Source organism: Podarcis tiliguerta (assembly GCF_965153285.1).
Source record: "Podarcis tiliguerta genome assembly, chromosome: 11".
Classification (NCBI taxonomy): domain Eukaryota; kingdom Metazoa; phylum Chordata; class Lepidosauria; order Squamata; family Lacertidae; genus Podarcis; species Podarcis tiliguerta.
Window position 1 is genome coordinate 62652893 of NC_139544.1, and position 68337 is coordinate 62721229.

The 68337-nt window shown below is 50.9% G+C and overlaps 4 protein-coding genes and 1 long non-coding RNA gene across 12 annotated transcripts in view; 1 reads left to right on the plus strand and 4 right to left on the minus strand.

Annotated features, from left to right (window-relative positions):
- Positions 1 to 356: 356 nt before the first annotated feature.
- Positions 357 to 24185, minus strand: VCP (valosin containing protein). Of its 2 annotated transcripts, none has more exons than XM_083402788.1 (17): positions 23750 to 24185; positions 18178 to 18289; positions 17609 to 17781; positions 16168 to 16310; positions 15237 to 15367; positions 14082 to 14213; positions 12653 to 12755; positions 9011 to 9144; positions 8175 to 8310; positions 6902 to 7014; positions 4737 to 4901; positions 4514 to 4636; positions 3277 to 3489; positions 2847 to 3155; positions 2087 to 2242; positions 1822 to 1976; positions 357 to 800 (listed from the first exon to the last, which is right to left on the minus strand). In XM_083402788.1, exons 1-17 carry the CDS (start codon positions 23764 to 23766, stop codon positions 695 to 697), a joined length of 2421 nt encoding a protein of 806 aa, XP_083258914.1. In that variant the 5' UTR covers positions 23767 to 24185; the 3' UTR covers positions 357 to 694. The 2 variants fall into 2 exon arrangements, with proteins under 2 accessions (XP_083258914.1, XP_083258913.1); XM_083402787.1 differs by lacking the exon at positions 23750 to 24185 and adding an exon at positions 20671 to 23279 and having other exon boundaries at positions 18178 to 20567.
- LOC310659596 lies at positions 5957 to 9169 on the plus strand. The gene is made up of 2 exons (XR_014502842.1): positions 5957 to 6080; positions 6507 to 9169. It is a non-coding gene; the product is annotated as an uncharacterized lncRNA (long non-coding RNA).
- A 2215-nt stretch (positions 24186 to 26400) lies between the features above and the next one.
- FANCG (FA complementation group G) lies at positions 26401 to 46915 on the minus strand. Of its 3 annotated transcripts, none has more exons than XR_014502788.1 (14): positions 46783 to 46915; positions 42891 to 42981; positions 41598 to 41729; positions 41131 to 41324; positions 40466 to 40622; positions 39608 to 39738; positions 32152 to 32298; positions 31251 to 31414; positions 30614 to 30680; positions 29333 to 29685; positions 28595 to 28750; positions 28134 to 28304; positions 27636 to 27759; positions 26401 to 27311 (listed from the first exon to the last, which is right to left on the minus strand). XR_014502788.1 is itself a non-coding variant. In XM_083402873.1 (14 exons), exons 1-14 carry the CDS (start codon positions 46882 to 46884, stop codon positions 27200 to 27202), a joined length of 1953 nt encoding a protein of 650 aa, XP_083258999.1. In that variant the 5' UTR covers positions 46885 to 46915; the 3' UTR covers positions 26401 to 27199. The 3 variants fall into 3 exon arrangements, 2 of the variants coding, with proteins under 2 accessions (XP_083258999.1, XP_083258998.1); XM_083402873.1 differs by having other exon boundaries at positions 28710 to 28750; positions 40499 to 40622; XM_083402872.1 differs by having other exon boundaries at positions 28710 to 28750.
- Positions 46916 to 48855: 1940 nt separating this feature from the next.
- Positions 48856 to 68337, minus strand: part of PIGO (phosphatidylinositol glycan anchor biosynthesis class O) — a 108503-nt gene continuing 89021 nt past the window's right edge. Inside the window, exons 1-11 of one of the 4 annotated variants that reach the window (XM_083402729.1) lie at positions 64454 to 64618; positions 63099 to 63589; positions 61603 to 61746; positions 60668 to 60791; positions 59746 to 59905; positions 58943 to 59116; positions 57325 to 58840; positions 56474 to 56677; positions 54570 to 54763; positions 54334 to 54404; positions 48856 to 53043 (exon numbers count right to left, since the gene is read on the minus strand). In XM_083402729.1, coding sequence (XP_083258855.1) covers positions 52914 to 53043; positions 54334 to 54404; positions 54570 to 54763; positions 56474 to 56677; positions 57325 to 58840; positions 58943 to 59116; positions 59746 to 59905; positions 60668 to 60791; positions 61603 to 61746; positions 63099 to 63588 — 3207 coding nt within the window. In that variant the 5' untranslated portion in view covers position 63589; positions 64454 to 64618 and the 3' untranslated portion in view covers positions 48856 to 52913. Of the gene's footprint in view, positions 53044 to 54333; positions 54405 to 54569; positions 54768 to 56473; positions 56678 to 57324; positions 58841 to 58942; positions 59117 to 59745; positions 59906 to 60667; positions 60792 to 61602; positions 61747 to 63098; positions 63590 to 64449; positions 64619 to 68337 lie in introns of those variants that run through there. The other 3 variants (XM_083402728.1, XM_083402730.1, XM_083402731.1) reach the window with 3 other exon arrangements.
- The window catches only part of STOML2 (stomatin like 2), an 8698-nt gene continuing 8423 nt past the window's right edge, over positions 68063 to 68337 (minus strand). For both annotated transcript variants that reach the window (XM_083404579.1, XM_083404580.1), the window contains exon 10: positions 68063 to 68316. In XM_083404579.1, coding sequence (XP_083260705.1) covers positions 68164 to 68316 — 153 coding nt within the window. In that variant the 3' untranslated portion in view covers positions 68063 to 68163. The remainder of the gene's footprint in view (positions 68317 to 68337) is intronic.

Here is a 68337-nt window from a genome sequence, read left to right on the forward strand (position 1 = left end):
ATGAAGTTCATGGAGCAAACCCCGGTTGTGGGTCACAGAGAACGCCTGACCTTCAGGGTGGCACTAACACCTCCCTCCCACAGGTGAGCAAAGCCTTCAAGTACATCCCCTTCCTCTTGTGACCCTAAAGTACCACCTCTGCTTACAGAAACACTATTATCAGGCATGAGCCTCCACTCCTGGCAAACTTTAAATATTTTCTACTGAAAGAATCCCTGGAAGTCCTGTACAAACTGACTGTTAAAAGCACTAGGAGTCCTGCTGTCCTACAACTGCACAGGCAGCTTTGCCAAGAGCCCGGATGGCCAAAGCAGCAGAAAAACGACCAACAGGAAGGAAGGAAGACCAATGCCAACTTGAACTTATGGGATTTTTTTTAATTTATTTTTGTGGGTTTTAAACTTTTAAACTTTTTGTTTTTACAGGCTATTGTACCCGTTGCTAAAGCTGCTGATTCTGCCATAAAACTAGAACAGAAATTTCCCAGAAGTGTAGTCAGTTCCTCAACTGCCCGCCCACCTGCCTCCCAACCAACATTGCATTTGCAGCAGCAGCAACAGACTCCTGCTGACAGAGTCTGGCACGCAGCTACACGGGTCTGACCAAGGAATGAAGAAGCCAGGAGTCCACTGACCATTGGAATTGCCCTGTACAACACGGCCTGCTCTGCAGTTTGGTCCGCTCTGGCAGCACTTTAACCATAGAGGTCGTCATCGTTGTCTTCACTGTATACGTTCCCACCACCGGCGCCTCCGGTGCCCTGGCTGGGTCCAGCACCACCCTGGTTACCTGATGGGAATCTGCAAAGAACAGCCAGAGAAGAGCAGCTGTTGAATACCTTCCACGGAGCAGGAGGCCATCAAGGCTGCTTGGGGAAAGCCACAGCCCTCTTCTTCCCCATGACCAGTTCTCCCTTCGCAGCTGTGGCTCAAAAGTCTCAAATTACCTGACCTGTCAAAGTGGCCCTCAACAGCTGGTCACTTCTGGGTCTGGCCCTCTGGCCAGATCCAGTTCCCCACCTTTGCTGTGACACAAAAATGCATGGCAAACGCCCTACCTCAAAGTGCCGTCTCAGAGCCCTCTGGGTTTCTGGCTCTCTGGCCAAGCGTCAAGACATGTCCTGTATGCTTCATCCCATTTTACACCTTGCTGTGGAAGGAGGAGCCACACAAATGGGTTCCCCCTCTGCTCAGTTCCATGCAGGCCCTTCACTCTGTCGTGAAGGCACAGAGCTCCAAGGGGCACCTCAGGATGACAGAGATCCTGGGTAGTAACAGGGAGGGGAGGGGATACGGCAGCAGTGCTGGGCTACAGAGGGAAGAGATCTACAAACAGATCCAGTCCCCTCTCACTAAACTCTAAGTACCAAGCAGCTTAAACCTGCACAACAGGCATGCCATTTTGGTAAAAAAAAATTAAAAAAAAAAAAATTCACGGATTCACATAAACATACTCTTCCAAAAGCTGCAAATACCATATTGATAAGGGGGAGGGGGACCAAACACCTCGTACTAGGGAAACACAAGTAGCGATGGCAATCACTGCATTCCTCGCCCCGTCTAATGGGAGCTGTAAGCTCTCATGGCAAGATAGGTTTTGGAATGTGATCAGCACTTTTCTGACAGCAGGTACTGTGCAAAGGCCCAGTAGGAAAAGCAGCTCTGTACACCACAGAACCACAAGTTGCACATTTTTGACACCAGCTGTGGTGGACCTCTTTTGGACCTCTCCAAAAACCCAGGGTCATAAATGAAGCCCCATGTAATATGAAGAGCTACTAAGAGGGGGGACACAAAGTCCATGCCAAGATGCTCTGCTCACCTGAAGCTACCAAAGCCGCGGCTCTGCTGAAGGGTCTGTGCAAACATCTCATATTTGCGGATGTCGTTGTCGCTGACTGAGCGGCGGGCGAAGCGCATGGCCTCCTCAAAGTGATCACGCCGGATCTCAGGGACTGGGTCATCCTCCTCCACTTCCTAAACCGGCAAAGTCACAGTTAGGAGCACAAGATGCCACCAACAGCCACAGTCAACCTCCCCTTCCCACCCCAAGAGTTAATATCCACCACAAGTCCAAAGACACTCACCATGGCAGAAGGGTTGGTCTGCCTCTCCCTCTCCCGCCTGATCTCATTCTCAATCGACTCCCGGATGGCCAGCTTACAGGCCCGCTGGCAAATTTCGGTTAAATCGGCTCCTGAAAAGCCATTGGTCATCTTAGCCAGAAAATCCAGGTCCACGTCCTGAGGAAACACGGGAGGTCCCACATTAATTTATAAAGCCAACTTATCCCCTGCCCTTCCAATGCATTTCCATCATGCAGGGCAGTGTATGACAGCAAGGAAAAACAAAAGCACCGCATAAAAAGAAATAAAACTGCGTAAAACAACACCAACAAAAAACAGGCGCAGCAGATAAAAACAAACATTTTAAAATGAGGTTTACTACATAAAACACAAACCAATTGCCTAGTAAGACAAATGTTTGTCAGAACAAAGTAACTTTAATCAGTTGTCAGGAAGGGTTGGACTAGATGACCCTTGGGTACCTCCCAACTCTTAAGATTCTATGAACTGTGAGAAGGTGGATTTTTTTAAAAAAATGATATCCCACCCTTCACTCTAATGCAAATAATTTTTCTTTTCCCACCGTGAAGAATTGGCAAGCAAATATTTCAATGCATCTTGATTAAAAACTGGAGGGGCGTCAGAAGGCTAAATAAAGTTGCGTCATGGTCCAAGTCATGACCTCTGATCTCTGCAGGACTCCTAAGTTCTCTGCAGACACAAAAAGTGGCATTTATCTGTACCCCACCCCCCACAGCATTCCTGTCAGCCCCAAACCTGCCTTGGCAACAGGCGATTTCCTCAGGTTGGCCTTGAGAATGGCCACACGAGACTTCTCATCGGGCAGTGGGATGTAGATCAGCTGGTCCAGGCGCCCAGGGCGCAGGATGGCGGGATCAATGATGTCCGGACGGTTAGTGGCGCCAATGATGAAAACGTTCTTTTTGGTTGACATGCCGTCCATTTCTGTTAGGATCTGGTTGATGACTCTGTCTGCGGCGCCGCCACCATCCCCTATGTTCCCCCCACGGGCCTTTGCAATGGAGTCCAGCTCATCAAAGAACAGCACACAGGGAGCTGCTTGGCGGGCCTGCGTGGAGGAAGGGTGCTCGGTCAGACCTCAAAACATGCAAGCGCTGGGAAACCAATTCACCAGGCCTGGCATGGAGATGCCAGTGTGAAAAGGGGCCACCCTGCAGGGAGAGCTGTACCTTGTCAAAGATCTCCCGCACGTTGGCCTCGGACTCTCCAAACCACATGGTGAGCAGTTCTGGACCCTTGATAGAGATGAAGTTGGCCTGGCATTCGTTGGCAATGGCTTTGGCCAGCAGGGTCTTTCCACAGCCAGGAGGCCCATAAAACAACACCCCTTTGGAGGGGGTCATGCCAAACTTAAGGAATTTGTCAGGATGCTCTACTGGATACTGTGGAAGGAAGAAGATCAGGATCAGCCCCACAAGGTTAAAGGGAAGGCAGGAGAGAACATCCTGAGCTCAGGGCCTCGCCACACTGTGTTGTTTGTGGCCGTGGAGCACTTGGAAAGGGCTCTGTAGTAGCAAGCAATGCTTCACTGAGCCACAGAGAGGCAGAGGTGCAACATCCGCTCAGAGTTGGACGTCTGCTCTTTCCTCGCACATGCTGCTGCTGCTACTTCTTATAGAATAGCCCGGGAGTATAAGCCGGCATCCCCTCACCTACTGGATGAGCACAAGCTGGTGACCCTGGTAAAGGCCTGGGGGTCGGCAGATTGAGGAATTTATGGCGTCATGGTCGTTAATCTCACCACAAACGCACGACCCAAAATTATATAACTGATGCTTACACTGGAGCAGCCATATGGTGCCAAACATAAATGACATACAAGTAATGCTGTGACTGAAAACAATCCAGCTTAAAAGCTCAGAGAAAGTGAGATCTTCTGTTCTGAAGACAGCCATGAGAGCACTACCCCCGGGATCCCAGAGGAACATCGCCAGCTGCGTTTATAAATGCAGAGAAAGTACATAAGCCACGTTCCTTGGCAAGTATGTGGCCCTAAACCTGCAGGTCTCATTACAGGGCTCTGAGTTTTGTAAAAAGACTTGGCAGGCATTAGAAACAGAACCATTCAAGCAAGATACACTTAAACAGCCAAGAGAACAGAGAAGGCTTATGTGACAGTGGGGCCTCCCTGTTCAGTAACTGGAAGGGTGTGCAAGAGCTATGTGCAGCCCTTGGTCAGGACTCCCTCCTACACTTTTAACCAAGAAACAGTAGAAGTTCAAAGAACATCTGGTTATCCGGCTCCCCCCCCCCCATATCCTGCCAATGTAGCATCCATTTATATTTAAAGAACGATTTATATTTTCCTATGCAAAAGAGTGACTGATAACCAATGCTGCTGCCCATGACTAGGCCCTCAGCTTGGTCTAATGATGGTAACTGGGAGTCTGACATCAACAGCCTCACCTGTACAAGCTCCTGCAGTTCTCGCTTGACGTCTTCCAAGCCTCCAATGTCTTGCCAAGTAACTTGTGGCACTTCTACCACCGTCTCGCGCAGGGCTGAGGGGTTGCTCTGGCTCAGGGCCCACTGCAAGGAGATGTGGAAAGAGGTGGTTCATTGACACATGCACAATTTGCCGGCATGATCCCCCACACCCAGAGAGAAGACATGGACGCATCCCCCTTACCCTGAAGTCATCCATGGTTACAGCCAACGAGTTCATCACTTCAGCATCAATGGTCTCATCCTCAAGGTCGATGAGATCCATCTTCTTCCGGATGGCCTGAAGAGCTGCCTCTGAGCACAAAGCAGCCAAGTCTGCACCCACATGGCCGTGGGTCTCATTAGCCACCTGAAGCAAGGGAAGAAGAAGCAGGAGTAAGCAGGTGCTCCAAGCGGCAGTTCCTTGAGGAAAAGGAACCCAGCTGCTCCAATCACTCAAGAAGACCCCAAAAATCGGTCCCTCAAAATGCTCTGAACCGCGGACTTCCTGTTTCCAGCGATGGAAAATGGTTGATCCCACACAATCGGACTTCAGCCGTTCCGATAATTCAGGGCTGATATGGGGGTAATTAGCCCTGGCAGCCTCCCCAGGGCAGGGGAGGACTGTCTCAACGACCCGCAGTCTGCCCCAGATTGCCGATGTGGCAGACGGCAGGGGCACTGGGTCACGGAGCTAGGGACGGCTGACACTCCTGCGATGCCACCCCATAGCCGGACGCATCTGTTTGGGAAAATATAAAGATTTGAAAAACAAACAGACACGCTCTGAACTGACGAAGCGGGGGGGGGGGGGAGGACCTGCAGTATGTACAGTCTCTGGTGCAAAAGATCGAACTTCAAAGAGATCCTCATCATGACGTTTGGAATGTGGAGGGGCTTGGTATGTAAAAAAAAACATTCTTTTATCCTTAACATCAACAATCCGTAATGCATGCCAAGTCTCATTAAGAACTTAAATTGCTCTTCAAAAAGTGAGTTCAGATGGACTTTCATATATAATTGGGATCTACTCACAGCCATTTCTCTTCTAAGACTGGAAATGTCTGTTAAAGACGAAAACAAAGGACAAAGGACAAAATGGTGTCTCCCACCACGTTGTTATTGAATATCTGAAATACATCCCTGATTAAGAGAAACAGGAGCTAATGGATGGTTGGTTATAAAGACTGGAAACAATATTACATATACAACTGTTTGCAAAAAGATGTTTTTTTGATTACGAGCGAGAGAGAGGGCTAAATGGATGTCTGGCAGCCCCCCTCTAGGGCCCGGAGGGCGGACTGGGAAGATTCCAAAGGCCAATTGCTAACTGTCTGATATATGGTTACATTGCAAACAGTCTGTTTAAGATAAATCAACAAGGAGGGTACAGAAGGAAATTTCTCTCTTGTTTCTTTGATAACACCTGGACGGGAAAGATTAACGATCTGGGAGCTGCCAAAATAACAACTCTCAAAGAGCTGGACAGAACTTTGAAATTGGATGCAATTAAATGAAGCGGTGCGATGAAAAACAGCTGAAGGAGTATGTCAGGACTGGTCGTTGTCCTCTTCAGATCACCACACAAATGCTTCTTGTTCTTTATAAAACTTTTTATTGCGTATTAACAAAACAATCTTATAAACGGTTCTTAACTTTAACTATTCTTCCTCAGAGTCACTTCTTTCAGATACCTTCTGAGCTCTGCTTCTCCATGACCAGCCACCCTCAAAATGGCGAAGGCGCCTCTCCCTTCATTTTCCTGCTCTTTTTTCTACCCTCCTGGCTAGAGCTGGCCTGTATCTCCTCTCCTCCGAATCTGAGCTAGAACTTAACCCTTGCCTTTCCTGTGAACAGCCAGTCCCTCCCTGTTGTTCCTCTTGCTCCCTTCTATTAGATTCACTGCTCTCCCTCCCCCCTTGGGGAATGCTTTCTCCCTCTGATAAACTGAAAACTTCTAACTCTTCCCTGACAGAGTACAATATACGGACAAATCTGCACTCCATAGGGAAAAAAAAGTATCGGTTTTCTGACATGAATGAGGATCGTAGAACCAGAGTCAAAATGTGGAAGGGAAAAATCGGACATGGAATTATGAATAACATTGAGGATGATGAGAGGCAGGGCTATGATGTTGAATGCACTTCGAAATTCAGACCGTGGGAAGTCAAAACAAAATTATTACAATTTGGAAGACAATTGGACATTTTTTTATTTTAGTTTTTTATTTTTATTGGATCTGATTTGATATGTTAATTGGATGTTTTTATTGGAAAATTAATAAACGCTTTTTTTAATTAAAAAAAGACCCCAAAAATCATGACGCTTGTGAGCCTTATCACATAGGGGCAAGAAAAGAAAGCAACAAACCTGTTCCAGATCAACATCATCAGCCAGCTTCATGTTCTTGGTGTGAATCTGCAAGATCTCCAGGCGGCCAGTAGCATCAGGAATGCCAATGTCCACCTCCCTATCAAAGCGACCTGCGGGGCACCAAAATCAACACTGACCTTTGCTTCTGTACTTACGTCACTCCCCCACGCACAAAGGCCACCAAGGCCAAGCCCACAGGCCGCAGAACAGCAAAATGGGTGTTTCACTGGGTGTTAAAAAGACCTCAGGGAAACACAACAGTTAATGGACATTCCCCACAAGGTAACAAGATGATACTTAACAAGTGAAGGAGCTTTATCTCAGCAGTCTGCTTTCAGGCTGTGTTTGTACGATTACTGACTTGAAAAGAAACTCTACTCAATTTCAGAGAATATGTGTTTTAAGACCAAGGTAAGAAAAGAGGTCTCTTTCAGTAAAAAAGAAAGAAAAAGGAAGTTATTTGATCCAGCTTGTTAAATTAGCTGCCATTGACACAGACACCCTTTCCCAAACATAATTATATACATTTTAAAGAGAAGGTTAGTGGGGTCAGTGTTACTTATCCTGCCTTCCACATTCTCTCATATTTATCAGAGGAAGGCTGGTTTTGTTTTTGTTTTTTAAAGGGTCACATTTAGCCTTCCTTAATATGCTGTTTTTCTACATAGCAGCATTCACACATGAAAATCTCCAGGTGCAGCTGAAAGTGGTACAATCCAGGAAATTTTAAAATTCATTTCTGCTGCATATACGAACTAGGCAATCAGCTCTCTGCTATCAAGCAATGTCTGTTTGAAAGGTGCCCACCAAGAAGCGTGCACTCTCTCTCTCTGTTGGTTAGAGCATGGTACTGAGAACACCAAGGTTGCAGGTTCAATCCCATACGGGACAGCTGCATATTCCTGCATTGCAGGGGATTGGACTAGATAACCCTCAGGGTCCCTTCCAACTTGACAATGCTACACTGCTACGATTCCTCTCCTGTCACCACGTCTGTACCCTCACTTTCATGTGAAAGTCTAAGAAAAGGCGCACTGTGATTTGTACATATGCAGTACACAGCTTTCCGTTTTTAAGTGGCACTGGGAGTTTACAACCTGAGCAAACCTGAAATTTCTCCCAGGGGCTAAAAATACTAATAAAGGAAACTGAACCGCATCCATGCTTTGTGCAGGTCTCTCTAGTACTTAAGCTATCCACAGACTATTGCAAGTATTGAGCCAACATCTACCACACTGTAACACCCTCACAACAGAACAAGCCTAGTTACCAAATCGCCGGAGTGCTGGATCAATGCTGTTGGGTCTGTTGGTAGCAGCCATTACAATCACATGCGCTCGCTGCTTCAGGCCATCCATAAGTGTAAGCAACTGAGACACAATGCGCCGTTCTACTTCGCCATGCGTCTGTGGAGAGAACAGCCGATAGTGTGAAGATCTGCTAGGAAAGCGCCCGATCCCAAGGCACAAGTTGGGGTACAGCTTCACCACAAGCCACCCTTTCCCCTGGCCCCCAAAAATCAAGCTTAAAAACCAAGTAGTAAGATAATCCAGCCCAAGTAGTAATTCTAGGGCAAACATGGGATCAAATGCAGACTTCAGTTCAGGACCTACGAGATGCATAATGCAAACTGGAGGAAAATGCTGGCAACCCAACACCAACTCCTTTCTGTTGCAAGCTGCCCAAAGTGGCTGGGAAAACCAGTCAGATGGGAAGGGAACAAGTAATAAATTACTACTACTACTACTACTACTACTACTGTGGCAAGAATTCCTATCATCACCATCATCATCATCATCCAGAATGGGTAGGTGTGCTGCCTAGCCCTCCTCTCAGAAGGTCTGTTTACAAAGCAGAAAACCTAACTAGGCCTAGCAATGAAGTGTAGCTCCTCTGCCATGCAACTCATCAGAACGCTAAGCTTCCTTACAATACCTGATTGCAGGAGACAGAACATTCGGAGAGCTTAAGTCCAGACTGAGGGCCTTCAACATGCCAAGCGCCACCTGCACCCCAGCCTATCACTCACCACTTGCTCAAGAATCCCTTCTCAAAGTGCTGCAGCCATAGAACTGAGCTCCATCAACGGATTGGCAGAAGACTCACCTTCTCTCTTTTGGGAGCAATGGCATCCAGCTCATCAATGAAGATGATTGCCGGAGCATTCTTCTCCGCTTCCTCAAAGGCCTTCCGCAGGTTGCTCTCCGACTCACCCGCCAACTTGCTCATAATCTCAGGCCCTGTGGGAAAATGGCAGTATGTTACCCAAGTCACAGTCCTGTTTAAAGCAGCACTGCCGGTAGGAACCTGAGAAGAGGAAAACCAAAGAGACCCCAGCTTCATCTCATCTATCAGGCAAGAGACCCCATCTTTCTACATACAGCGGACTTTAGCTTTGGCCTCAGAAATTAGCTAGAAGCAAGCAAGCTATATTAGTTTTGGCCTTCCCGGTAACATTTTAACCCAGCTTGAATGGGGAAGAGCCAAAACGTTTGATTTGTCTGTTACTTTTTCACCCTCCTGACTAATCTCCCGTAAGCACTAAATTGCGGTGGTCAGCAAAAGCTTTCAGAAGGCTGCTGGCACCGGACTCCCCTATCTCGTGACCATGTCCTTTTCTCTTCCCTAATAATAGTACTGACCAATGTTCGACACTCCCATTGTTCTAGGTGCATTTTGCAACAGGGAATTTCATTAGTGCGAGCAGTTTCTGAGCTGTGGGTGCAATACTGGGCCTACGATTTCAGATTTAAACTGCAGAATGGAAGGAAAGGACCTTTATCTGCCTCCCCACTGCCAGCTACTCTCTGAAGACTGGAGAAGACCCTATTAAGAATATTAGGGGAGTGAGCAGGGGAAGGGCTAGACCATGTGAAAAATGAACATAGTACCTTAGCTGCAGTTCATTCATTTTCAGCTTTGTATTCTTGTTTAAAAAAAAAGGGCGCCTAGGCATTCTGTTGTCGTGCCCTAACCTTGGTTTAAGGTGCCCTTTAGCTCCTAGCTTTCATATTTCAGTTTCTAACCGTGGTACTGACCAAGCTAATCCTCAGCAGAACAAGCTAGAGAAATCCCCAAACATGCCATCAACCCCTTAGCCAGGTGGCCAAGTTGGAACCAACGCATTTGAAATGTATAAATCTGTGTGATCCTTGCCGTGTAACCTTGGTACATGATTTGGAACTGGATTTCCGCTGTATCTTTTGACTGCAGTCTGAACAAACCTTTTCTTTTGCCACCTGTGGTGTGATATTATTTGGCTCGTCACCCCAGTTGGACTGTTTGTCCATAACACTGTCCACGTGGCACTCAAACTCCTTTCCAACCCAACACCTGAGCCGATCAACAGTGACAGCCCCAAACTTCCAGTCTGGGAACTACTCCATCTGCTCCGTATCCTGGCTTTCCGTTTCTCCTCTCTGCCTTTCAATGACTCCATTAACATGCAACTATGGCTTAGTGTGAATGTGCAAGAATGTAGGTTCCTGGAGGGAAGATCATGGCTGCTTAGCTCCTCTCCCAGTCATGCTGCTGGTGCCGCCCTGCTGTGAGCTAAGCCATGGATTGGAATGTCCTGTAAACCTAAGCTCACAGTTTGTCTCACTCCAGACATGCCACAAGCTGTAACCAAGGTCTATTCTTCTTTTACTGCTTGTGGTTTGTCAGAAACAAGACAACATGATAAGCCAAGCCATGGTTCAACTCACAAAAATGCAGCAGCAGACCAAAGGGACAAAGTGGCTGCCATCTCCTCTCCGGGAGCCTGCACACACATGCCAAGTCATGGATTGGCTGAATGTTGTGTGTGAACTGAGCCAATGAACCTCTGCAGACTGATGTAGCTATTTTCGATTCAAAAACAGAGAGTACAGTGGTACCTCGGGTTAAGTACTTAATTCGTTCTGGAGGTCCATACTTAACCTGAAGCTGTTCTTAAACTGAAGACCACTTTAGCTAATGGGGCCTCTTGCTGCCACTGGAGCACGATTTCTGTTCTCATCCTGAAGCAAAGTTCTTAACCTGAAGCACTATTTCTGGTTTAGCAGAGTCTGTAACCTGAAGCATCTGTAACCCGAGGTACCACTGTAGACTCACCACTTTCTATTCACCTGAAATTGACCTGCATAGATCAAAGTAATTCCTTTAGGCTCCTCAAGGGGCAAGTGAGGTTTCCAAGGAGACAGGTTCTCTATTGACAACTGAGTTTGGCAAAGCCTTTCATAAACACCCAGCACCCAAGGGAAGAATAAGGATCCTCCCCTGAAGCAAGGCTGAGTTGAGATCTTATAACTGAAAATGGGCAGCTGTTTCCAAGAGTTTAGTACTACATTCTCTGTTAAAGTGGTGCATTTTGATATATTGTTATATTTTATTTGCTGCCTACATTGTAATTTTGAGCTGTTGCCCTACATTGCATTGATAACATTTGCTATTTATTTAGGTTATTTTGAGGTCACCTAATAACTGAGGAGTCTGTGTCAGTTCCTAGACTGAGAAGCATGTGCTCAATGCAGTGCTCTTCTGGCCTTCATCCAGGATTTTACAGAACTCCCTTTGGTACTAATATCAAAAGGTGGAGAGAAGCAGCTCTATAGAAGGAGAGCACAGCAGGGGGGCTCTGCTCCCCTGCTCATGGGCAACCACCATGATGATCCAGGAGGAAAGGGAGCTGCACATCACTGCAAGCTGGCTAGGAAGCACAAGTATACCAAAAAGTGCCCAAAGTCACCTGGCAGCAATACACAATATGATGCAATCTCATCCAACAGAGAAAGAAGATACTGAAACTGAGATGTAATTTTAGCAAGTAATCCTCCATACCGAAAATTTAACTCTTGTGAAAGGTCTTGTCCACAAGGAAAGACATTTTAAACACAGGCTCTACTTGAAAGGCTCACTTGTTCTCCACCTCATTGCCTTTTGCTCAATATCAAGCTAGCCATACAGCTGAAGGAGTCAACATGAACATGACCACAACAACTCAGACATGGTGACTTCAATGCACTTTATGGGGGGCTTCCCTTGCACCTGATCCAGAAGCTGTAGTTAGTTTGGAAATCTGCAGCACAGCTGCTGATAGGAGTAAGACCCTGTTGGCATATAATATCTCTGCTCAGAGATCGGCACTGGTTACCAATTTGCTACAAGAACAAGTTCAAGGCATAGAGCCCGGAACAGTTTTGGGACCAGTTTACTTGCAGGATTACCTTACCCTAGAAGAGCCCACTCAACCGCTTCACTCTGTGGAACTGTCCCTGTCATCAATGCCACATCAGACTCATTCCACAGTTGCAAGTAAACGGAACATTTTAGCGTGGCTGCATCTAGCCTTTGCAACTCCCTGCTTATGGACCAGGGGGATTATTGCATTGTCTTTGTTTTCATTTTTATTGTTTTTTATATTGTGATTTTGTTGTGAACCACCCTCAGATCTGTGGGTATAAAGACAACAACAACAACAATAATAATAATAACGTGGGTGCCTTCACTACACTTTTCCAAAACTGCCTTCACTACACTTTTCCAAAACTACCTTCACTACACTTTTCCAAAACCTATCCAGGCATGCAGAAGCTACATGTGCTTTAATCCGTTTTAGCTTACTGTTTATTTTTATTAAATACCCATTTTAAATGTCTTTTATTGATAATTTTAATGGGGGTTTTTGGCACGCGTGAGGCTTTAACAAACACTATATAAACTTGGATAAATAAAACAAAAACCATGAAGCTGCTCCCAGGCACTCACCGTTGATGAGGAAGAAGAAAGCTCCAGTCTCGTTAGCCACTGCTCGGGCAATCAAGGTCTTCCCAGTACCCGGTGGACCATACAGCAGGATTCCACGGGGAGGCTAGAGAAAGGCAGGTACGTTGCTTAGCATTTGAGGGTTAAATCCAAATTCTGGTAAAGACCTGTAGTGCTATCCAGAAAGTATCTGTGCAGTCTGGGATCAACCAGTACCATACATCGCCAGCTTGGCCCTAGGACCGTGGGTGCCTTGGGCCGTGCACGCCACAGGCACGCGTGAGTCTGACATTGGCCCGCCCGCCGGAGTGTGCACATGACGTCACATGTGCACATCAGCAAGCGTGCTGATGTAAGACCACATGCCTCCCGGCACAAACATTTGTGGCCAGTCCTGTCATGGGGAATGTTGTGGGGCCTGGAACACCCACAGCCCTGCACACTCAGCACCTATGTACACCACAGAGGACTAAGCAAGGAAGGGCTAGTTTGCACCATCCTGGTCTGCTCTCCCAGTCAGCAAGAGTGTGTGGGTTTTCACTGCAGCACTCTGTTTGACCTGCATGGTTATCTGCCTGCAGGTAAGTGTGTCTGTGCTGACTGTAGCATGGGGCACTGCTTGATTGCTGGCTGGGTGAATACAGGCAGGGGTGTGGTAAAGGACCTGCCAAGGGTGGCAGGGGATGACGCCAAAGGGATTCACCACCACTTCAGGAGTCACAGAGACAGGTGAACGCCCCCATCCCTATGATACAGAATTGTAGGCCAGACATTGTGGAAGACAGTCCTGCATCCCTCTCCCAGGGGGAGAGCCTGGTTGAGGGGAAGTGTGGTTTGCCAGGGTTCCCCCTTGCCCCGAGTGAGCGGCAGGCGGAGAAGAGTTGGAGTGGATTTATAATCTTCCTTCTGACAGTGTGGGATGTGCATACACCCAGGCCTGAGTTTACTATCTGTGGCCCTGATCTCTCAGTCGTATACAGGGATGGAAGGTGGCACTCATATTTGCCTGGGTGGGCAGGTGGCAATGAAGACGCTGCCTCAATTTTCACCTTCACTGTGTTCTTCCGGTGCTTGCTAAAAACATTTCTGTTTGGACAAGCCTACCAACATATGTAGAATATTTACATGCATTTTAATCTGTCTTTAGATTATTGCTGATTTTAATGACAATTTGAAAGCTTTAAACAGCTGCTTTTACTAATATTTTTGTTATTTTATTCTATCCGTAAAGTGCTTTTGAGATTTTCGACAATCAAGCTATATACAGATTTTATTAAATATAGAAATACACCAGCGCATGTTATCAGAGCACTCTTGAAGCAGGGCTCTAGCATTCATTAATACATGCACACCTGAGCAGAAGCAGCACCTGCAGGACATGTTTGCTACCCACACGGAGTCCAACCCATCATGAGTGGGGTCAGATACTCACCTTCACACCAATAGCCTTAAAGAGAGCAGGGTGCCGGAGAGGCAGCTCAACCATTTCCTTGATCTGAGCCAACTGCTTTCGACAGCCTCCAATGTCATCATAGCCCACTTCATTCAGGGACTCCTCTTCATCCTGGCATGTTTTCAAGGGACAGAGAATAAATGCACTGAGGACCTCATGGTCAAAGTAGTATGACAACCAGAAATGCCAAGTCCCAAGCATACCATATTTTTATGAGCTAGCTCATAAAAGGACTTAAGGACCAAGATCCAGTCAAGTTGGATGAGTGCTTATTTGTGGCTCAGGACCACAATACCTCAAGAGCTGCTTCTCTACATATGAACTCAGGCCCTGCAATCATCACTGGAGGCCCTTCTTCATGTGCCTCCTCCACAAGAGGTCCGGAGGGTGGCAGCATGAGAACAGGCCTTTTCTGTGGTGGATCTTCATTTGTGGAATGCTCTCCCCAGCGAGATTTGCCTAGTGCCTTCATTACATATCTTTAGGCACCAGGCAAAAACCTCTCTCTTCAACAGGCGTTCGGCTGATTAACATTTTATGGCTTTTTAAAATATGTTTGTGCAAGGGGAGGGTGCATTTATATTTGTTTTATTATGTATTTCTTATTCTCATCTTGTACTTTCCTGTTGTTAACTGGAGTTCCTGTTGTAATCTGAAGAACATGGGATCTTCAGATGAATGGTGGTATACTACTACTACTACTACTACTACTACTACTACTACTACTAATATATTCCAACATGGCTCTTATCCTATGTTATCAAACATTTTCTTTTCCTCCTAACGGAAAATATGTTAAAAACCAGCTGGTCACTATTCCAGATACCCACTTGGGTGGTATAGCACCCAAGGAAATGATCTCAGTCTACAGCCTTGTCCAGTTCATCCATCATAGGAACATGTGCCAAAGCTACAATAACCACTTTAGCTGGGAATGGGAAATTCCTGTGACAGGAACATAGCACGTGGCTGCTTTGGTATGCAACAGCTCTGCCTTCCTTCCCATAGGGGGACTTTCCCCCAAGAACCAAATAGCAGAGTGTTTCTAATCCTCAACTTTGTTTCCCACCACACCGCTTACGGCCCACTCCAAGTCACAGAATGAGAGCTGTGGAAGAGGCCTGCTCAACTCACCTCTCGTTTGATAGGCTCTCCCTCACAGTGAATCACAGTGTCTGGAGCTACTATGCAGTATGGGCTGGGGTCTGTCTCCACCACTTTGAACTCGACTGCACGCATCCCTCCGCGCACAAGGAAGATGTCCCCTGAAATTATCAGCATGTTAATGAGGTCAAGACACCACCCACCTCCAGAACAAGTACTCTCAAGAGTTGTAACGGTTCCCCATCCCTCTACTTAAGAAAGCTCAGAACTGAGGGAGCAGCTGTAGGTTTCCAGAGGAGATGCTTCCTTTGCTATAGACTCAGTTTAGGACAAGGTCACAGTGGCACTAGTAGCTCTGGGAACTTCCCCAAAGGGAACAGAAATGGCAGATGTTGCTACTAGGAGAAATGGCAAGCCAGCCTGACCAGGGGGGAGGGGGGGCAGAACTGCACGCTCTCTCCTCACTTGACTGAATAGGGCCTACAGAATTGTAAAGTTGGCTACACACCAGAGAAGCTCAAAACAAGGCCCCTCTGCTTTTGGCTACTTCTCAATGCTTCACAATCAAAAGACCCTCTAGACTTACGGCTTAGATACTGACAGCTGCTTCAAACAGCAGATAATGGTCTAGAGGCAGTTTCTGCTACACCACTGTTCACTGCACATGGCAGGAAGCCAGACTTTCATTTGGGGCAAAATAGAACTGGGAAAATTTAGTCAAAGACACCAGCTCACAAGCAACCCAAATAAAAGTTTATAGTCTTGGACTACAACTGTTCAGATGTTTTGGACTCCAACTCTCATCATCCCTGACCATGCTTCACCACCTGAAAAATTCAGGGTGGCATAAAAATGCAGTTAATAAAATACTAAACATGGATGACAGCAGGTTGAAGAAAGCTTGTCTATAAAGTATTCACCGCAGCAGCTTCTCTACTGGTTTAGTGCCAGGTGCCCTTACCTTTTCTGATGGGTCTGTATGCTTCCAGGAAGTATGGCTTGAGGTACACCTCAAACAGGTTCCCTGTGATCCCTTCCACTGTGTCATCAATGGGCAGCACATGGATGCGCTTGCCATACTTCACATCTGGACAAGGCTGGATGCTGAAAAGAAAGAATGTGCCTTTGTGACCCTCAAGTGGCCCCCAATTTGCAAACTGGAAACATGTACAAGAAACAACTTCCCAGTCTCAATGAAAAGGACAGGGCAGCCAGCTACCTTTTCACTTCCTTCAGACTTCCTATTCATTGCCAACTTTTCGATGGGGGACTTAGGAACATAGGAATCTCTCTCATCCAGTCAGGACAAGGGGACATCTAGCTTGGTATTGTCTACACTGACTAGCAACAGCTCTCCGGAGTTTCAGGCAGGGAATCTTTCTCAGCCCGACCTGGAGATGCTGGTGACTGAACCTGGGACCTTCTGCATGCAAAGCAGATGCCCAATCACTCAGCTACAGACCGTCCCTGTCATTTCCCCTTCCATCCAGGAAGGGCCCTAGCTCAGAGGTACACTGTCTGCTCTGCATGTAGAAGGTCAAGACTGAGTATTTCCAGGTAGGGCTGGGAGAGGCCCCCACCCGAAACCTGGTAGAACTGCTCATCAGCTCACCTAATAAGGAGTTACATGGTCCAGCGATCTGTCTCGGAATAAGGCAGCTTCCTAGTCACCCCACCCTGGCCTCCAGGTCTTCTGACTTTTTCTTCCAATTTCCTTCTCTCCCCCACCCTCTGCAAAAGGACTGGAACAAAATGCTTCAAACTCTACAGCTCTCTCAAATTCAGCATAATTTATAGAAATAAGTCAATATTGACATAATTTTTTCCAAGTGAAGAACATTATGATAATAAGAACCCCAGAACTCATGATAAAAAGAATTCCAGAGACTCCACTTTTACATAGGTACACCGGTTTAATGAGGTAAGAATATGGGGTAGCTTCAGCAGGCAATTTGTTTTGGAGTGAGGCAATTTGTTTTGCAATGTCGATTTAAAGGGGACATTATTTACCCCCAAATGGAGTGTCTCCATAGGCCACAGACTATTCAAAACATGCCATTTCATGTGATTCCCTAGCCCGACCACATGCTCCCTTCCTCTTAGCAGGGAACACAGAAGTTAGCTTCTCGGCAGTTTTCCTGTTCAACTCTGTTTATTCTAGGTAACAACTGTGTCAGATTAAGCTATTAATCAAGCTCTCCTTGATTAAGTTTTTAATTTAACCCAACAATACCTTCATAAACAAGTCCACACCAATGCCACTAATGTTGACAATTCCCTTTACCAACAGGCAACAATAACCAACACAAGGCAGCATGCTTGGAAGAACTCTTTCCACATATTAGCCACAGGCTTACTGACCAAATTAACTCTGTGTGTTTAACAGGACATGCAGACCTCACCTGATCACGTCTCCAAGGCGCACCCTCAGATTGTTGCGAACAACCCTGTTCATGCGGATTTTCTCATCAGAGCAGGTGTCATCAGACAGGACGATGCACACTGCCTCTCTCCTCTTCTTCCCTTTCAGCAGGACTGTATCTCCCCTAAACAGCTGCAATTCATCCATTTTGGCCTGAAAACAGAAAGTGTGAGAAAGCAGATCCCCAACTGAATTTTAAGAACAAATCAGTATATTAATTCTGCTGATCTGAAATTGACTACAACTGGTAATGTACTAGTTTGATAAAAGCATCCAGTTAAGAACAAAATATTAATCAGCAGAAGGGATACAAGGCAGAATAAAGGCAAATTTAGGAGAGCGTCCTGTTGGGAAAACCCACAGGTACCTGGTTGTAACAGTGTGGGGGTGTTAGATATGATGAAAAGCCTCTTCCTGAAAACCCACTGAGCCACTAAGTCAGAATAGGCAATACAAATAGCCTGTTCAGAGACAGCTTCCTCCATTCTGTGTCAGTCAACAAATTGCACATATCAGTGATATAGCTCTCTATTGATATGTTGAACACACCTGTGACAGTGACACAACACTGTTGTCCTCGTTGATTGCTTCATCAACAATTAGCCGATTGGGCCTGTTCTTCTGCTTGAGAATTGCAGTTGACAAGTCATCAGCTTTGGAACTGTAATAAGAGAAGACAAGAGTTGTTGGAAGCATAGGAGACGGAGCCACACCCTTGTTCAACCATTTGCATTCTATGCTTCTTTGTTACATTTTCTCTTAGGCAAACCTTAGTTGAAAGGCAAGTGCAACATTCTATGCAACAAAATTCAAAACAAGCAACAATGTGGGTGCAAGGTGTGCTCCCAGTGCCCTCTACTCTGTTTTCTACTGAGCAGTTATAGATCAGAAGCATTCAGAAACCACTTACCATTGTGAAAAAGAAAGCAAGCAATGTGGCAAACAACCCACATACAAAGAGCCCCCCCCATTAAGTGATAGTCCCTAGGCAAATCTTGACACTTATTCTGTTTGTGTAGACTTCCCAGAAGATGCCCAAGCTTAGTCTGCATCAGAAGAGAGGAGAGGAATTAAAGGGTGTACAATAGGCAGAGTCCTTCTGCAAGCCCTCAACATTTCATTTCCCACATGGAGGTCAAAATTCAACACAGATTAATTGCTCAAACCATTTAAGGTTCTGTGAGCTAAAACCAGCACCTGACTTGTGCCCTGGAAGTGCAGCTGCCGCAGCATTAACACTGCTGCATCAAGCTCCCTAACAACCCAAAAGTACATGCACAGAAAGGGTCCCACGAACATTTCAAGGTTGACAGTTGGGGAAGTTGGACCCCATCGATTGAGCCTTGGTGGGTCATAAACTGCCACGAGTCCCCCTTTACCATCACCTGCAGGCAACCTCCCTGGCCAGACACAGAGCAAGATCAAAGACTTGATAACCTAGAGCCCTGAAGGATCACACAGCAAAGGTTCTAAGAAGATGAAGAGCAGCCCTATCCCATCACTTGTTCCTCTACAAACACTTCCACTAGGAAGAGGCAGAATCACTGAAGAGTCTCTTACAATATCCGGTTTGCAGTCCAAATTGTCCAAGGGTTTTGTTTTTTTAAAACTAAGCAAGAACTTCAACACAAGTCTGAGAATGTGTTGAACTGAATGAGGCCTAGGTAACAGTTTCATTGGCTCATCAGTTCCACCCTTAAGTTGGAAACTGACACATCATGGCTTTACATTCCCAAAAACAAAAGTGAAACTGATCGTTTCTTTTGCACAGTTCAAGCAGAAAATACATGAATGCTATGAAAATGGGAGTTCTTCAAGTATTTTGTTCCCTGGCAGATATGCTTATAGACAAAGCCTAAAAGAAGAAAACCCCTAAGAAACTCATGACAGGATAGTGTGAAATGAGTGAGCCTACTGGAAGTGACTGGTAGATGCTTTGCAGGATGCCAAATAGGACACCAAGCCAACCCTCCTAAATCTGCCTTCAATGATATGCAGCAATTGAGGAAATACAGATGTGTTTACACCAGTTAAGGCTGACAACTAAGATGAAGAACAACTGTTATGGTACCAGCAAACCCAAATTTGGAGGAGGGTGAGATGCAGCACCTGGGGCCAACTCTCTAGTACTAGAGAAGAGCCAGATATTGTTCAGGCATCTTAATGTGCTCAAGTGTGATGCAGTCAAGTAATGCAATGTGGGGGTTTTCTCCACCATCACATTTTGGCGGGGAACGCGCCATTATTAGACACAAGTTGTTTCATAAAACTGTCAGTCATGTGATGAATAGAAATAATGCAATTCAAACTAAGCAACTGGAATGGATTAAGTATCAGTCAGCCCTAAAAAGGTTGTAATCGATTCCCCATCCCCCGTTGTAGATGTCTGGAAAGCACAGCTTCTCAGGTATGTTAAACAGTTTTCAGCGCCTTCAGGTTTTCTTACATCTAAATAATGAAAGGGAATAGCTTAAATGAGTGGGCATATCATAAAATGTAAGCAGTCTGCAGATCTTTACAAATTTAATTCCAGTTAAATAATTTCGATGTAAAGTATTGAATATGCTTCGGGGAAATATTTAAGTACTCTAAGTGTGCTCTTCTAATAATATTTTTCAGTTCATTTACTTTGGGTTATTGGAAAAAAATTAATATTTATACAGAACATAAACTTTAGTTGGGTGGCCTTAATGTAAGGCAAGCAGACATGCTAAATCAAATCACAAAATGTATCTGGAAATGGAACATTGAGAAAGTTCTCTGGAAATTTTTCCAGTGCAAGAAAACCCACATTCCTGGTGGCAGAGGAGCAACTCCAGGTCCCTCTTACCAATCAAGAGAAGTGAAGAGTGTAAGTACAATACTGGGAAATGTAAGGAGCTATCAGAGAGCTACAGGGAACTGATTTTAACCCTCTTCATGACTTTTGGAATGGGGCACTACCCAGGCAGCAGTCTTCAGAAGAGCAAAGGAAAAGACACTGAGGACAGCTTGAGGACAAAAGCCTCAAGATCCACAGTTGGCTGTACCAATCTAGGTCACTTCCAGTGGAAGACGGTCTTCCAACAGAACATCCAAAAATTGAAAACCGAAGAAAACACAAATGTGAATAAGCAAGCATTGCGGCAATGAAGTTTCAAATAACAGCATGGTGGCTACTACTTTCTTAGAACCAGGCCATCAAGATTCCCAACAGATCTTCAGGAAGATACTTGGCTAGAGGAAATACTGGAAAGCCAAGGGACCAGTTAGCTCTACCACAGAAGACACTTCATTTGGAGTTGTAACTGGAAGCAGATTATGGAGGAAGAGATCTGTTGTTTCACAGCTAACCGGAAAGTTGGTTCTTCCAAGCTGCTGTAACTGCATTAAAAATAGAAGGAAGGATCTCAGCAATGACACCTGCAAATTTCAAGCAGCTGGTCTTGCCTCAGCCATGTCACCTGAGAACAACCAGGTTAAAAGAAAAACAAATCCGCTTCAGCCAACAAAAGGAAGATGAAGCCTAGATTTGCAAATAATAATTTATGAAGGTTCAGGAATTTTTCTAGGCAACAAAGCTAGTAGGAAAGGGTTCAGCTGTCTGTTTACTATTAGTTAAGAAAAAAGCTAAAAACTGTTAGATTCATTTATTTTGAGGCCTGTATGTTTAAGTAGAGGAACCAATACTTGTACTTTTGACTGGAAACCAGGTAATTCCACAGGACATATCACATTCATAGTGAAGAGAAGAAAATACTCAAGAGTCTACCTACCTGCCAATTATCTGCCTGCTCTCATGCAAAGTCATCCAGACATACTTTACAAGGTTTTAAAAAGGAAGTTGCTGGCAAGCCTCATTTCACCTCGCAATGTTTGCCAAGTTGAGAAGCACCCAGTGATGCAAAATTAATTGCAATACTGATTAGTTAAGGAGTCCTTGTGATCTCAGTGACCCCAAACTTACCTATTTCGGCCATCAGATTTTTTTAATGTAGCAGAATTAGAAGAAGCAGGAACAAGACTTCTATTGTTATCACTTTTTAAAGAGAGTGCTGTTTTCATACAAGTGTGTTTTTAGGGTGTGAAAAGGGACCATAGTTCATAGGAGCACAAAATACCCAGATTCAATCCCCGACATCTCCAGGTAAGGCTGAGAAGACTTCATGCTTGAAAGCCCAAAGAACTGCTGCCAGTCAGCTCAATACTGAGCTAGATGGACCAATAGTAAGAAACAACTTTGGCTATTGTTGGACTGTCCCACCACCCCACTTCACAGCAGCTGCTTCAGTATTCCTGTTTAAAAGGGCATGAGTTTTTTTGCTGCCTAACATCAGAAAGCCAAATAAGAGTGAGGGCATGAAGCAGTTTGCTCAGAGCAGGATTGTACCAATCCCACAAAGTCAATTAGTTGTTGTGACATAATGCCAAATAAGAAAACAATGCTTCCAGACCTTACTATTGATTGGCAATTGCTATTCATATTGAAGGAAATCTCCCCCCACCCCAAAAAATGGACAGTACATTTTTGCAAGGTGGCAAATGTTTTGTGAAATGCTGTTTCTGATGTCACTTAACCATGACTGTTTCTCACCTCTCCCAGCATAGCTGTCAAGAGCCCTTTAAGACAAAAAAATTTAAAATAACCCTAAGCTTTAGTTACTCTACCAACAGCAGAAGACCAGCTTGAAAACCCAAACATGTTGCTCTCTAATAGCCAGTGAAGCTCAAGCCAAAATGGAAGAGCCTAATCAGCAAGTGATGTGCAAATTGGTTTTATCCCCATTCCTTGTTCACTTGAGAGTTAAGACCAGGAAGTGGTGAACCTAAGGAGTCCTTCTCTAGCTGGTATCACATGACCAATGCTTTGTGGCTTCCATATGACAAGATGGCTGCCACAGCTAAGAATTCCTACTGAAGCACAACAGCATGCTACCTTGCTTACTAGCAAGAAAATCCCACGAGGCAGTGTGTTTTGCTAAGTGGAGCAGGTGCAAGTTTAGCAACCACAATTCTCCCTCGGAACAATGGGAGGTGATGACCAACCTGAGCACATACTCTTACTGAGCCAGCCACATGAGAGGGGACTTGGCTTGAAAGTACCTAATGGCAGCAAGGCCAGTCACCCTGCTGCTGTGCACTGGGGAGAAAGAGAGCAGCTGCCCAAGAGCCTCGGAGTTCAGCGGGCGAAGCATTCTCGCCAGTGTGGCTTGAGGATCCATCGAGAACCATAGAAGCATCTGGCCTTGACAGCATGTTGGAGAAGGGACCCCCGTCCCCATATCTAACAAGTGTGAATCTAAAGGCCCTCGTTTCTTATTAAAGAGACTTGTTTCTTATGTGAAACGAAAGATCATTGGAGCCCCAAGGGCTCCTTGCTACTAATATTCTCCTTTCTGGGGAGGCCCCCTTCCTGCCCCTCCTCCGTGATTCAGCAACCCTTCGGGAGCCACGTTCCGAAGCTGCCCGGCGACGCCCCCTGAACCGGCAGATCCAGCCAGGGCGGCCCTCCTTCCGCCGCAGCCCTGGAGGCGCCTGGCGGGGGGAGGCGGCGCTGGGCCCGCCCGCTAGGGTGGCAGGCAGGCCAGGGAAGGGAGCCCCACAGCCCCCCGGCCGGCCAAGCGGCCTGCCTCTCTCTCTCTCTCTCCTCCCAGCGCCGGCCCAGGAGGCGGCGGGTGACTCGGCAGAACTGGCGGAGCAGGAAGTGGCCTCGCCGAGAAGGAAGCGCCGCCTCCCCCCTCCGGCTCCGTCCCCCCCCCCGGCGCCCGGGGGCATCACGCCCCCCCGGACCCCCCCACAGAAAGACCCCTCAATGAGAGGCTTGGGGGGGGGAGAGGCCAGGAAGGAGCCGGCGCCCCCTCCCCTCGAGGAAATGATGGCGCCCCCCTCCCCTCAAAGAAGGCCTTGGGGGGAGAGGCCACGGCGGGGGGGGGAGAGAAATGGCGGCGCCTGAGGGAGGGGGAAACGGGGGGGGGGCTTTTCTGTCTCCTCAATCCGCCGCCCCCCCCCCGTTCCAGGCCCCGTATGGCCGGGTGAGGGAGCGAAGGAGGCGGCGAGGCCTTCCTCAGGCGGCGGCCCGGTGGGACGGGGGGGGGTCGTCCTGTCAGGCGGGTCTCCTCCCCCCCCCCCGTGTGAGACTCACTCGGCTCCCGAGGCCATGGCGGCAAGGCTCGGCTGCAGCGGTCTCGAAGGGTGGCTCGGCCTGGGCGCCGCGCTCGCTCTCTCTGCTCTCTCCGCGCTCGCTCGCTCGCTTTCCCCTCACGGATCAACGCCGACTCATCGGGAGTGACGCTCCGCCCGGCGTGCTAGGCCGCGCTCTGCCTAGCAACAGGTGCCGCGGCGGCCAATCGGAAAAAAGGAAACCGGCCCCGCTCGGCCAATCCGGAGGAGGGGCGGGAAAAAAAGCCGCAAAGCTGCCGGACCCGGAGGTTGGAGGGAGAGGGGGGTCATCCGGGTAGCGCATTCCGTCGGGGACGGGCGGACCAATCGGAAAAATCCCTCGACGCGAAAGGGAGGGGGGAATAAAGGGGGGAAGCGCCGCCCGGATTTCTTTTCTGCCTGGCAACGCAGCGCGGATTGGGTGTAGCCCCGAGAGCGACGGGCGCGCTGCAGCCAGTCGCAACGTGACAAGTAGATGATTGGCGTGGCGGGGCAGCCAGTGGGAGAGCGCGGTCGCCGCGGTCTCTCTGCGCAGGCTCGGTACGGAGCTGCGTGGCCCCGGAAGGGGATTTCCCGCCCTCGGCTCGCTGGGGCGCGTGACGTCATAAAGGGGAAGGCGGGGCTGGGGAGAGAGTGCTTCTGAGAATGTGCAGAGCGCGCCGCAGGGAGAGGCGCTGCTGCTTTGGCGCAGGGAGGCCGGGAGGGGAGGCTCGGAGCTGCGGCAGAGAAGCCGGGAGCTGCTCTCTCTCCGGCGCGCTCACCGGCTGCAGCCACAGCGACGCGGCGTCTCCCCCACGCCAAGGTTTCTGCTGCTGCTGCTGCGTGGGATCCTAGAAGCACAGGGTGGCAGAGGGTTAGCTGTCCCAGCCCCCTGCAATGCAGGAATCCCAGCTAAGGCGTCTCTGACAGATGGCTGTCCAACCTCTGCTTTAAAAATGCCCACCGCCTTCAGAGGCAGCCCGTTCCACCCTTGTTGTTGTTGTTTCCCCCATAAAATATTATTCAGGCTTTTTCTTAGTAGAATATACTAAAAAACTAACATAAATAAAAACAGAGAAAGGAAAATGCAGAGTCCTTTCTTAAATACAGTGGTACCTCAGGTTAAGAACTTAATTCGTCCTGGAGGTCCGTTCTTAACCTGAACCTGTTCTTAACCTGAAGCACCACTTTAGCTAATGGGGCCTCCTGCTGCCGCTGCGCCGCCAGAGCACGATTTCTGTTCTCATCCTGAAGCAAAGTTCTTAACCCGAGGTACTATTTCTGGGTTAGCAGAGTAACCTGAAGCGTCTGTAACCCGAGGTACCACTGTATAGTTCTTAACGCAGAAAGATCTCACCTGGGAACTTCCCTTTCTTCCCCCAGCCTCCCACTCTGGGACTTCTTCCCTTCCCTGCCTCTCAGGGTCCTTCACCAACCATCCATCACCTTCATTTGTGTATAATCCCAATAATGTCCCAGAGGAGAGGACACCATGCAAAACAAAAGGGGGAAAAAGATAAGAGGGAATATAAAAAGAAGGGGGGGGGGTAAAGGGAAATGGGATAAAAAGGAATTCTGATTTTCCGTCTTATCAGTTACATAAAATACATTCACCCTAAGATGACATCCAGCTGTTCAACCTTCTGCTAAGCAATTATTTCCCCAATCTTCAGACCCACATTCCTGCATTGCAGGGGGTTGGGCTGGATGACCCTTGAGGTCCCTTCAAACTCTACAGTTCTCTGATTCTATGAAATGTCTCAAATTTTCATTTCCACACAAAAAGTCTAAAAGGGGTTGTCTGATTATTATTAACAATAAATGACGACAATATTTTCTCTCTCTAATGAAAGGTAACAGCTCTGCTTCCAACCATTCCTCTGTATTAAGGCTGCTACATCACTTCTGAAATTTAGCAGAGATGTGGGAAGAGGGAGGCCCTTTTCTGCATTCCCAGGGCCAGGGCCAACTGCTCTTTGGTCCCTCCAGTTAGCAGTTAGCAGGTAAAAGGACCCCTGACCATTAGGTCCAGTCACGGACGACTCTGGGGTTGCGGCAATCATCTCACTTTACTGGCCAAGGAAGCCGGCGTACAGCAGGACTAAGCCGCTTCTGGCAAACCAGAGCAGTGCACGGAAATGCTGTTTACCTTCCTGCCGGAGTGGTACCTATTTATCTACTTGCCCTTTTGATGTGCTTTCGAACTGCTAGGTGGGCAGGAGCAGGGACTGAGCAATGGGAGCTCACCCCGTTGCAGGGATTTAAACCGCCGACCTTCTGATCGGCAAGCCCTAGGCTCTGTGGTTTAGACCACAGCATCCCCCATGTTAGCAGGTAGATAGTCACTATTCATGAGAGGGAGAGTTGGTACTTTCAGTTTGACCCAACAGCTATCTTTCCAGGACTCTTAGGGCCACACTGTTCCCTCATTAGATGAAAAACACAGGATAGTATTCAACTAAATTTTACTCAAAAACAGACTCATCGAGGTTAACGAAAAAGACTTAAATTGGGTCCATTTACTCAGAGTATTACTTTGCTGAATACCACTCACAGCAGGCATTGCTTCAAACTTCATGCCCTCCACGGCTCTCTTCAAATAATTTAGAACTAAAGATTTCACAAGAGACATTTTGATAATCAAGACATGAGTCATTAAAAAGAAATACAGGCTTTATAAATTCTTAAGTACCCTGTATGATGATCAGGCAAATGGAAGAAAATAGCTTATACAACACATCTTTCAAAAGGGGAGCTGGGGGCGGGGAGCAAACCTCTGTGTCAGCCAACATCTTTTGGGCCGCCCCAATACAGCTTGGAAAGAGAAGCTACCCAGAATCAGATGAACAGGAAAGCTGACAATTGTGCCCACAGACCAAAATGGAGACACCACAAACCCATCTGTGTGCTGTTACCACATGGTGCTATGTTTGCAATTCTCTCTCTCGTAAATGCCAAGCAACATGACTGATGGAGCCCTGGGCCTAAAGGGTAAGCACAAAGGAAGAGGCAGCAAGAGGACAGAGCTAGGCTTGCTTCTACCTCAGGAATGGTTTGTTTTGATGCCAGTTAAGAAAGCGCCCCCTCCCCACCCCTTCCTCCCAAATCTGCAGCAAAGAGCAACTGGAGATTTTCACAATACTGTGGGGCTTCGTTTTACAAATACCTGGACTAGAGTCACCCCTCTTTGCTTGCTTCCTCCTTCCACTAGGGACATAATCTCAAAAATAACGGAATCATACAGGAGCAAAGACATGTGGAGCGTCTGCAAAAACCCCACATCCTTTCCACTAGGACGAGGCTCCCTGTCATCACTTGTCTTTGGTGACTGCAACTGAAACACTCCCCTTCCCAAAGGCAAAGCGGAGCCCTGGAAAATCCGCTGAGGAAGCTGTCTGGAAGAACGGCTGGGCAAGGGCAGAGGAGAGGAGAGGCAGCAGCAGCAGCAGCTCCTCTAGGGTCCCTGGCTGCTCCCCGCAAGGAAGCTTCCCACATTCTTGGCGAGGGATTCTGTGTGAGGAAACTTCGTCTGCCTCATGCATGGCTGCAGGTATATCGGGAAGGATCTGAAACATAAGGAGGGAGGGGAGAAATCGGTGTCAGTGGCTGCTAAAGCAGAGATGGGCAGGTTACGATGACCGAGGGTAGGAGGGGAGCATGGTCTATGGTGACCAGTGGTGAGGGCAAGAGGGAAGAGACGCCCAAAGTGTTGCAAGCAGCCAAGAGACCAAGGCCCTCCCTGCAGCCTGAGCATCATTGGTCAGGTGTATGTATGGGTGGAAAGTCGCAGGAGCAGAGAGGGAACCTAGATGGCCTCCTCCCACATCCAATACTGCGCTTCCTCATCCTCTGTTCAGGGGGCAGGACAGGATTCAGCAGCATGCACACACCTTTCCGCCTCTTCCTCCAAGCCTGCAGCGTTCACGTGGAGCTTCTGCCAGTGGGCAGCTGCCTCCTGCCTTCGGTCCAGCTTCCAGAGGGTGTGTGTTAGGTACAAGTTAGCAGAGGGCCTGTCTGTAAAGCACAAAGGAAGCGGCATGACCAGAGCTGGCCTCAGGGCCACTGGGAACCCCAGGAGAAATCCCAACATGCCCCTGCCCTCCCCACACTGGATCTTGCTGAGTGGACCCTTGTCGCCCACCGCCTTGCTCCACGCCCTCCCCTCCACCAGGGGCAGAAAGGGCCTGCATTTAGTCTGCCCCAAAGAGCTCCAAATTCTGTCTCCTACTTTACAGAAGTTACCTAAGCATATATCTAAATACTTACTCTGCATAATTTATTTTGCATGCTATGAAAATTACTCAATCCTCCCCACACACTCCTTTAACCACTGGACTGACTGGAGGCCAGGCCCCTCCCATAGGTAAAGGATTCCTGGCTGTGGGTACCTGGACAGACAAGCAAGCTGTGCTGGAAATCCGCCAAAGCTTCTTTATTCCGCCCCAGATGCAGGAATTGGATCCCTCGTCCAGTCAGGGCCAGCTGCCTGATTTGGGGAAGCACCTTTGCTTCCGACAGCCCCATCTGCTCTGCCTCCTTTCCAGTGCTGCTATTGCTGCCTGATAGAGAAAGAAGACCGTTGCCCTTGGGTTTTGCTCTCCCAGCCATGAGCCAGAGAGGCCAACAGAAACAAAGCCAATTCTCTGGCTCTGTTCTCTCCCTGCCCGCTGCCGTTTCTGCAGAGTCTACTCTTGCTCCCACATGCAGTGGGGGGTCAAGAGAAAGAAAATGGAAGCAGAAACCTCTCGTACCAAGTGGCTGGCCTTCAACTTGTGATGTCACAAAAGGACCAATCTGGACTCATGGCATGATTAAACGAGAGGTGAGGACTCTCCTAAACCATTCCCACCTTGGGCAGCAGTGGGTTAGCTCTAGCCCTACAAAAGGGCTTTCCCCAGCTCCAGAAATCACTCCAGCCAAGAGGCAGGCAGACAGAAACTGGTGGTAAGCATCCCGATCCATACCTGTGGTCACAAAATGGACTCTCAGAAGATCATTAAGACACCTGTTGGGGAAGGAGCAAAGCACAATCATCTTAGGGCTCTCAGGTGAAAGCCAGAGTCAAGAGAATTTGAGGGGCTATTCAGGTACCTACTCAGTTTTCCTGACAGAAGGGGGAACAAGCACTTATGGGCATGCTGGCGGGTTTCGGCCTGCATGCAACCAGACCACACAAGCTCAGAAATTGGACCCTGGGGCCGGCTTCTCATTTCAAGGCTGCAAAGAGAAGCTCAGGGGTGGAGGCAGGATTTTCAACACTCTCTGCAGCTCCTTAGCAGGTTCCATGGCAAGCAGAACCAAACAAGGAGGCATGCAGTTGTTCCTTTGAGCTGCGGGATCTGGGGTTCTGGGGCAGAACACAGATGTTTTAAGTACCAAGGTATACACAGCCTTCCTTAATGGGACACATCCATGAATATCCAGGGCAAGTACCTGGACAACAGGATGAGGGCTGCATCCTGTCTCACAAGGCCAGTTCCCTTCGAACGGCTGCAAGAGAATGCTCTCCTAGCATCCAATTAAGGGACGGACAGGATAAGGCACTCAGAACCATCTTCCCTGCATCACAAATCAGGAGCCCAATTACCTGCTCAAGTGGCTTATGGCTTCCTTGGCTTCTCCTAGCCCAGCCCATGCCAAGCCCTGGATCAAATAGGCAGCTGCTCGCCAAAGGACGCAGAGCAGGCTCTCCCGCTTCCGCTTCATGAGGTTGCCAGCAGAATTTGTCAGTGAAGGCCCAGCAGGCCCCGGGAGGTCCTCTGCAGCCCACAAGTCCAGCTCAATTGGCAGCCTCTCGGGGATCAGTCCATTCATTCGGGTTGCCACCTCTTCACACACTGCAATGGCATCTCGGTGCCTGGCGAGCTCTTCCAGGGCAGAGGCGGCCTCTAAGAAGACCTCGGGGATCCTGGGCAAGGCCAGCTCACCACACAGAGACACCTGCAGAGGAGAAGGGCCCCACCCAAGGATCAGAAGGTGCTGGGTCCACAACAAGGAACACAGCACAGGCAGTAGAGGAAACAATGCTTGAGAGCCAAGAGTGCTAAAGAAATTGGGCAGGTGCAAATGTCTCAGTCCACCATCGGCTGCTGAAGCCAACATGGAAGCCAGGATAGCAACTGATACATGAGAAAGACTGGGGGGGGGGGAATCCCTCACTTCTTTATCATTGCTGAATAGGGTCCTCCTTGGATATGGCTGCCCCAGAAAGATGCTGGGGTCACTGGGTGTATTTGGGCAAGTCAGCACTGACTTACTCAGAGGGTTACTGTGGAAGGACACAAGATTAAGTCTTCAAAGTCATTTGCACACAAGGAGAAGGCTTCAAGGCTGAATGGCCACCATGACCTCCATGTGCCCTTGAAGACTGCAAAACATTGCACTCCCTGGGATGCCTCTGGCACTGGCTTCCTGTTATCTTCGAGAGACTGTTTAAGATGCTGCTGCTGACCTTCAGAAGGCGGAATCCCCTCACCCCCACCCTCTGCCCCAGCAACTGAAATCTTCCTCTCAACGACTGCACACATGCAACACATTGGAAGAGCAAGGAGCGTTACCAAGCCCTTGCAGATTAGGAAGCACAATTCAAAAAGCAAATGTAAAACAGTCTGTCAAGCTCCAGTTGGAGAACTATTTAAACTGGTAGCTGCATAAACCCCACACATTTATGCCAGAATTCGGGGGATGATTGCATTTATCGTGCTTCTTTATGGAACTGTTTAAGTGGACTTCCATGCTACTTGCAACATTTGTTATTTGATTTATTGTTAGCCCATTCTCTGCTACTGTTGAGAGTGGGAGGCTTGCACATTCCTTCAAACAAAAACCAGCAGATGGCATGAAGATTAAATAGCTGCAAGGTGCCAACCTGGTGAAGAGGCCCTTCCTGGAACAGAGCCAAGAGGTCCAGGTAGTGCTCCACTGCCTCACTCACCCTGCAGGAGAAAAGAAAACAGTTTGCTTCCACGCCTAATCCAGGGTGCTCATATTAGTATTTAAAGCCTTAAACAACATAGCTACCCCCCCCCCCCGATATTTGAAATACCCTCTCCCCCTCTTTAGCTTGGCATCTGGCAGTTAAGGTGTTTTTCTTTTTCTTTGGGGTTGTTGTTTTTTTGCTGTATTTATACTGCTCTGGAATGGTTTTACTTGTTTTTATCATTGTGATTGTTTCATCTGTTTTTATAATTGAATACTGTATGGTTGTAACCTTCCCTGGGCCCTAATGGTGGATAAGGAATCTGATAAATAAATGAAAACAAACAACAGGAGCTGCAAGGACCTACAAGGACATCCCACGGGCCTCCTAAAGACAGCTCCCTGCCCTCATTCAAAGTGAGCTCATGAGCTGATGAGCCATTTCCTTCCAGCAGGAGTCTCCTGTTAGTAATTTGAGATGCCTAAGGAAAGTTCTCCCTAGAGAAAACTGAAGCCACCAATTCCCTCCCCACCTCAAGTGAGCAACCAGGGAGACTTATGTAACAGGAAGGGGGGGGGGCACTCACCTCCCTGCCTGGAGGTTCCTTTGTGCCAGCAAATATTTCACATCTGACGGACAGTTCTTGACAAAGAAGCTGCTCAGTTGTGATGCGCAGGTGAGCAGCTCCATTTGGATCAGGAAACATGGACTGGCAAGCTCTGCCGTTACCCGTGCAGGACCATCCAGAGCCTGAGGCAGGGAGAGCGGAGGAAACGGGAACATTGGTGACTTCAGAGGCAGAGCTAGCTGCTCCGGCACCTGGAGCGGCACACATGCTGTGCACCCGGGGGCAGGGCCATGGGGACGGGCCAAGCGTCCCAGAGGGGCATCGCGGTGAGCATCTCGGGGCAAGACACCCATGGGGGGTGGAGCGAGCCGCCCATGACGACCTGCTTCCTGGGGGGGGGGGAGCCTGGGAGTGGGGGGCAACAGTGCAACGCCGCCCACGACTCCCAAGCCTCCCCTGAGCTGTCAAAACGAAGGGGGAAGGCCGCTGGCAAGGCGGTGCAGCTTTGCCCCTTTGCCCGATGGCTCGGGGTAGGCCTGGGAGTCACGGGCGGGTGGTGTGCCAAATGTCACCCCCTTCAATCATGACACCTGGGGCGGAGCACCCCCACCCCCCTTCCTCCGCCCCTGGGTGATTCAACACTGCTTGGCATCAGACAGAGTGGCATAGTGCATCCAAGGAGAGATCTGCATTGGCTAACTCCTCCTGCCCTTCTTTGTGAGGGGATATTGGACCTTGAGAAGGGCAGGCAGGTATCTACAGTGACTGGATAGACCTCCTGGCCAGTTGGTTCCCTCAGCTGTCAAGTAGGGAGGGGACCAAGCCAGAAGCGCAGCCAGTTCTTCTCAGGCAGAGCAGCTGCAGCGTCAATGCAGCCCCTTGGCATCATCAGGCAGGGATAGGAAAACCTTAGACACACCTGATACAGCAGCACCAGGACCTCCAGCTCAGCCTCCAGAAGCCCCAGTTGGTGGTACAACAGGGATGCTTGGTACAGGGCAGGGAGGAACGTGAAATCCACCTGCAGGGCTCGTTTCAAGTACTGAATTGCCACCTGTGGCTTGTCCTGGAACACAGAGGAGCAGATGCAATACAAAGTGCCGAGATCTAAAGGTTGAGGTTTAAGCCCACCCCCGCAAATGTATAATCGTAGAAATACTTTTATCGCTTTTAGCGTTTGTACCTACCTTATTTCATCACGTTTTATCTCACTGCACACCACTTCAAGAGCGGTATTTGTAACCCCGATTTACTAAATACAATGTTTAACATTTTTTATTAAAGGATATTTCACCAAAATATTTCTCAATATTTTAACATTGTTACTGCTTGGCAAGAAAACATTTGCAATGCATATGTATTATCTAAGAATACTGCAGTATGATAAATTCTACCCACCTGGTTCTTTTGAAGTATTGCCCTTTAGAATTTTTAATTATTATTTTTAATGTGAAGAATTTTAAATGTTCTACCATGTATGCTTTTTATCACTATGAGTTGCTCTGAGATGTTTTTGTAGTTAGTGACAAATGCATGTGTCAGGGGTTCAGGAGCAGAGGCACAGGAAAGGGAGGAAATAGAGAGCGAGGGGGAGGAGTCCGAAGGAAATGTTAGCAATGACAGCGGTCCGAGGTCTCTGAGTCTTTCCAGCGAATCGGAAGATTCACAGAAAGGGGCTCCCATGGTCAGGGCAAGGGGGGTGCCTAGGGGGACACCCCAGGAAGAAGGGGCCAGAGGGGACTCAGAGAGCAGCAGTTGGAAATCAGGACCAGCGTCCACACCAGAGTGCAGTAGGGGGGAGGAGTCCCAGGCATCGGGATCAGGCGGCGCACTGCCAGCGGGAGGACATGAGTCAGGATTGGCCACGCCTCCATCGGGGAGCGAGGAAACGGTCGAGAGGAAGGTTGAAGGCTGGGCGCGCGCGCCAAGTTCAAATGTACAGGAGGGCGACACAGTTGGCAGCCCGGATAGGGAGCCAGGTCCCAAAGCCCGCCGAAAAGAGCGGGAGGAGTCAGGGGGGTCAACGTCAGCGTCAGAAGAATCCAGGAAGGAAGGGACCCCGGGGGGTAGCAGGACCCAGAGGAGAAAGGAGAGACGGAAGAGGTGGAGTAAGGCTAGAATCTTAAACTGGTGTACAGGGGGCGGAGATTCAGATGGAGCTTCGCCGATCTAACCCTAGACGTAGAGCTGGGGCGCTGCGGATTGAAAATGGAAACTGTACTTCAATAAAGACTTTTGCACATTACTACCGGCTAGCGTTGGTCCTCTGTGAGCTGGGACCTGGAGCCAGCTCTGACAGTAAGCTCCATCTCAAAAAATTTTGCACCAAAAACCTCGTAACGTGAGTGGACGCAGCGAGGGAAGAGGATTGGTGCTTCGCGAGCTCACAAAAGTCAGGCAAGATGACTACAGAACAGCAACTAGCAGCCCTGCAAAATGCAGTGACACAACTCAACGCGGAGGTACTTGCATCCAGGAAAAGGGAAGAGGAAGCGGCTGCCGCCTGCAGGGATCTCCAAGCCAGGTTGGAAGTGCTTGCTAAGCAGGGGCAACCGGGACCCAAATCAGAGGGGATTGGGCTGGGGAAAAGAGGAGGCAGCCTTGTATCTCATTCGATGGGAATTTACAGCAGTACCCTAACTTCCGAGCAGACCTGCTGTTTGCGCTGGAACTGCTGGATAAAGACTTTAGAGATGAGCAAGAGAAGGGGGGGTTTATCTGGTCCCATTTGCATGGGGAAGCTAAAGCGTGGCTGCGCAATCTGTGGAGAGATAAGGATCCGGCGCTCCAAAATGCGGATGCTTTCATTAAAGCGATGGATTCGTGTTTTTTATCAAATATAGACATTGATATCGCCAGAAAAGACATACATGGGCTCAAACAAGGTAGAGCCAGTGTAAGGCAGTACCATTCTCGCTTTTTTGGATTAGTCCATGCACTGGGATGGGAGAAGGATTCTGCTCCAGTCAGAGACCTTTTCTGGGAAGGCTTGAATGCAAATGTGAAAGATGAGATTGCAAGGGGGGAGAGACCAAAGAGCACTCAGCAGGTGGTCCAGCGGGCGCTGGAAATTGGGGTGCGTCTGGAAGAACGTCCATGGAACAGAGAAGAAGGACGTTGGGGACGTACGCCAGCGAGAGCACCTCCCCTCTTTCCCAAGGATGCAGCGCGTGCGCAATCCACACCTCCGCAGGGAGGGGGAGAGGAACCGATGGAGATTGGAGGCGCCAGGGCTCAGTCAGCTACCAGAGCCCTAACACCGGGAGCAGTCAAAGCGAAGCCTCCTAGAGGGAACAGGAAGTGCTATATCTGCGACAGTGCTCAGCACATGGCGAAAGAGTGTCCCCAGAGGCTCCACAAGCACACTGCAGCCTCAGCAACAATAACAGACGCAACTCAGCAGAGAGAACCACAGCAGGGAAACGACAGAGTCTGGCTGGAGGAAGAGGCACTGGGGTCCAGCCAGACAAGTCAGTGAAGCAATCCCCAGAAATTTTGCAGCCCACAGACCCCCTCCCGCCCAAACCAGTGGTGCAGCTCACAGCATCGCTCCAACTACCCAATGGACTCACTATGGAAGTGCCGATTACCATTGACTCTGGTAGTAACGCAGACTTCATAGGACTGGATTTCATTCAACAGCACAACATAGCACTACTGCCAGCCACGCTGCCTCTGAAGGTTGTCACGGTGGATGGCAGGGAATTGCTGGGGGGGCAGGTGGTGCAGCAAACGCCTCTGATGGTGATGCAAATTGGGAATCACCGGGAAGTCATCAGCTTCAATGTCACCCAACTGTCGGACACGCCTGTAGTACTGGGCATGAGTTGGCTGCACAGGCACAGCCCAGCAGTGGCGTGGTACCAGCGCCAACTGACCTTCGGCTCCTCCTACTGTGCGGAACATTGCATTATGCCTAGCCCGGAAGGGGAAGAGGATGACCCGCAGCTACAATTAGGCACGCTGCAAGCAGTGCCACTCAAGTACGCAGAGTTTTTGGAGGTTTTCTGCGAGAAGGAAGCGGACAAGCTGCCTCCCCACAGGTCCTATGACTGCAAGATTGACCTCCTACCAGGGGCGACGCTGCCAACCGGGAAACTGTATTCCATGTCTGAAGACGAGCTGCAGGAACTCAGGGAGTTCATAGACCTCAACTTGAAGCGCGGTTTCATCCAGGAGTCGAAGGCAGTGGGGGGCAGTCCTGTATTCTTTGTGAAGAAGAAGGACACGCCCCAAAAAAGGCTTGTGGTGGACTATAGAATTTTGAACTCGAAAACCAAGCCCACAGCCTTTCCCATGCCCAAGATAGACGACCTGCTCGCAACGGTGAGGAAAGGACGCGTTTTCACAAAGTTGGATCTGCGAGGGGCGTACAACCTGATTCGCATACGGGAGGGCGACGAGTGGAAGACTGCCATGTTCACGCCCCTGGGCACCTATGAATACAGAGTTATGCCCTTTGGATTACAAAATGGCTCCCACTGTTTTCAAGCCTTCATGCATCACGTATTGGCGGGTCTCCTCTACAAGAAATGCGTCTGCTTCCTGGACGACATCCTGATATTTTCAGAATCAGAGGAGACCCACGAGGGAGACGTCAAAGAAGTTCTGCAGAGACTGCAGGAGCATAGGCTGTACGCCAAGCTGGAGAAGTGCCAGTTCGACATGAAGGAGGTAGATTTCCTGGGCTACAAGTTGTCGGACACGGGGCTCGCCATGGACAGCGCCAAGGTTCGCTCAGTGTTGGACTGGAAGAGCCCGCGCAATCGGAAGGAGGTCCAGCGGTTTGTCGGTTTCGCCAACTTTTACCGCAAGTTCATCAAGGGGTTCGCGATGCAGACGGCGGCCATTACCGACACGCTCAGCTCCAAGAAGAAGAAGTTCATCTGGACGGAGCAAGCGGAGCAGTCCTTTCAGAAACTCAAGCGTCTCTTCTCGTCCGAAGAGCAGCTACTGCATGTGAATCCCAGCAGACCGATGAGGGTTGAAACGGACGCCTCAGACAGAGCCGTGGGAGCAGTACTGTTGCAGCCAGACCCGCATGGGGACTGGAGACCGTGTGCCTTCTACTCCAGGAAGCTCAGCAAGTCAGAGCAGAACTACACCATCTGGGACAGGGAGTTGCTCGCCATTCATGCAGCATTCAAGGTGTGGCGGCACTTCCTCATCGGAGCCAAACACACGGTGCAGGTCCGCACGGACCATAAGAACCTGGAGTACTGGCGCACGGCAAGGTTCCTGAACCAGAGGCACATACGATGGGCGGAGTTCTTTGCGGATTTCGACTTCAGGATAGAGTACATCCCAGGTGACAACAACATCATGGCGGATGCACTGTCCAGAAAGCCGCAATACCTCGAAGAGGCGGCACCAGCAGCGGCCAAGCACATTTTCGCACCGAAAGCGTGGGCGTGCGCTTCAGCAACCGTGGACCTGGATGCTGTCCGTCGAGCGCTGCAGGAGGACCCCTTCGCACAAGCCAAGATGGAGGAGGTGCACAGAGGCACGGCGAAGGACGACGAGTTCCAGATGCGCGACGGATTGCTCATACGCAGAGGGGCCCTCTACGTACCGGGAGACGACCTCCGCGCGAAAGTACTGCAGCAGTTGCACGACGCACCCACCGCCGGGCACTTTGGCAAAGAGAAGACGGTAGAATTAGTGGCCAGAGATTTTTGGTGGCCCAAGATGCGGGGGGAAGTCGCGGATTACGTCTCGAGGTGCGACACCTGCCAAAGGGCCAAGTCAGTGCACAAACCGCCGGCGGGACTGCTCGAACCGCTGCAGACACCGCTCGAACCGTGGGAGAGGGTGGCCCTGGACTTTGTCACGGATTTACCCAGCTCGAGGGGCAAGACGGCAGTGCTAGTGGTGGTGGACATGTTCACCAAAATGGCCCACTTCATTCCGTGCGCGAAGGTGGCCACGGCGGAACAGACCGCCAAACTGTTCATAGACCACGTGTTCAGGGTTCACGGTCTGCCACGGTCTATCCTGTCCGACCGGGGGCGACAGTTCATCTCGAACTTCTGGCAGAAGCTGATGGGTTTCCTGAACGTCAAGATCAACCTAGCGTCGGCAAGACACCCGCAGACCAACGGACAAGCGGAGCGAGTCAACGCCATCATGCAGCAGTACCTGAGATGCTACGCAAATCAGCAGCCGGCAACATGGGTGGACTACCTGCCGCTCGCTGAGTTCGCCTACAACAACACGAAGCACGTGTCCACGGGGGTGACACCGTTCTTCGCCAACAACGGGAGGCATCCCAGAACCTTCCCGGGATTAGAGAGACTGGGGGAGGGGGAGCCACAGGCAGCGGAAGCCTTAGCGTCAGAGTTGCAGGAGGTTCACGAACAGCTTCGGAGGCAGTTAGAACTAGCAAAGCACGCATACAAACTGCAGGCTGACAAGCACAGAAGGGTTGGGGAAGACATACAGGTGGGAGACTGGGTTTGGTTAGCAGCCCAGGCAGTGCCGACCAGATCGTTAGCGAAGAAGAAGCTCGGACATAAGCAGCTAGGACCTTACCAAGTCGAGGCACAGATCAATCCAGTGGCCTTCCGGTTGACACTTCCGGAGGGATCCAGAATGCACCCAGTGTTCCATAGATCAGTGCTCACGCCCTACAAAGCACCTCACAGATTTCAGGAGCCGGGCCCACAAGGAGGGGGTCGCCAAGAGGGGAACCCATCAACCAGGTCACAGAGATTTTAGACTCGAGATGGGGGGAAGAGGGAGTAGAATATTTTCTCGCCAGAGAAGGTACCCCGGCCAGCGCCAACCGTTGGGTGCCGGACTATGCCTTGGACGAGCCTCTTCTCAAGGAAGAGTTTCATGCCATTTTCCCACACAGGCCCATGCCAGCCGCGTATTTCGACGACTGGCTTTTCACACCCACATTTTCAGCCAGCACGTTCCAGGGGTTCACCTCGGACGAAGAACCGGCACTAGAAACACGTTCCCCGGAGGGATCGCCCTCGGGGTCTGCCTCAGACCGTTCTTATTGGTGGGACGATCGACCAGAGGAGCAGTGGCGCAGGAAGTGGCTGGGGGGTCCTTGGCAGGCAACGTCCCCAGAGGAGACCGGGGGAGAGACGGACATGGACGTGTTGGGGGAGGACCTTGGGTTCGAGCACGGCGGCAAAGAGATGGAAGCAGAGGAAATCGAGGTCGGCGAGAGCACGGAGGACGAGCCGGACTTATCAGGCTGGATGCACGCCACGGGGGACGAACTGTATCCGGCATTCACCCCCACAACGACGGAGCACCCAGCACCCACACCTGAAGGAGGGAAGGGGGGGCTTCGAGGGGGGGATGGATGTCAGGGGTTCAGGAGCAGAGGCACAGGAAAGGGAGGAAATAGAGAGCGAGGGGGAGGAGTCCGAAGGAAATGTTAGCAATGACAGCGGTCCGAGGTCTCTGAGTCTTTCCAGCGAATCGGAAGATTCACAGAAAGGGGCTCCCATGGTCAGGGCAAGGGGGGTGCCTAGGGGGACACCCCAGGAAGAAGGGGCCAGAGGGGACTCAGAGAGCAGCAGTTGGAAATCAGGACCAGCGTCCACACCAGAGTGCAGTAGGGGGGAGGAGTCCCAGGCATCGGGATCAGGCGGCGCACTGCCAGCGGGAGGACATGAGTCAGGATTGGCCACGCCTCCATCGGGGAGCGAGGAAACGGTCGAGAAGAAGGTTGAAGGCTGGGCGCGCGCGCCAAGTTCAAATGTACAGGAGGGCGGCACAGTTGGCAGCCTGGATAGGGAGCCAGGTCCCAAAGCCCGCCGAAAAGAGCGGGAGGAGTCAGGGGGGTCAACGTCAGCATCAGAAGAATCCAGGAAGGAAGGGACCCCGGGGGGTAGCAGGACCCAGAGGAGAAAGGAGAGACGGAAGAGGTGGAGTAAGGCTAGAATCTTAAACTGGTGTACAGGGGGCGGAGATTCAGATGGAGCTTCGCCGATCTAACCCTAGACGTAGAGCTGGGGCGCTGCGGATTGAAAATGGAAACTGTACTTCAATAAAGACTTTTGCACATTACTACCGGCTAGCGTTGGTCCTCTGTGAGCTGGGACCTGGAGCCAGCTCTGACAGCATGTAATAAATGCATAATTTTAGGCCTTTCCTGCTTAATAAGCCAAATTCCTGGCTCTCTGGCATTAGCAGTGCTTAAAAGAAGCCTCAATAGGGGAGTGGCAAGGCAGAGCACCCCCTGGCAAGGGGGAAAGAGAACTTAGACCAACATGGCACTTTCTGCTGCAGCTCTCAGAACCGCTGGAGGCCCCACACTTCAGGGGCATATGACACAGTTTTGCCCTAATAGCAACACTTTCCCAAGCGGTGCCACCCTGCCGTTACCCTCCCCCCCCTCAATGCACCCATACCATTTTCATGTTGCAGCATCCCATTAAGGTGAAGATCTGGGCAAGGCGTCGCCTAGAACAGAGTCCCGTAGCAGCTGTTTGGAGAAGGGCAACAGCGGCAGGTAGATCACCGCCTTCCAGTTCCTGAACTCCTGGAACAGAGAGGAAAACCTGTTCCCACCTACTGAGTAGAATTTGACACAAAACTCCAGGAGCTGCATGACCAAAGCAGAACAGAGCGTGGTCCCCCGTCTTTTGTTTGGACTTGTATGTGATAACTAGGGTTACACAGAGAAGTATTTTGTGCTGTAGGGTTTTCAAAAATATTACTTAAAGTTGCTATTACAGTTACTGAACATCAGCAGAAGCTCAACAGGAAGAACATTTAAACAACAGAATCAATTATCTTGGAGGGTGCTGGGCTCTCCCTCACAGGAGGCTGAAAAGCCATCCGTTGGTGGGGAGGGCGTGCTCTAGAGCTCTGGTTTCCCCTCTCTGAAAAAGGGGTTGGTCTAGACTGCCTACAAGACCCACCCCCCATTATACAATTCTATTATCCAGACTTTGCTCCTGAGACAGAGTGGAAAGCAATTAAAACAAGTCTATCTAACATCCGAGCCAGAAGAGCAACTGGGAGTGCTATAGCTTTGTTATAATCCAAAACCACATCCTCCTCCTCCTCCTCTTTCTCAGAGGAAAGCATTTAATCTGCCTTGGCACACTCAATCCCTGACTTAAGTACCCTGCAGACGGACTGAGTTTGCCTCCCTAGCAAGTGGCTTCCTGGCAGAAGCAACAGTATCTGCAAAGGTGTGGGTCAAAAGAGAGAAGGTGCCCAGAAGCAGCCGGCATGCGGAGAGTGGGAAATCACAGCCCCACCTTGCAGAAAGGCAGCCGAAGTCCACAGGATGCCTTTCAACTCTTGGACACTCTGCACAAGGAGGGGGTCAGACTCTGCCATGTCAGGTGGCTGCCACATCTGGAGCAGGGAAAGGAACTTGTTCTGATGGCCATGGCAAGGAGGAGGCCTCAGGCTCTGAAAAAGGAATAACGGTTCACGGTCAAGAGTCCTGCGGCACTTTAAACAGTAGCAAATTTCTTGGAAGAACGGAAGAGCAACTCTGCTGGATCAGAGCCAAAGGGGGCACACCTAGTCCAGCATCCTGTGACTGTTATGGCCAACCGGATGACTCTTCTGGAAAGCCCCAAAGCAGGACTCTCCCCATCTGTGCTCCCCATCTGTAACTGGTCCTCAGAGGCAGCCTCCAGGACTGGACGTGATGCCATTCTCTACATGCCATCCAGGCCGGCAGCAGGGAGAGTCAGAGGAGAGGCTGGAGGCAGAGGGGAATGCCTGCTTCAAACTACAGGCAGGCAACTGGGCTTACCAGGCGGAACTGTGGGTTGGTGAGAGGCCCAACTGCCTGCTGCAGCACCGCAAGCTGCCATCCCATTTGCAAAGGGTGAGGAAAGCTTTCACTTGGGAGGGAAGGGAGAAATGCCTCAGTACAGATGCTATGCAGATCCAGGCTGCTGCTAGCTACCTTGGCGCCGTTCAGAAGCTGAAAGAGGCCTTCCGCGGTTGCGAGGCGGTTTGCTGCAAGCCACAGCACCCCCTGCAGGGCAGCCAGTCGATGCAGAGGGGCCTGCAGTTCTTCAAGGGTATCCTCCTGGAGCACCCTCTGCCAGCGGCCCTCTAAGCCAAGTCCTTGGCCAGACACTGCACAGACCTCTAGAACTAGCAGAGACAGAGAGAGGAAAACCTGCGTGGATATAACTTTCAATCAAAGGTGGGGTTGGGGAGAGAAGTGCTGCATGGTAGGAGTCTTTGCACATAGAGAAAGACCAGGCTCCCTCTAGAGTTACAGGTGGATTTGGAACCCCTCCAACTCCGGCATCCCACTTCCTCAAAAAAACAGGGCCAGCAGCAAAACCATCCAGGCATGTATTTATTCATGACTTTGATTCTACCACCCATCAATCGGAGAGCAAGTGGAGACATTTCTCTTACCCCTGCTCAGCCCATGATCTATCGCTCCCAATAGTTTCTCGCCAGAGTTGCTAGAGAGGCAGATATCAAACACCAGGGAATTGTAGAGGATAGCCAGCTCCAGTGGCAGAGCTGGGAGTGCAGCTGGAAGCCCTGCAAAACAAGAGGGAGAGAGAATTCAAAGGTGAACCCTTCCATCCCCCCGCAGAACTCACCAGGTGGCCCCATGTCAATGGTCGTCAGCACCCAAGGGGTTTGCAGGATCTGAGCACCCAAAGTCAGGCAGGGCAGGCAGGCGCTTTCAGGTTCCAGACTTTGCAGCAGTGAGGTTAAGGAAGGATGGCCAGCCAGAGTTCAGGGAGTGAGAGTCTAGCTGTCCACACAAGACAGGAAGCCCATTCCACTCTGGAGCAACTGACGCAGCTCTTTTTGCTGAAGCTAAGCAGGTCTGGGCCTGGCCAGTGTTTGGACGGGAGACCACTTGGGAACTGCCTTGATTCTCAAGGTGGAAGAAAAGCAAGAGATAAAGGACTAAATAAGCAAATCATACTTTTCCTGTTGCCGTCACCTGGACGGTCCTCTCTTGAGAACTGAGACTGTGGGGAACCAATCCAGGCGGACTGAAACAAAAGCAGTCTCTACTACCACAGGCATTTTTCAGCTTAACTTGTGGAGGGAGGGATTGTTCACCACCCTCTCCAAGGCAAAAAAACCAGCCAGAAACATGTAATGAGTCCAAAGCAGCAAGGAAATTCAGATTCCTTACAATCAGCTGGGGTGGCCCTGTTAGTGGTGCTGCCATTGGGGTTTCCTGTGACAGGGCCTTCTGGGTGGTGGTCCCCTATTTTTGGGATGCCCTCACTTGTGAGGGTCATCAGTCTCCTTCACAATTAACTTCTAGGAGAAAGGGAGAATTTCTTTTTTAAAAAATCACTGTTTACCCTGGCATTTGATGGCTTAAAGTTCTATCCCTGGCTACTCTGAAATTATTTGTTTGGGAGTAGGTGGTTGCTTTTTTAAATGGTTTTATAGAACACTGCTTTTCATTGGGTTGTATTTTTTAGAAATTTTAATTGTACTGTTTTAGAATTGCATGGTGGTCCTTTAGATTTGCAGGCTATAAATTGAACAAATAAAACATGCAGAAGGAAACCAGGCTTAACCCCATATGGCTTCGGTTTCATCAGGGAGAAGTCAGCCCAGAACTTCACCATGAGCTGCCCCACACTTGTGCCAGAGGTGGCCTGACTACTACCCATTTTCCAGCCTACCAATAAAGGTGTTTTTTTTTTTTTTTCCCCCCCGAACTGCTACCTTGGATCTTCTGCAGCAGCTTAGTGAAGGCGAGCTGGCACTCCTGAGCCGTTTGCGTCACTGAACTGTCAGGACCTGGAGAACTTGTCACCTGCCGAGAAAAGAGGAGGAGGGAGCTTGAAGGTCCAGAGGAGGTCAGAAACAGCAGCCATGAATAGATTCTAGGACAGGAGCAAAGACACTTTACAGGAAGATGGGGCTCTCACAACAATCAAAAGTACGGTAGTACAGTCGTACCTCGGAAGTCTAACAGAATCTGTGGAATCCGCAGAAATGACTGGCAGAATCAGAGACCAGGGAGAAGAGACGGTGGAGGAAGATTGGAAGAAATTTAAAGACTATTTACAGAAACACTACAAGATTAATGAATGTTAAAATAACATCAGATTGAATGTATAAGGTTATTGGAGTAAAATTTTAAGGATTAGAAGACCCAACATCTTAAGTTCTAAGTATTGAATAAGCTATATTAGAATCATAGAATCATAGAATCATAGAGTTGGAAGAGACCACAAGGGTCATCGAGTCCAACCCCCTGCCAAGCAGGAAACACCATCAGAGCACTCCTGACATATGGTTGTCAAGCCTCTGCTTAAAGACCTCCAAAGAAGGAGACTCCACCACACTCCTTGGCAGCAAATTCCACTGTCGAACAGCTCTTACTGTCAGGAAGTTCTTCCTAATGTTTAGGTGGAATCTTCTTTCTTGTAGTTTGGATCCATTGCTCCGTGTCCGCTTCTCTGGAGCAGCAGAAAACAACCTTTCTCCCTCCTCTAGGTGACATCCTTTTATATATTTGAACATGGCTATCATATCACCCCTTAACCTCCTCTTCTCCAGGCTAAACATGCCCAGCTCCCTTAGCCGATCCTCATAAGGCATTGTTTCCAGGCCTTTGACCATTTTGGTTGCCCTCCTCTGTACACGTTCTAGTTTGTCAGTGTCCTTCTTGAACTGTGGTGCCCAGAACTGGACACAGTACTCCAGGTGAGGTCTGACCAGAGCAGAATACAGTGGCACTATAACTTCCCTTGATCTAGATGCTATACTCCTATTGATGCAGCCCAGAATTGCATTGGCTTTTTTAGCTGCCGCGTCACACTGTTGGCTCATGTTAAGTTTGTGGTCAACCTAGACTCCTAGATCCTTTTCACATGTACTGCTCTCAAGCCAGGTGTCACCCATCTTGTATTTGTGCCTCTCATTTTTTTTGCCCAAGTGCAATACTTTACATTTCTCCCTGTTAAAATTCATCTTGTTTGTTTTGGCCCAGTTCTCTAATCTGTCAAGGAATATTAAGACATTCAAATCAGAAAGGAGGTTAATTATGACAGAGAGAAGGGATTTGTTGTTTAATTGTATGAATTGGAATACAGGGAAGGGAGACTCGGGGAAGTCAGAGAAACAAGTTAATGCAAGATCAATATGAAGATAAGATTGTTTTTATTTCTGTTGTTTGTAGTATGTTATGTTTGTGTAATTCTGTATGCTTTTGGTGTATTGTTTGTTGCTTTTGTTTTGCTTTGTCGTCTTTTATGTAAAATCGAATAAAATATTTATTTAAAAAAAAAGGAAGTCTAACAGAATCTGTTCCAGAAGTCCATTCGACTTCCGAAACATCTGGAAACCATGGTGCGGCTTCTGATTGGTTTCCGATTGCGTAGGCACGCTAGAAACAATAGAAGCCACGCTGGACGTCCAGCTTCCAAAACAGTTCGAAAACCGGAACACTCACTTCTGGTTTTCAATTGTTTGGGAGCCAGAACATTTGACTCCAAAGGCGTTCGGGAGCTGAGGTAGGACTGTACTTGTAAGATCTCAGACAGAACTAGCTGGACCACTAGAGAGACACTGTGACAGGCACCTTTTCTTTTGTAAGCCCAAGGGCTGTCTGACTATTATTATTGATACTACTCCACCCTGAGAGTCTTTTTGGCACAACCGTGGGGTAAAAATGCTTTAATTAATAAATGTATCTCCATCAGGTTAAAGCCAGAGCTTGGATCTGAGGGCCTAATTGCAGGCAAAGCAGTGTAACATCACCACCACAAACCTCATTCTCCACCGTATGTTCTCATGTCTGTGACAAACTTCCATAGGAATGTCATTGCTAATGGAATCTTCCAGCTGCGTAACATAAAATAATGTAGTGCTATACCAGCTGCGAGGGACGCGGGTGGCGCTGTGGGTAAAAGCCTCAGTGCCTAGGGCTTGCCGATCAAAAGGTTGGCAGTTCGAATCCCCACGGCGGGGTGCGCTCCCGTTGCTCGGTCCCAGCGCCTGCCAACCTAGCAGTTCGAAAGCACTCCTGGGTGCAAGTAGATAAATAGGGACCGCTTACTAGCGGGAAGGTAAACGGCGTTCCGTGTGCGGCTCTGGCTCGCCAGATGCAGCTTGTCACGCTGGCCACGTGACCCGGAAGTGTCTCCGGACACTTGAGTGAGATGGGCGCACAACCCTAGAGTCTGTCAAGACTGGCCCGTACGGGCAGGGGTACCTTTACCTTATACCAGCTGCACTGGCTCCCGGTGGAGTACAGGATCAGGTTTAAGGTGCTGGTTTTAACCTTTAAAGCCCTATACAGCCTAGGACCCTCGTACCTACGGGACCGCCTCTCCTGGTATGCCCCACAGAGGAACTTACGGTCTTCAAATAAAAACATCTTGAAGGTCCCAGGCCACAGAGAAGTTAGGCTGGCCTCAACCAGAGCCAGGGCTTTTTCGGCCGTGGCTCCGATCTGGTGGAACACTCTGTCACAAGAGACCAGGGCCCTGCGGGACTTGACATATTTCCGCAGGGCCTGCAAGACAGAACTGTTCCACCAGGCCTTTGGTCAGGGCGCAGCCTGACTCCCTCCCTCGGCAATCTTCGCAGAGCTCTGGCCCAATGGTTGCCAGTGGCTTGAATTAATTAATTTTATAATGAATGATTTTAGAGTGTTGTTTGTGCTGTACTTTTGTACTGTTTTATTGTTGTTAGCCGCCCTGAGCCCGGCTTCGGCTGGGGAGGGCGGGATATAAAATTTATTATTATTATTATTACTATTAGTTTAAAATGGGGGTGGGGAGTAATATGGTGGACTTTGCATGCAGGTTGGCATGAATCTACAAAAGCCATTTTCCTAAATGGCTGTTGGGCCTGTTCCTCACACATTTTAACTGTATGATACAAACCACCTTGAGGCTTCTTATTATTATCATTATCATTTAGTTATATATAACCACCCTTTTTCCTGACGTGGACTTGATGCAGCTTAGATAAAATATTCAGTTTTATCACCTAATGCTATATTTCTCAATTTCTCTTCCATGGTGTTTGTTTCATTGATTTCTAAACTATATGCAAAATTGACAGAAGCGTAGAGTTGGGAGGGGCCCAAGGGACATCTAGTCCAACCCCATGCAATGCAGGAATCTTTTTAATAAGAGTATTAATAATGAAAATAATAATACAATAAATTAAATGTAAACATTTCTTTTTTAAAAAAGGTTTCCGTAATAACAACAATCAACTTATTTTGTGTTTGTGGTGTTTCAGTAACAGCCAATATTATGATCAAAACACGGAGAAGGGATTGAAGCGCCGGGTTTGAGGGGGCCCTGCCGTCCCCCAAAAAGGGCTTGTGGCCCCGAGTCCAGGAGGGGCCCCTGGGCAGCGGAGAGCGGCTCGCTCCCTCGGCTCGCGGGGCTCCGCTTCCATGTGTTCTTGGACTACAACTCCCATCAGCCCCGGCTAGGAGGTCTATGGTGCGGGGCTGAGGCTGTGCTCGCGGGGCCTGATGGGAATTGTAGTCCCAGGCTCCTGAAGGACCCCCGGCTGCCGTAGCTGAGCAGCCGCTTTTCCGTCGCCCTCGGTCGGGCGTCGCTCAAGGGAGGCCGCCGGGAAGAGGTACCGTCCGCCAGCGCCGCGCCAGCCCGTCGTTCTCGCCCCGCCAGAGGTCCAAGCAGCTCCCGCCGCCAGCCATGGAGCAAGGCCTCGCCGCCGTCACCGCCATGGAAACAGGCCCCACCCCGCTGTTTCTATTGGCCGCGCTCAGCGCGCTGGCGGCTCCCATTGGGCGGGCGTACGGGTTGCCGTGACGTTCAAGCGCGGGCGGCAAAATTGAGCAGGGACGGCTACGGCGCCCGAGACGGCCCATAAAGCTCTCGAAGAGCAGGACGATCCGAAGTCTCCAAGGCCGCCGGCTGTCTCGATGCGCGGCTGCCCAGATGACGCCGGTTCGATCCCCAGCAGCCCCACTTCTGGGGCCCTCGTGTCATTTTCATTATATTCCCCCTTTTCTCCCAAAGAGCTCAAAGTGGTGCGCATGATTCTCCAACCTCCCCCTTTAACCCCCAAAACTGCCCTGTGGGGTATGTGAGGCTGAGAGGCAGTGGCTGGCCCAAGTTCACCCGGTGAGCTCCATGGCCAAGTGGCAGGATTTGAACCCTGGCCTCCCGGGTCCCAGCAGTCCGACACTCGCACCTCAGCTGGCAGGAATGGGAGAAATGTCCCCTCCTCTGCTAGACCCCCAGAGAGCTGCTGCCGGTCCAGGTGCTGAACAAATAGCAGTGAAATGCAGTTTTCTAGGTGGAGGTTCTAAGCCAGAAACTCAGAGGCAGGATGAAGAGAGATCAGCATTAAGCAAAACTCCCTCACCTTTCTAAGAAATATCCTGTTGACGAGCCCCAGCTCAAATTAAACAGCACAGAAAGATCCTCACATGGAAGCTGGCCACTCTGAGAACAGGATTCTGGGCTAAGCAGGCTCCCTTTGGCCAGATGCAGCTTCAGGGCTTTTCTGATGTTCTCAGTTCTACACCTGCTGTGAGAACACTGGAAGAACCCTAAAGCAGAATCGGGTCAAAGGGAGCCTGCTTGGCCCAGAATCCTCTTCTCCCAGCAGCCAACCAGATGCCCATTATGGGAATCCCACAAACAGGATCTGCAAGCAGCAGTGGAGCTCTCCCCACGTGTTGCTTTGTTCTGAGGCAGTAGGGCTTTCCCTATTATTATTATTATTATCATCATCATCATCATCTTTTATAATAATAAGTTATTACTTATACCCCACACATCCAGTTTCCCCAGCCCCTACAGTTTTAAACACCTACCAAGAACATAATTTCTTACCCACCTTCACCATGAAGACCCAAGGCTGGTTACAGCAATATAGAAACAAATTAAATCAGATCAAACCAATTACAGTCAAGAGAATAAGGTGAGATATCTCAGTATGTACAGGTGTCAAGGCCTGACTAAAGTGGTACATCTTCCTCAGGCGACAGAAACCATACAATGAAGGTGCAAGATGGACCTCTGTGGAGATCCTGCAGTTTAGAAGCTGCCACTCCCTGAACTCCTCAGGACGGTGGAACTGCCAAGGTTGCCCTCTTGGCTTATCTCAACGCCCAAGAGGGTGTCTGCAGAGAAGGTGATCTTTCAGATATTTCAGGCCTAAGTTTGGTAGGGATCCACCCCACTCTTGATGTGGTCAGCACCTGCAGCACCACACACCGCCCACAGCAGGATTGGGAAGCGTGGCCTTCCCATTTTGGGGCTCCCAGCATTGGCAACAATTAGAAGATGGTAGGAGCCGGAGTCCGGCTACTGACTGGTCAGGCAACCCACCCTAAAGTAAGGATTGCAGGAGCAACAAGGGTCAGAGCTGGTTGCAAAAAGGGAGCGCTGGCAGAAGATGGCACTGCCCACTTTGAGAGGGGCCTTGACTTACAAGTGATAAGACAGTTGTTGCAGACTCCGGGGGGCAAATAAAACTTACTGCCTTTTCCACCTCAGCATGTTCCTTCCTTTGGCCCCTGCGCATGCCACCCTCTAACAGAGTATAGTCTCAGGCTCACTTGCAGCCCCCCCCTTCATCGGCCCCTCTTTTATCACTAGAATGCGCACGCAACCTTCCTTCCTTCCTCCCTCCCCACCCAGGTACAAATCTTTGTTTACTTCAACAAAGAGGCAATTTTCCATCGTTTGGGATCAGACATTTTATTTACAGCAGTTTTAGAGCCAGCCCTGGCACACGTCTCCCCTTTCAACCTTGTGCACCGAAAACCCTTTTCTTAAAAAAACAACACTTCCAACGCTTACTTTTGACCCTCCCCAAAGGAAGTTAACAGGATGACTATTCAGCATAAAAGGACCAACTCAGAACTACTTGCTCGTGGGTTTTGGTTTCATATTGCAGAAGCAAAAAAGAAGCTGCAGAGTTATTCTATGCAAAGCCACTCCTTTTCTTGGTCTTCCCATAAAACATACCCTCAGAGGTAGGCCAGGGTATACCCAGTTTTGCACGTCAGGATAGAGAGGCACGTAAGGTGAAAACACTTGCCCAAGGCAATAATGGTTCCAGCGGAGAGAGACTACAGACCCTGGTCTGGTCTCCCTCAGAGGCAGGAGCAGGCCCGATAAAGGCACTGGAGGGTTTACAACTACTCTCAGTCTTCTGCTACCCTTCCAGATCTGAGAACTCTAGTATGGATGGCACCTGCTAGGAATCTATAAGTAAAGTGACCATGTGCAGGATGGGCAGGAATAAGCCCACCTCAGCTCAGAACCTGCGATGCCCCTGGTCTGAGCCACAGAAGCTCCTGGCAACCTGCTAAGTGTGATTTGTACGTATCTGTGGGGAGGGCAAAACCCACAGGGCTGGCTATTTGTGGGTGCTTCTTTAACACTAGAATACACCAGAGCATTTTACAGAGAAGGATTCTGTGGCATGTAGCAGCAGAATTGCAGGTAGAAAGCCCCCAGGTCCTCTAAGGGAGAATTATCTGTATACTATGAAACAAACATCAGAAAATCCAGGATATAAAAACACAGAAGTATTTCTCTTTTGCTTTTATAGCCCAAGAAAGAACACAGGCCCTGATGGATGGTTTCAAATGTTTGAACATAATTCCTTCCCATTTGAAAAGCGGCACTTCTGATTTTGAAGCCCAGATTTTCTGACATAATACTTCATAGTAAAAGCAACTGTCCCTTAGGAGACTGGGTGTCAAGATCTCATCAGCTGGCTCCTCCAACTTGCAGCTCACAGTTCCCTCTAACAGTAGGTGAAGAGGGCTGTCACCTGTAGAAATTCTGGCTCTTTCAGTGTGATGTAAGGAAAACCTGGCTGCCAGATCAGGCCAAAGGGAGCCCACCTAGAGCCTTTGCCTATTGTGATGCCCCAGCAAGTGGCATTCAGAGGCATTTACTGCCCCAATCCTGGAGGTAGTGTGTCATAACGAGTAACCACTGAAACTCTTTGTACGACTTCTGTTCTTTTTAAGCAAAAGCCAACAGTGCTAACCTTGAGTAATTTCAAACCAAACAGCTGTGAAATCATGGATGAAGAAGGATGCTGACGAGAGCAACAAATCATGTTTAATGAGCCTGGATCTGCCCCTGCATGGAAATGGTGGGTACTAAACTTCAGAGCAAGTGCTCAGAACTGACAAACTGGGGCTATTTAGGGGACACTTAAGAATACTGACTGATCAGGGATTGCAAGGAAGCAGTCGTGTGGAATTTGAAGCTAAGCCCCAAACACCTGCAAAACGGCAAGAGATGCCAGGAAGAAACCTCTTGGATTGTGCCGAGTTTGGGACAGAAAAATGTACTGGCTTGGCCCTCTCAGGTTCTCAGGACCAGATCCCAGGGTCTCGGGGAAGCTTCAGCTAATGAAGATTTTTAAGGCACCAATTCTGTGTAGAGGGGGAGAAGCAGCAAACGCACCTGGACTGGCAGGCAAGGCTGAAAGTCTCACTAGCATTGCTTTACTGGGCAAGAAAAGCCAGAGAGAATGCATAGAGTTTGAGGGGGCTGGAGAAGGTCAGGCCCCCCACCAGCCCCACCTGTTTGCCTGCAGCAGCCCCAACATAAAGAATGTCAACCACAAGCCTTTGCAACCACCTCATGGAAGTCGTTCCCTGTGCACTGTGTAAGCTTGCCATAAAAACGAATGTATCTTCCATGACACAAGAACACAGAAGCATAGCAGCATTAGGGTCACTCCTGTGGCTCAAATACCCTGCAGCAGCCAAGAAAACTGACAATGGAAACAGACATCAGAGGAAGGTGTTGACATTGGGAGTTGCGTCCTCCGTTTTCCAAGGTACGGTAAGGCAGAGCAAAACAAAGATCAGGGATGTCCTAGCACGGCCAAATCTTGCAGCGTTCAGTGGTACAACTGCTCAGCTGCTTCCAGGCGCCTGTCCATCCACATCCACTATGACGAATTCCCTGGCTGCTGCTACACCATCCATCCATCACAAAGAAGCAGCGTCCAGCAGGCCAAGAGGTTCCCGCTTGAGCAGCCTCACATGCTCAATGCAAAGCTGACTCCTTGCAGGCATTGCAGAAAACTCAAAATGGGACTCTGGACACAACTCCCCTCGTCCCGTGCAGATCCTCTGAAAGCAGCCCCACCAACCTACATCTTTGAAAGGCAACCGATCTCTGTTTTAGCCAAAGCAAGACCCAACAACCTTCTCAAGGGAGACCAAGCAGCAAAGCAGGAATCCAGCCTGCCAAGTCCTTGACAGAACATGGATTCTGAAGCAACAAACAGAAAGTCAGAGCATATTCATTTGATGACGCCTTTGCTAACAAGCCCAAAGGGAGGAAGAGATGCAGCCAAGGATAAAGAGGGCCTCTCTTGCGTCCTCCTCCTGAGCACACAGCAGGTTCAGGCTCATCGTGGCTGGAAATGGCTCTTCCCAGGCCTTTCCCTTCAAGGAAGGGACCTTTGGGCTCGATGCTCCAGAGCAGCCAATGAGGCCCAGAACAAGGGGTCTGTCCCCAAAGGAGAAGCAGCAAGGTGGGCTTCTGGCACCATGCGGAAGTGGTGCGGAGTTACACAGAACACTACTGCAGGCATAAAAGCAGGGGCAGGGAGGCAGGCTCAGTGGGACAGGCACATGCTTCGCATGCAATAGGTGTGGGATCTTCAGGTAGCAGACTCGGGCAGAAGTGATGAGGAAGGATGATCTACCTGAGGCCGTGGAAAGCGTGTCTGTCTGAGCAGACGACACTGCCTGGGATGGACTGAGCAGCTTCCTTGTTGCAAAGCCAGCGCAGGAAACTACCAGAACACGCAGCCAGAGGCTGCCTAGCGGCCATGCCAAATTTCACCTTGTGGAGAACTGGAACTCCATTTTTTTCTTCTTCAAAAGGCCAGATTCAGAAATCTGGAACTCAAAACACAACCAAGTCTCAGCGACGAAATGAGACTTAGGCTTCAGCACCAAAAAGTTGAGGTTCTTCAAAAACGTTGGGCCCCGAAAGAACTTCTGGCCACTGCTGGGGGCCACCCTGGTGCCTGCAACCAAGCAGGAGGGCGTTCTGTTCCCGCTGGAGCCTTGGTTCTTGAAGGAGAAGAAACGCTTCTGCACCAACAGGGCTTTGAGCAAAAACCACAGACCGATCAAGCCTTTCTGAAGGTGCCACCAGCCACCAGTTAGAAACAGCAGCGGCATTTAGTCCTCAAATAGCAGTCCAAGCAAGACCTTCCTCTGGTTGGCAAAGAATCTGTTGGCAGTCAGCTCGGAGGGTGCTTTTTCCTGGTCCAGAATCTGGCCTCTCCAGCTCTGGGCATGGATTTCCCTTTCTGCCATTCCCAAGAAGTGCCCACAGCCTCACCCCCACCCCATGTGCAGCTGCTCCAGACTCACAAAGGAACTCAAGAGAAGCAAGGAAGTCACCCGCAAGAGCGATGCCCACGGATCTGGATCTCAGCCGCACACAGCCGGAAGTGTTCTCTTTGGAAACAAGGGGCAGCTCCTTCTGCATTTCTTCCCCCCACTCAGAGAACAAAAGGGCCACTCCCCAGGGATTCACTGGCGACCCTCAAGCTGTGAGTGGCCAGTGAGATCAGGGCGTCATCTCTTTGGAGCGTGGGAAGGCTCTTTCTGCAAAACAAAAGACCCGGCAACCGCCACCAAGCTGAGCCCACTGAGTTGTGGGCAGCACAAGAATCTCCCCAAGGCTCTCTCTGCGGTTGCGGGGGGGGGGGGGGCACTGCCAGAAGGTCCCTCTTCCTCTCGTGCTACCTGGACTGAGCAAGGATGAGCTGCTTGAACCACAGGCTGACGGCGCAGTCCACCCGCATCACCAGGCCGATGCCCAGCAGGAGGAAGACGCTGCTCACCATGAAGCCCAGAGCTTCAAAGAGGAACCTGGAAGCGGAACAGAAGCCCCGGGTGAGGAAAGTACCGCAAAGGCTCCACAGGAGGCGCTCTGCAGGCGAGAGGCCCCAAATTTAACCCTTGAGGGAAGAGGGGCACACTGGGGGGGGGGGAAGCTAGTGAAGACACTACAGGGGCAACTGGCCTAACTCAGGGGCAAGTCAACTACTCATTTCTGTGCTGGGCGGTAGGGCTAGGCCAGGGGACTGCAACCTTTAAGACAAAAAGAGCCACTTGGACCCGTTTTCGAAGAAAAAAAAACTGGGAGCCGCAAAACTCATCATTATAAAAATAACTTTTTTGTCACTTTTTTATTATTTCTTTGTTTGACCCCTCAGAATTACTCCTCCTCATAGAAATAAACGTTAAATTAACAAGTTACCTTTTTTTGTGTGTGTTCTTCACTCCCCTTCAGAACAGTGACCAGCATACATGTCCCCTTTCAATGCAGTGACCCGTGTACATGCCCCTTACAATGTAGCGGGCGGGCGGGAAGGTGACGTCGGGACGGTGCGTGACTAACACACGCACCACCCCCATGCGACGTCACAGCCAGTAAAGCGCCCGCCACAGTGGAGAGTGTCGGGGCGCACAATGCGCCTCCTCCCCTCGCTAGTATCCGCCCCGGAGCCGTGGCAAAGGTGTAAAAGAGCCACATGCGGCTCCGGAGCCGCAGGTTGCAGACCCCTGGGCTAGGCAATTTATGGTCCAAAACCACTTTGAAGTCCATATCATGATACCGGTTTCATAATTTTTGACCTGGCAATATATTGCGAATCATGATGTGTGCATGTGCTGTGCAAAATCACAATGTGGGAAAAACCCTGAAGCCGGCCAATGCGTCTCTCGATTCCTGCAGCCCCGTTAACTGCCAGGTCAGCGCTTTCTCTTTCTGAATAGTATTGAATGGAAGAATCTTACGTTGTTTCTGTAACTGTCTTTGTTTTGTCTTTTTCCTTTTCTTCTGTTTGTTTCATTTTATATATATATATGTAGAGATGTAAGGTTATTAAATCTGATATTATTTGATTTCTGTAGTGGTTATTAATGCATGTGTCTGTTATCTATGTATTTATTTGTATATTTGAAATAAAAAAATAATACAAAAGACACAGAGAGAGAGAGAGAGCAGCCTACAGCTGACAGAACTCTGACCAGCCATTTTCCATGCAGTCTTGCAACTCTGCCTGGCAGCCCTGGGCTCTGAAACACCCAACCCTTTCCCTGTCAGCACACGGAGGGGACTGAGCTCCAGAGCCACAGGACACCTGCCCAACTTACTTGGGGGCAAACACCTTCCAGACCATAAGGTGCCTTCTGAGGATGATCGCTGCCAAGACACAAGCCAGAATCTATGGGGGAAAGAAAAGGAGTTCAGGCTGCAGGTAAAACTCCTGGTGTTCATTCACTGTATCCTCACATGCACAGCCCACCAGTCCCCATCACCGCCTCTCCCTCCCTCCTCTCTCTGGCTTGCAGAAAAAGGCCTCCCCCGGTGTTTGCTTCCAGGAACGTACCTGAACCCCCAGAACAAGCAGGTACTTGAGCCCCAGCTGCAGAAGCGCTGCTGAAAACTTCTCTGGGGCTTCCCGGAGCCTCATCTCCATCATCTGCTCCTCCCTGTCTGGAGGCTCTGCCTTCGACTTCTTGCCCTTGGAGGCGGTGGGCATTTCACAGACAAACGGCCAAAGCAGAAGCAAAGGGCAGCCGGCTACCTCGAGGAAAGGAGGAGGAAGAGAGAGGGGTCAATGGAGAGAATGCCAGGGACCACCAGCTGATGGAACCCAGAGGGAAAAAGAAAGGGGCGAGAAGATAAATCCCTCTAAATCAGTGCTTCCCAAACTCTTTTGGGGCCCCACTCACTTGGTTCCATCAACGCAGCCCCAGCCCCAGCCCCAGCCCCTGCTACCCTGCCTATAAAAAGCATTATTCAGAATAGCGTTTTGCACAGTCCACTCAGGAAGAAAATAACACAATATAACTCAAAACAGTAACAATTAATTGCAAATTTATTCAGATGCTTTAAGTTATGGATTTGTGTAATGAAAATGTAATGAAATATGGAAAACTCAATAAAAATTACTGTAGATTCCGGCATATAAGGCGACTGGGCCTATTAGACGACCCCCGAAATTGGCAGCTGCAATTTGTGGGTTCGTCTTATAAGCCCAGTCGCTTAATACGCTGGGCAGCTCTGCGCCGGGAGAAAGCCACCCGGTGCAGAGCAGAGCCCGCCGTCCGCTGCTGCTTCCAAAGCAGCAGCTGGGCAGGCTCCGTGCCGGGCAGCTTTCTCCTGGTGTGGAGCTCGCAGCAGCAGCAGCAGCGGGCTGTGCTTCGCCCCGGGAGAAAGCTCTCTCCCGCGCAGAGCCCGCCGCCCATATCCCGCGTATAAGACGACCTCCGACTTTTTAACCTCTTTTCCAGGGTTAAAAAGTCGTCTTATACATGGGAATCTATGGTATGCAAAAAAATAAAAATTGCAAATTTATTCAGAATCCAAGTAAAACTATTCAGTTTAATTAAGTCAATGAAACTGATGTGCTTGATTCAAGGATATCAGCTTTTTGAAGTCAGCTAGCCATTTACACCTCTTTGCCCACTTTGGAAAACACTGTGCTAAGCAATGCCTGGGGGGGATTATGCCCCCTCCCCTTCAGCCAAAAAGGCAATCAGGAACCAGGTCCCACCAGACTCCACTCTCTGACGCCCTCAGGACAATGCAGAGGAAGTTGGAGGCCCTCCCTATTTTGATATATTTAGAAAGAAAAAAACAGACCACTTAATCAGAAAATTCTCCATGTGCTGTATTGAGGACTGCAAAGTCATCAATAAAATGCAGATGAAATCAGCAAACATGCAAAACAAGCAAAATTCTAGGTAGGCTTTCTGAAATAAAGAAGTTTTAAGCAGGTGCCTAAAACCATGTGTGGGTGCTTGCCTCATCGCAGTTCCCATGCCTGGCAAAGCTAGGGAGAAAAGCAAAAGCCAGGCTATGTTAACAGATGCCGGGTGGGGGGCACCCCAGTCTTCTCTTCCCAGGTAAGGCCCTATAAACAGACCCCCCCCCACACACACTCCTATTGCCGATGCCAAGATGCTGGCAATATTCCGGGAGCTGCTGTGGGCCTGTAGATCGGGGAGGGGGGGCGTCTCTCCAGGTGCAGCTGTACCTCAGCTCCCAGCACCCCTGACAAGTGGCCACGCTGAATGCTGGGAACTGGAGTCCAGCAATGCCGGGGAGTCCACAGGCTCCCTGCCCCTGCTGTGGATGCCAAGAGTCTTCATTTGCTACCCAAACCCAACTCTTAGTGCTGAGCAGGCAGCCTCTGCCTAGCTGCCCTCCGCAGTCACCATTCACGCTCTGCCTGTTGCAAGCTCAGAGAAAGAGCCTTGGGGCCTTTCCGGGAGGCAGGGGACTCACCTGCAAAGAGGATGTGGGAGGCGAAGGTGTTGGCCCCGACCAGGAGCGCCGGCAGCAGGTTGGTTTCATGCCCCTGCTGGAAGCCGACAAAGGCTGCGTTCCAGTGGATGGCTGGGAAGACTGGCTGGTGGCCTGTGGCATAGAAGAACTGGGCGGCAGCAAGAGCCCAGGCGATGAGGGCGTACCAGGGCACCACGAAGTGATCTGGGGGTGGGAGGATGAGAACCCTCAGGGCCAGCAAGGAACCCCTGGAGACACAACGCGGCAGAGCTTCCACGGCGGGAATCAGAATTACGTTCAACTAACCCACCCCATCAGTGCAAGGATTTCCACTTGCCTGGCAAGATTCCCCTCTCCCCTGCCAGAGGTTCCCAAGTGTTTTGGGGCCACCACCCTCCCCTCAGATCCCTAAACCCGTCCCCAGTGCCCCCTACCCCATCTTTTAAAAAGGGTTATTCAGAATAGCTGTTTGCATGCCCCACTGAAGAAGATAACAACACAACAAAATTCAAAGCTCTGATAGTAAGTTGCACATTTATGCAAAATCCAATGGAGAGGTGGGGAACATCCCATTGAGCAAGCAGAGATCCCTGGTCTCCCAGATCCTAGTCTGCCACTCTAACCCCTGCACCACACTGCCTGCTTTGCAGTTTCTGTGGCCTCCTCCCGCTCCCCTCTTCCCGGGGACCTCCCCTGCAGATTCCTAGGGCACCATTATGTCTTAACAGTTAACAGCTGGGCCATTTTGAGCTTCTGCCCTTTCTCTGAGAGCAAAGCCCTTCCTGGAAGAGGACGCTGTCCACAGCCCTGACTCAGGAGGAGCGGAGACCCAGGGCCGTGCCCCTACTCACCAGCCTGCGAGGAGGAGGAGAGCGCCACGGCGCAGGCGTGCATCCAGAGCAGCGCGAAGGCCTCGAGGAAGAGCAGCAGGAAGGCCAGGCTGACCCGCTCGCTGTGCAGCGTCATAAAGAGGAAGCCCAGCAGGGCCAGGCAGATGAGGAGCGCGGCCGAGTAGACGCTGCCCAGCCCGTAGGCGGCCACCGTGGCCCTGCCGCCCGACTTGGCCTCGTCCAGGCGGCTCTTCAGGGACTGTTGCATCCGCCGGTAGAGCTGGGGGATGACGTGCTGGAGCTCCGCCTGGGAGCTGGGCGAGACGATGGGGGCCTCGGCCGGCTCCCGGCTGTCGCGCACAAAGACGGTCACGGGGTCCCAGAGGACCAGCAGGAGCCCCACCAGCACCAGGCCGAAGATCCCCTGGGGGAAGGCCACCAGGGCCAGCTGCACCCAGGCGTGCAGCTTGACCAGGGCCTCCTCGGCCCCGGAGGTGATGGCCCAGTAGCCCCCCACGCAGACGGCCAGCAGCGGGAAGCCCCAGCGCACAAAGAGCACCGGGGCGCTGGGGCTGTTGAGGTTGCCGTAGTGGCGCAGCCAGCGGCGCACACCCCAGGCCAGGAGGGCCAGCACGGCCAGGCAGAGGAGGTAGCAGGAGTTCTTGGCCCCCGGGTCCTGCAGGCTGGAGAGCGGGGCCAGCAGCGTCGAGGAGCGGCAGCAGGGGGTCTCCTCGCGGCACTGCCGGAAGAGCGCCGAGAGGCGGGCGCAGGCCAGGACCACGCCCAGCAGCCCCAGCAGCCGCAGGGCCGGGGGGGAGCCGCCCTCCAGCCGCCCCTCCCAGTGCAGGCGCAGCACCAGCAGCAGCACCAGCGAGGCCAGCAGGAAGGGCGCCACCTGCGCCTCGGCCACCACAAAGCTGTCTGAGAGCATGGCGCCGCAGCGAGCCAGCAGGATGCCTCCGGGCAGGCCCAGCCCCGATGCCCGCAGCAGCCTCTGCCTCAGGCTGGTGCCCGCAGAGGGAGAACAAGCGCTGGCCGCGTGGCTCCTCCACGGCCGCTTGGCCCAGCAGTGCCAGAAGAAGCCGCACTGGGAGGCCGCCGCTCCCCAGGAGGAGAGCAGGACAAGGTCCGCAGCGGCCCAGCCGAGGAGGTGAGCCAGGCCGGGCAGGGCCGCCCCCACCACACCCCAGAGGACGGGGTAGAGGAGGAGGCGGCGGTAGGAGAAGCTCAGGCCCGAGGCCACTCTGGAGGCAACGTAGCACAGCACACAGGAAGACGTCAGCAGGGCGCAGCCAGCCAGCATGCGGGCCGGGTGGAACCGGGCCCAGGACTCAGCGCAGACGGCCCTCGCCTCCTGCAGATAGCGCCGGAAGCGGCCCCGGAGGTGCTCCAGGTGAGGCAGAGCAGGAGGCCCCGGCTGGGCGGAGAGCTGCTCATGCTCTTCCACGGCAGCAGAGAAGAGGTCCTGGAGCTGCCGCATCTTCTCTACCGATATGTCCTGGGCTGCCCGTGAGTAGGAGCGCAGGAAGCGGTCAACCTGCAACGCCAAGGGTCTCCATCACTGAGCGCAGGAACACTCAAGGGGGAGGGACTCTAAGGAGCCTTTTGCCTCAAGATCCGGCCGCCGAGCTCCTCTTACCTGCCGGGCGTTGATGCTGTATGCCTCCAGCTGGGCGAGGAGCGAGGAGGCAGCGCCGCCCTCTGCGGCAAACAGCTCAGCCATCACTTCCCCGATGTTGCTGTAGGGCACCGGCACCCCCAGCAGCAGGGCCAGCGTGGGGACCAGGTTCACCTGCGGTACGGTCTCTGGCTCCTGGAGAGAGGGAGGAAGCGAGGGGTCCGGCTGCTGAAGGGCAGGGAGAACAGCACCCTGTGGGGACCCCCAGGACCCCACCCACCCACAGCAGGCAAGCAGGAGCACAGGAAGACGCCTGGTACAGAATCAGACCATTGGGTCCCTCTGGCTCAGTTACGTCTACACTGACTGACAGCAGTGGCTCTCCAGGGTTGCAGGCAGGAGCCTCTCCCATCCTGGCCTGGAGGTGCCATCGGGGATTGATCCTGGGGCTCCTGCATCCAAGAGGGAAGCCATGCCACAGAGGCACAAGCCTTTTGCCTTCTCAAAAGCCTCCCTTCTCCTCACCCCGCCAGCCAGCAAGAAGCTGGCAGGCAGCCATGACCGCACTCTTCAGCTCTAAAAGGTGAGAAGCCTGAAAAAGAGCATCAATCTCCTTTCCCAAGCGCAACTGGCCAAGGGGTTATTTGCACCAGTTGCAACAAGCTCTCCGCCACCTAAGAAGGTAATTTAGAGCCTGCTGGGTCCGGCTGATGGCCCATCTAGTCCAGCCTCCTTTCTCACAGTGGCTGACCAGATGCAAAAGGTGGGAAGGGAAAGATCCCTTTGGAAGTGCAACAGAGAGCGCCTTCCTCCACCTGGCTTACCTGAGGCGGGTGGCTCTGGAACAGCTGGGCTTTGCTGTACACAAAGAGGGCTGCGTTGACCTCCTCTTCGCTGTCCCCTCCGTGGTCTCCGGTCCCCGTCATGCCGTGGTCCCCTGCTACCAGGAGCAGCGTGTCATTCGCCAGGTGGTCAACCAGTGACCTGTCCATCAACAACACAGGACTTCAGCCGCCTCCCTGTGCCAGCGGGTGCCCCCCACAGCAAAGTGGGTGGGCACCAGCCATGTTGTTTAGGCAGGACCTTCAGGGGCGCCTGAGCCCAAATGCAGGTTTGACGGGGGACTTTCTGACTCACAGCCTGAGATGCTCTCCTGCAGCAAACCAACTCTGGGGTTTAACTTCCAGGGTGCAGGTCCTGGGGCTCAAGGCCAGCTGTTTCCCTTCCAGGGGGGGCCAGGGCTCAAATCCTGGTTGGGGCAACACTGGCCAAGTGGCTCCAGTTCAAACTGCCTCCAGGGGGTCCTTCCGAGTCTGAATCAGAGGCTCATCCAAGAGCACTCTCTACAAGGAGCTCAAAAGCTAATGTTTAAAGGGACATTGGCACAGCTGTCGCCAACCTGGTGCCCCCCAAGTGCTCTGAACTACAACTCCCAGCAGAGTCATGCTGGCAGGGCCTGATGCACTCCAAAATGTCTAGTGGGCACCAGGTTGGCAAAGGGCCCCCCCTAACATAATGCAAACGTCCAAAGACCTTTGAGGTTCCCCAGCAGCTGGAGCCCAAAGCAGAGGAAGGAGAATAAAACAAGCAGGAGAGCCCCCACTTCTGCCCCTCCCAGCGCTGGCCAGGACAATCCACATTCGTCTGGAAGGCCCAGCTGCTGCTCATCCTGCTTCAGTCCTTGGCACACAATGGGCTGGTGCTGAGAAGCCAGGGGCACCCACATGACCCGAGAAACCAGCTCACCTGAGCATGTCATTCATCTGCGAGAGCTTCTTGGCCATTTCCGGATGGTCTGGTCCATGCTTATGGCCACAGTGATCCACGCCCAAGAAGTGGACAATCAGCAACTCCCACTCGCCACCATCGACTGCGCCACCACAGAGAGAGGGGGGGGGGAGAAGCATGAAGACTTGCCCCTTCTGCTCTGAGAGGCAGCCAAGGTTTCTTTCTTCTCTGGCGCACTTTACTGAGGGCTGAGAGGAAGAGCAGGAGCAGATTTCTCCCCCTCCCCCTTCAATGCACACCTTCAGATGTGCTCAGGGCCAGGCCTTGAAGACACAGGGAGGAGACAATGAGAGGCAGGCAAAAAGCCAGCAGACTTTTCAGACTTTGCTGCCAGCAGAGGGCAGGGGGTGACAAGGGCTGGCGGAGGATGAGTGGCTTCTCATTGGAAAAACCACACGGAAAGGATGTTATTGTGGGTGAAGAAATTCCATTCATGCAATTTGCAGAGCCGTGCTTAGTGCAAAACAAGTCGTTTCAAAAACAAAATTCGAGGAGGCAGCCTACTTCCCTTTTTAAAGCTGACATAAATTCAAGGCAAGGCAATCCATTTTGAAAACAAGGTTTTCCCACTAAAAACAAAACATTAAATTTTTTTCAATATTCCCCCTTTTGCAAACAAATTTTTTGAAGAACTCTTTAACAATTTAGAATGTCTCTCCCTCAAGGATTCTGGCTGGCACAAGGGGACTCGAGCCACACCAGAGCCTGGAGCCTGCAAGGCCACATCGCCCTTCAAGGTTATGGACAGAGAACATGTAGGGCAGACAGAGGGCAAGCCACTCCCAGCAGGCCTCTCAGCCAGCTGCAAAGGGCCTCTGCCTGCTCCGCCTGTTTCCTCCAGCAGCCTGGCATGAAAGGGGAGCCAAGAACTCCGGCCCGGGACAGCGGCTCACCTGTCTCATACAAATGCTGCAGGATTCCATCATCTACAGTGTGAAGATCCTTCACGTTGAAAGAAGGGAAGAAGTACGAGCGGTGGAAGGCCTGGGGGAAGAGCCCGTCCCAGGTGTCATCCCCCATGAACACCACTCTTTTCCCTGCAAGGGAGGGGGGAATGAGAGAGGGGTGTTTAGAGCACAGCAATGAGCAGGTCACCAGGTTAGGGAGCCGAAACCTAGTCCGCGGAGCCCAGGAGCTCCAGGTTCCGTCTCTCTTGGTTCCTTTCTAGAGAACTCAGGAAATCCATCCTCAGAGCCACCCAAGCAGAACCTTCAAGGCCAAGGAGGGACATGCACACAGCTCTCCTCCAGCTCAGGGAAACAGCATCACACAGTCACTACAGATCAGCCCCTTTGAGCCGATAACACAGTGGTGCAGTTTCCACCTGACAAAAGTTTGGGTTTTCTAAATAAAATATGGGAAGAACTGAAAGCCACAGTCTGCTTTCCTTGAGGTGCTGAGGCAGCTTCAGCAAGCATATTGTTTATAGTTTCTACATTGTACATCACTTTAAAAATTTCTTTTCAAAATATGAAGCCATTTATAAATGTGTTAAACAAACAATCAACAATGACCCACACCATTCCACACATTTCATGCCCACATTCTGCCTTGGTAGCAAACACAGCACAGACAGACCCCCGCAACCTCTTGAGTTCTCCCTGCTGATTTGAGCTGGTGCTCAGTGTATGCAGCCACAAAAGAGGTCCCTGTCTGAACTTTTCCTCCAACCTGCATCATCAAACCACAAAGGCAAAAGTCCCCAGAATATATAAGACCACATCAAGAATTAGTTCACGGCCAGTTTTGTACTAATTTATTTCCCCACGTATTTCTGCAGTAGTCTTTTCAGAGTAACCTGTCAGTCTGAAGCATAACAGGGAACAAGCGTTTGTACAACATCCCCGCCTGGTCGCTTTGGAGGCCATTTCCCCTCACCACAAGCAGCCAGGCAAGTGGCAGCTGAAAAGCCTGGATGACATGCCATGCAGTCATATGCCCAGCCTAGAAGGATGGCTGGCCTACGCCCAGATCCAGCTACTGCCTCCAAACCACAACATACACCACAGAGACCAGGGCCCTGGCTCTCATGTTCCGCAGGTCAAAGCAACCCCATCCCAAGTGGAGCAAAACTGAACTTGCCAGACGCTTCTTCCCAACCTCAAACATGAATCTGCCTGCTCTCAACTCCCGAGTCATAACCTACAAGGAAGTAGCACATGATGCAAGTCTACACCAGAAACATAAAAGGAACCATTTTGTCACTAGCACTTGCAGGCTAAGTCCCGAGAGAAATATGAAAGAGTAGGGAGAAGAGTGCATCTGAGGAAAAGGAAGGAAGAAATGAAGATGAAGAAAGCACCTCCCTTAGTCCACAACAGCTAGAATAAGAGAGGCAAGACATTCTGCGAAGAGCCTGCCCTCACCGCCCCCTTCTGGAGGCACCCACCGTTCTGCGCCAGCTGCCAGACCAAGTTGTCCTCCTGGATGGCGTAGGAGGCGAAGTTGCTGCCTGCGTCAATGAAGGTGGGCAGGGAGCCGGTGGTGATGCCCTTGATGCGCTGCATGGTGGTGGTGGGAGGGTCGGCCCGGAAGCGGAAGAGGCGGGCATGCAGGGGCTGCAAACTGGCCAGCTGGTGCAGGAAGCCCAGCTTGTTCTCGTAAGGCCGCGGCTCCCGCCTGGAGGGGTCATACTGGGCAAACTCAAACTTGAGGGCGTCGATGATGACGAGCACGGCTTTGGGGAAGCGCCTTGGCAGCCAGCAGGAGCCGAGGGGGGCCCTGGCCCCTGGCAGGGAGGCGACCAGGGGGTCCGAGCAGCTGCTGCGGTTGGCCAGCTCCACACGCATGAGCAGGAAGCCGCTGGTGAAGAGTCCGATGGCCGAGAAGAAGAGGAAGCAGGTCCAGGCAAGGAAGAGCAGCACCGGTACTCTCTGCATCCTGCAGGGGGTGGGGGGAGAAAGGACCGGTGAGCAGAGGGTGCCCCTCACACCCCTTGGGTGCTCAAAGCCTACCAGTCTCACCGGTGTTTCCGTAGGAACAAGCAGTATGACCTGTGTAAGGCGTAATATAACACAAATCATCGCTTGGGTGAAACATGAGATAAACGATGCATTGCTCTACGCCAGCAATGTCCAACTGGTCAACTGGAGTTGAGAAAGTGATTGGCCGGTTGCTCACACAGCGCCTTGCACCTGGTGCTGTGTCCCATCCCCTCTGCTGGTGCTGCTATGAAAGCTTATTTTCCCTGCATTGGTGGCATAGTGGTGGTAGCTGTTAGGGCTGCCAACGGCCAAGGCAGGCCCCCCCAAACTCGGCCCTCCAGCTCTTTGGGGACCACAATTCCCATCATCCCTAGCTAACAGGACCAGTGGTCAGGGATGCTGGGAAATGTAGTCCCAATACATCTGGCGGGCCGAGTTTGGGGGTGCCTGGTTTAAGAGATTTCGTGGCAGCTGAGGGCGCCGGGCGGGCGAGGAACCGGGGCTCCCACCCTCGCTCCCTGGGCCGGCCGGGGTGACCTTGGGCTGCCCCTCCCAGCTGCCTCCGCCGGGCTGCGGGTGTCGCTGCCAGAGCAAAGCCCTCCCCGGCGAGACGACGCCCCCCCCCCCAGGAAGGCCAGGGCGGGAGAAACAGGGGATAAGGGCCCCCCCGGAATGCTGAGGGCCAGGTGCCTTTGGCCAAGGGACCCCGGCAGGCAGCCCTGGGCCCGAGGGGGGAGAGGCTGGGCCTGGGGGGTCACCCCTCTCCCCTCCCCCAGAACCGGGACCCACGGGAGGAGGGAGTGAGGGGACCCCCACCTGCCTGCTGAGGGGGGCAGACTCCGCCGCCGCCGCGCCCTTCCTCGGACTGGGCCCTCCTCTTCCTCTTCCTCGTCCGCCTGGCCCCCCGGAGGCCGGTTCGGGGCTGCGCCGGCCCCACCTGGCGGCCAGGTGCGCGTGGGAGGGCGGAGGGAGATCCAGGGCGGCCCTTCCGGGAAAGGGCGGAAGCGGAGGCCAGCGAGAGGCGGGCCAGAGCGGCAGGAGGGCGCCCCCAGGCGGGTAGACTGCTCCGTTGCCTGGAGGTGCCGCCAGGCTCCCAGCGCCCCCTCCTCGCTTTATGCTTCCCTTCAATGATTTTCTTCCTGAGTTTTCTTTCTCGTTTTTTAGCTCTTCCTCTTTCTACCGTGTTGCAGAAATTACGTGGGGGGGACACATCTTTAAAGTTAAATGTTCCAAATATTATGCCTGAATGTATCCTTTCAACTTGACAGCTCAGGGAAGTTACCTAGCTTTAAAAATCATATAAAATGAACTCCTTTCCCAGTTTCCTCCATGTATACACACCTCCTACCCCAGGAAGTTCCCAGAAGCGACAATTGCTGAGCTGATTGTCGGCCAAGGAAAGCCAACATGCAAAGGAAGTTCTATTGTACTTTGGGCGGTGGGACTTCAGAGGTGTTTGCCTCTGCTCATCTTATCCCTGGGTCTTGCCCTGACATGTCTGCCAAGGCGAAACTAGTGTAACCCCTGTCTACCCCTCCCCTTTGGTGACATGTCAGTGATGTAGCAATGATGCTGTCCGAACTGTATTCTGGGATATGGTGGGAAAGTTTTAAAAGTCTTTGTCCCCCCATCCTCAGGGCTCAAAATTCCTCTTTGAACCTGTTGCGCAATAAACGTTGGTCTACAGCTATTTGCTCCAGTTGGTGGCTTGGCTCCTTCCTTTATTCCGCAGCGACCCGCGGGCTCTGCCTGACCAGCTGGGGGACTGAGCAGCCTCACACCTAGATTTTGTTTTGATTGTTGTTAGCCGCCCTGAGCCCAGCTTTGGCTGGGGAGGGCGGGGTATAAATAAAATTTATTATTATTATTATTATTATTATTATTTTTCCACAACAACCTGTGTAAGCCCCCTTGAATCCCTGTCAGGGGGGAAAGGCAATAAATAAATAATGTAATAATAAGTAAACCACTTTGAGGTTAGTTAGTTTGTGCAACCAAGCAAAGTATAAATTTGATGAAATAAATGAATGGCAGCACTCCATCAATTGGGTCCACCTTATAGTGTGCTTGACTTAACCCCAAAGTCTCTGTATAAGAGCATTAGCGAGAGTCTGGCTGCTGGATGAGGCCAAAGGGGCCCCCAAGCCCAGCCTCCTGTTCTCAGAGCAGCCAACCTGACGCCTCTTCTGGGAGAACCACAAACGGGACTCAAGCACAAGAGCCATCTTCTAGCAAATGGCATTCAGAAGCATCGCTGCCTCCGACCATCCTGGCTGGTGGCCATCCATGGCCCTCTCCTCCTCCGAGAATTTTTCCAATCCTCTTTAAAGCCATCCAAGCTGATGGCCATCACAGCCTCCCTCCTGTGGCAGGGAGTTCCACAGGTAAATTCTGTGCTGCATGGAGGACTTTCTTTCATGCATCTTGTATCTTCCAACATCCCGCTCCCCTGAGTGACTCTTCCCCGGGCTCCACCAGAGGAAGACTTCTCCCTACCCAAGTTCTCCATCCCTTGACTAATTTCACATCCTTCTGCCATGTGGCCCCTGACTCACCCTGTGTGAGAGTTAAAAAACAGGCACACCTTTTTAAGCTCTCCCACATGGGAGGGCCCTCCAGCCTCTGCAGCATTTCCCTCGCCCTTTTCTGCACCTTTTGCAACTCTGCAGTATCTTCCCCCAGGTTGTTGCTGTGAGGATAAAAGAGGGAGACGTCTGTGGGCCACCTTGAGCAACCTGGGGGAAGGTGGGATACAGATGCAGTAATCAAATAACCAAACAGCAGCAGGTTTGTGTCATGTCGGTCCTCCTTTTTCATATCCCGGAAGCTGCTCTTTACCCAGGACCTGGGATCCCTCTGAGTGACCAGAGATCTTCTTCCTGCCACTTCTGCTTCCGCATTGGGCAGTTTCGGACAAGCACAAATGCAGCAGGGATGTTTGGCTCATCAAAAAAGATAAAGGGACCCCTGACCATTAGGTCCAGTCGTGGCCGACTCTGGGGTTGCGGCGCTCATTTCGCTTTATTAGCCGAGGGAGCCGGCATACAACTTCCGGGTCATGTGGCCAGCATGACTGAGCCGCTTCTGGCGAAGCAGAGCAGTGCACAGAAATGCCGTTTACCCTCCCGCCGGAGCGGTACCTATTTATCTACTTGCACTGGTGTGCTTTTGAACTGCTAGGTTGGCAGGAGCAGGGACCAAGCAATGGGAGCTCACCCTGTTGCGGGGATTCGAACCGCTGACCTTCTGATTGGCAAGCCCTAGGCTCTGTGGTTTAACCCACAGCGCCACTTGTGTCCCTTTTGCTCATTAAAGGTCCCACTTATTCTACCCATGTACTGAAACTGGGTTCAATAATAGAGCTTGCATTTAACTTTGTGGCCCAACTGATTTAGTGGCTGTTTGTGGTGTGGCGTTTTTAAACTTCCTAGTAGGATGGAAAGGTAGTGCAGGAGAGGGGCTCAGAAATACCAAAGTCAAGAAGACGTCCTAAGAACAGCAACAACAGGCAGCTCAGCACTCTGTGAAGTTACTGTGTCCCTGAGCCTCTCCCTTCACCTCCGGCTGAGCCAACAGGGTCTGAAGCCCGTTTCCCTTTTGTGATGGTGCATCAAGAGCCCCCAACACAAGCAGACTGAGCTTTGCCAGGACCTGGTCATGGTGCAATGAGAAGCTCCAGCTGCCATGTAGAGCTCGCCCTCGATGCTGCGCAGGAGAGGGCAGAACAAGGGCAAGAGGTGGGGGGGTGGTAGGACTGATTGCTGGGTTGTGTAGCACATTCCCCTCACAGATAAGGCCACAGCTGTCTGAACATCATGCCCTCTGTCTAACCTTTTGCAGTCTCAGTAGTCTGCGGTGCCCTGTCTGTAAGCTTTGTCTCTGAGACCTTTTATCTCCTTCGTCACACACTGTGCAAGGGGAAAATGACGCGGTGGAAACAGGTGCCAAAATAACTTTGTACCACTCCACGAGCTCGGGACTGGAAGATGTGTAAAGGTCACAGCCCCAAATGTATCTGCCTGGGTTTGCATATTGTGTCAATAAAAGGAGCCTCCACAGAGCTGGCCGGCAGCTTGCTTGCAGCTCACCTGGGCGCAGCTCACCTGCATTACTAACTCGTGCCTCACGTCCTTCACTTCAGGGAGACACATTCTGCTCCAGACCAAAGGGGCAGGCTGGCGAACAGTAACCAAGACCCTTTGTCCCGAAACCGCTAGGGTGGAGAGTGGACCTGCCCTCAGCCTCACGGCACCCCAACTCTTCCTGGGCACCAATGGGGCACGGACAGTTTCCTGCCAAATTCCTCGGCAGGTTATTTGCACCCTCCACAGGATTTGGGACTGATGAGCCGAGGGCCTTCATCCTCGTGTGGTTGAAAATCCCAGTCCGAGACAAGAGAGGTTCCCCCCAGAACAAGGGGAGACGGCTGTTTCCTGGCCATCTCCTTTTATTACATGATTAAATCCAAATTAGAAAATAATCCAAAGAGGGGAAGGACAAGAGTCCAAGGGCAGGGGGCGGGCTTCTCCGTTAGCTGGCGCTCGGCTGCTGCTCCTGCTCAGTGTACTCTATGCTTGGGGACGGAGGCGGAGGAGGGGCCTGGAGGGCGGGGGGAGCTGTGGCTTCTGCAGAGGCCGCTTTGGTGGGTTGGGGTTTGCTCAGGGAGCCATAGATTCCCATTGCCTGGAGAGAGAAAAGAGGGAG

Excerpts from the sequence above, each read along its gene's own strand:
- FANCG (XM_083402872.1), bottom strand. The coding sequence starts at position 46,884 with ATGGCGGTGACGGCGGCGAGGCCTTGCTCCATGGCTGGCGGCGGGAGC. Across the intron at positions 32,299-39,607 it reads GATGCTGCAACATGAAAATG|GACAAGCCACAGGTGGCAAT; the intron begins GTATGGGTGCAT and ends TCTGTGTTCCAG. Across the intron at positions 27,312-27,635 it reads TTGGAGGAAGAGGCGGAAAG|ATCCTTCCCGATATACCTGC; the intron begins GTGTGTGCATGC and ends CTTATGTTTCAG.
- VCP (XM_083402787.1), bottom strand. The coding sequence starts at position 18,324 with ATGCTTCCAACAACTCTTGTCTTCTCTTATTACAGTTCCAAAGCTGAT. Across the intron at positions 14,214-15,236 it reads GAGAGCCTATCAAACGAGAG|GATGAAGAGGAGTCCCTGAA; the intron begins GTGAGTTGAGCA and ends AAAACATGCCAG. Across the intron at positions 9,145-12,652 it reads TTTCTTCTTCCTCATCAACG|GGCCTGAGATTATGAGCAAG; the intron begins GTGAGTGCCTGG and ends ATTTTCCCACAG.